Source organism: Pimephales promelas, chromosome 21 (assembly GCF_988280905.1).
Source record: "Pimephales promelas chromosome 21, fPimPro1.hap1.1, whole genome shotgun sequence".
Lineage (NCBI taxonomy): Eukaryota > Metazoa > Chordata > Actinopteri > Cypriniformes > Leuciscidae > Pimephales > Pimephales promelas.
The window spans coordinates 12,108,148-12,164,954 of record NC_142789.1 but is presented as its reverse complement, the minus strand read 5'-3'; the positions used below and the strand labels follow the sequence as shown (position 1 = coordinate 12,164,954).

Below are 56,807 nucleotides of genomic sequence, written 5' to 3'. Positions count from 1 at the left end.
AAAAACATGTGGCAATTATTAAATGACTTAATTGCATTCACTTAATTTATTTGCAGATGTAAGATAGGCTAATCGTATGTTTAATTTCGTACTGTGAAAATATTTAGAAAAGTTTTTGGAAACATTGTTCATGGTTGATGTTATTATCGGATACTGTGGTTGCTGGATGGGTTAAATAAAAAGCGTACAAAGCTACACATTTGTATTCTATTTATTTTCCGCAATTAGCAGATGTGGTTGAACATAACTGAACAGTTCAGCATTTTAACTCACCTGATTGAGTCCTGATTGAGTAACCTCACGCTTGAGTCCTGAAGCGATTTAGCCTTCATGGCAGACATTTGGAGATTGGATTTGGATCACCAACATTACTTATTTTTATTCCTCTTCTAAAAACATTGTTTGTGTTATAATAATAATAGGTTTTCGTAAACAGTACGCTTAAGTTAATTTAAAATCATGATTTATATTTTCTGTCTTGACATCGTTATCGTTGAAATCAAGCCTTCAAAGAACATTCAGTAAATTCGTCAGTAATTTAGCAAACAAAAGTGAGATTTCCTAACAGCAAAAACTGTAACGTTACAGCCTTCAACGTGCGCATGCGTGCTTGGTTCTTTTTTCCTGATCAATGTTTTTATTAATTAATTATTGTGTTCTGTAAAGGTTTTAAAGCATGAACCATAACCAACATTACCTTTTTTTTATTTGAAGCAAAAAAAGAAAGAAAAACAAACAAAAACAAAAACGTACAACTGTCTGCAACTGAACTGAAAAAGACTGCTCCTGGCTTAACTAATTCAAGTGACTTTGAAGATATGCAAACTCGTATTGTTCACAGCAGTCGTTTTCGTTAAAATTATGGACATTAAACGGGTAAAATTCTAGATGTACACATTTTTGAAGTAGCATTCCAATGGTATTTTGTGTGTTATTTAGCAAAGAGGCTGTTTTTCGGAAAAATATTTTACTATTTAAAGTCGCAAATCTATATGAGAGATGTCGTTAGGCTACTCGTTACGGAGCTCTGGGACAACATGTTGTTCGCGGTTGTACGTATAACCGGACTAAACTAATTCAATGGCTTAAACGTGATTGTTTTGAATAAGCCTTAAACGAAATTAGAGTGTTCCTGCCTGGCTGCCAACGACTGTAGTTTCCATCACCTCCTAAAAAACGACGAATCTTGTGTAAACCTTAGTTTAGATTCTTAAAATTCTATAAACTCTTTCAGCATACTGGCTGTTCGCTACTGATGTTACAGCTAAACGATCAAAGCCTGAGTTGACAGAATACCACTGTTAACCAAATGTGCCAGTTATGTATTCAAGTGGCACATTCATTTATAATTTTAAATAAACCCCAAAGCACAATGACTACGTGTGTATTTTTATTTTTATTTGATTTGTTTGTCAGCTCACACAACTGTCTGTCACCATGTTAATTAGTATTGATTATTAATAATATTATTATAATATTAATGAGAACAGTGTAAACCTTCCCCCAACTACCCATTAAAGATCTTCAGGTATGCAGAAGCTACTATTGGGATTTGGTGACCAATCAGTCTGAATTGTAAATGCCGTTTTATCTGTTTCTGAATGTGTTCAAATGTCAACATAATTGTGAAATAAAAGCTGGGAAAGGGAATTATAATTTGATTGTACTTCTTTACATAAAATAAATATCTATCTTAAAATGATCAGTTTAATACTCTGCTTTATGAATAATTGGTCTTTTACATTATGTTCACAGTATTTTTGCATTCAGATATTTCTTAATGGCTATATTGTTGTTACATGTATTGTGTTACACATATTTTGCAGCTTACAACATAGAAACGATATCGTTGGAGTCACATCTTTTTTTTCCCTAGCAGATGAATGATAAAACACTGATAGCCAATCAAAATCCTTCCTAAGTGAATTAAAAATAAACATTGCATGTGTTTGGTGTCCATGCTAATATAGTTATCATGCTTGGTGTTAATGGGTCTTGATAGAAACAATAAATAACATGAAAGAAATAAAAAAGCTTGAAAATTGTGTTGGACAATGAAATGCCTTTGAGTAAAAAATGGTTGAGAACCACTGATCTATGAATAAGAATAAAAACACATAATCCATAAAAATACAATTCTTTTTATTGAAAGTAATGTGTCTTGTTATTTTCTTTGTGTCAGTTCCTGTACATCCATGAGTTATTACATCATTGAGAAGAGAGAATTTGAACTCAGTAGTTTAAAAAATGTTCAAGCTGTCACCCAACAACAGTGTCCAATAGTGTGGATGAAGGTTTCTTGAACATTCTGGGCCACAACGCTTTTGCGTACACTTGATTGTCTAATCTCACCCTCACAAACGCTAATACTATTTAATTTCTTTTTAAAGTCATTTATATTAATGATTAAATCTATAAAGTAATCTGTTACTTTACTCGTTACATCAAAAAAGGAATCTAATACGCACATTTTCAGCAAAAGAGCAATTTCTGAAACATATGGGTCAATGTTCCCTCTAATTTTTAATTTTTTCTGAGTGCACATTTCAATACTGTGAGCCATTCGGAACCACACGACCTGCCGTTGTGCCGAAAATTACCACGAGCCTGCGTTAGCCATAGGGGATTCAAAGAGATGACAACAGCAAATGCATCAATATGTCTACAAGGTTGCTATTTATTCAATATCCTTTTATAATCGTTGGACTTTGGGAACATTTTAATGATGGTGTTTTACCAGTCTAGTTAAACTTAAAGGATCTTTGTTTGATAAGGTTTCAATAAGGTTTAGAAAGGTTATTATGACTGGTTAACTGGTTATGACTGATAATGATATATATATATATATATATATATATGAAGAGTTCAGATGCAAAAGCCTCTAAGTGCCATTTGAAATTTTCTTCTAGAATGATCATTTTTATCAAGCTAGTATATTTAAGTTCATTAATTTCACTTAAATGGGGATGAAGATTACCTATGAATTGTAATTTAAGTGAAATTGATAAAAATGATCATTCTAGAAGAAAATTTCAAATGGCACTTAGAGGCTTTTGCATCTGAACTCTTCATATATATATATATATATATATATATATATATATATAAATAAAGTATCCAAGATGTTTAGTCATTTCTCAACAGGTACAAAATTTAAATGGAACTTCATTGAAAGAAAAAATGCTAATGCAGTGCCTAACATTAATTATAGGCCTATTAAATTAACATGGTGTAATTTTTCCTAAAGGTTACCTATAAAAAAATGTAATAACTGCAACAAACTAGCGCAAAAATTAGGTTACAAAACATATCATTTGAACTTTATTGAGGATGATAGTCCTATCTGGCCAGGTGGCTCATCTTGTCTGCAGGCCGAAAACACATCTCTCCAAAGAACAGCATCTGAAAAACAGGTTAACCAAAAGAGAAACATAATTTCTCTTAAAAACACAAAATCATCATTATTACATTTAACAACTGCAAATATATTAAAACAGAATTAACCTATATGGTTATCAGGTTAATCAGGGTCACTTTGATCAGACACAGACTGATCTCATGAAGTAGCGTGTGTATGACACGCCAATTCGTATTTCCATTTTTGGCGTGCTATCAAGATGCATAATCGCTTTTCAGCGTGTTGAACACTGTTGACTTAACGTTATTACTGTATATATAAATATATGACTTACCTCAATCCTGTCCCTAAACCTACCTGTCACTGGGGTTAATAACATTTATAAGTGTTTCCCTACCATCCTAGGAAAAAAAAAAGATCGCTCCCCAGATGCTCCGATTTTCCTTTTTTCATTAACCATGAACTTGAATTCGTTGTATTGTTGACAAAAGCGCCCCGTGACCGCATCGTCTGCTTCCTCCAAAAGCGCTTCGAACTTCTTCGCCAGACTGGTCACGTCATTCAGCCCATGATCAAATTCACCAACTGCATACGTATCCTGCAGCCTAGGATACATATGTAAACACTCTAACGTATCCGGCTTGGTTGTCAGTCACATGTCAGTATTTTAAACGTTTATTACCTTGCCTGCATCGCCTTTGATGCTCAGATGTTTAACCCATGAAAAAAAATCGTTTGGTTTGTGTGGTCTGAATAAAAAAAAATGTGTCCCGGATGCACTGACACCTCCGCACACTCACTCTGCTCTTCGACGGAAGCGGGTCCGTGTTGCACCACACACTCAAACCTCACTCCTGGCTGCTATGCCGTACGGGTCGGATCCCTGCATCCACCCCGGGTACGTCTGTGGTGTTTTGTGCAGTTATAATAGATTGCACAAAATTGATTATAACCAGATTCCATTTGGACATCCCAGCATCCGAAGTCAATCAGTTTGATCTCTTTCTTCTTACAGGATGGCCTGAAACAAAATACAGACAGTTATTGACTACATACGTTATATTTAGAAGAGATTTGACTTCAGAATTGTGTTACAAACAATAAAGATACAACATATAAAAACAAATTATATGTCAAAATGTGAATACTTCAACATTTCAACATACTTCAACTTGAGAGTCAACTTCTTCTAAGCCATTAGTAACTGATCATAGGCTCAGTGACTGAAACCATGAATGGGACAGGATTTCCTCCAAACCAATCCGCCCGCTTGGGTCCAGCTGCAGGAGACACTGAATCAGATGACAGCATTCTGTGCAGAACGACGAGAGACAAAGAGAGACGGGAGAGTCAGATTATAACCTTGGACATTACATCTGCTATCTTTGTAATAAGCTGTAAGATTTGAGCTTCTAAACTGTAAGTTCAGAAGGTTTCATTTTTTTGTGATGAATACCATCTTACCGTGTGACAAGCCAGGCTGATTCCAAGTGCCCGTATTAATCATCAGCAGGTCACTGGGCATTGGAAAGTGTCCACACACAATTCTGAATAAGAGGACTCCTAGTGACCACACAGTTGCAGGATTCCCATGGTACCTGCCCTCTGTTCTGAACTCAGGGGGGCAATAATTTGGTGTGCCTGAAGGAAAGACATTGTGTCTGATGAGTAAGCTTCCTATAGGACATGCTACAGTTTAAGTCCTAAACTACAGCTTTAAGTCTTAATACATACCACGGAAATGATTATATGCCGATTCCTTCAGGAGATCCCCGCATCCGAAGTCAATCAGTTTAATCTCTAATGTTTGTGGATTGATCAGTAGATTCTCCATCTTAATATCATGGTGGAGAACTCCACTGGCACTGCATGCGTTAGCGGCGTATGTTACTTGCCACATGACAAGTCCTGCTAAAACTTCATTGAGTGTTCCTCTAAAGAGCCCAACGTAGTTACGCAGATCTGTGCAGGGTAAGGGGCGCTCCAAAACCATGATCAAGTGGTCAAGCTCGTCCTGCCAGTCCAGTAGCTGGATGATCTGTGGAACTTTAAGGTCCCTATTCACCAGGATCAACAGGGCGACCTCTAATGGAAGGGGTGCGGGATGACCAGGCTAGAAGAAAGATCATTATCATTGTTAGATGGGGTGCTTTCCCAAATAAAGATTTAGCCCAGTCTTGAACAAATTGTTTACATGTTTTAAATTAAAAAATGTCAAAGAACATGGAAAGAGTAGTCTACTTACAATGGCAATGTACTGCATATTACTCTGCTTTCTGGCAATTTTTACTGCCACCTGATCAACAAAACAAAACATTTGTCAAAACAAGTGCACTAAAAGTGGACAAAATATACACAAATATTATATGTAGAATAATGATACCTCAAGGCCATCCTCCAGGCGTTTCCCTTCATAGACAATGCCGAATCCTCCCTGACCAAGTATTCTGCCAAATTGATACCGGCTCAAAATATCTGGCGGGTTTGCAGGCGGCTGGACTTCAAGGCCACTGAAATCTGCCACTACATTTTGATGTAATTCTGAAAATATTAACCAAAAACATGATTTAATTAAATAATAATGAAATTCTTCATTCTCATACATTCAGTTAGGGGCATTTATGATTATGCTTAAGGTTAATTAAGCTTCCATTAATGGATACTCATATCTAGCTGAAGGATTATGTTTTTAATGATTAATGATTATGATTAAGTTTTTGTTGTACGGAGAAAAAAAACAAAAAAAAAAACAATTACCTTCAGCATGTCTCTCGTATATCGGCACAGGATCCTCAACCTCCATATGCTGATCCTGAACCTGATCTGAGCTGCCTTTCGGGTCACAGAAAGAGGGTGCGGACACCACCTCAACACTATTCGTCCTAATTCTCTTTCTCGCAGGCCCCTCGTCTCGGTGAGAACTCTGTTTTCTCTTCTTGCAGGAGGTAACAATTCTCCATGTGTTTTTATCTGTGTTTAAAGATTGAACAGAAGTCATGGAATACAAATCTGATCCTGCCCTTAATTAAACTTCAATCAATTGCATTTTGAAATAACTGTGAAGGTGTGGATTTTTTCTTATGATAATTAATGACACGTGATTCTAGGAACAAAAAATCCCCCTATTCTTCAATAATGGATGGCCATAATTAGGTTAAAGTGTTTTTGAAGCACAGAGCTGTAGTTAACAAAACCAATGTCTCATAACATGTTCATTTGATTTACATACACATTTGGATAAATGAATGTGAAAATCAGCAGAATTAACACAAAAAATAATCTATACTGTTTAAAAAATAATTTAAAAAATTAAAATTAAATGTCAATATCCAGGGCACCAAATCATTACACTGGCCATTAAACACATCAAAAGATTAAAAAAATGTCTCTGAGCTAGTACATTTATACGTAGTATCTTTACAACAAACAAAGAGAAGAAAAGTTATTTTATTATTTTACATAGACCAAATAAATCACAAACTTAAGTGACATTTTTTTCCACATTGAAGTGCCACTGCTTAAAATCAGCAGAAGAAATACTGATTATGTGTGTGTCTGTCTGATGATGATTCTGAGGTGGCAGATGGGGTGGCAATGCTTTATTTTTAGGGTGGCAGTTGCAACCCAAATTAACATGAAACTTCAGCACTGAAAAGTGTGTAATCTTTGAGATTATAGCAGTAAACTCACCTTTAACTGTCAAGTCCACTTTGTTGCCAACTGATGCCGGACTGACGAAGTTAAGAGATGGCAGCTTCTCAAAACTGCACTCCCTCTTCTCCTTTCTCTCCTGGCCTTCATCAAAACTCTCCGTCGTCCTCCTCCTCTTTCTCTCCGGCCCCTCGTCAAAACTTTCCGTCCTCCCCCTCTTTCTCTCCATCCTCCTTCTCTTTCTCTCCGGCCCCTCGTCAAAACTCTCCGTCCTCCTCCTCTTTCTGTCCGGCCCCTCGTCAAAACTCTCCGTCCTCCTCCTCTTTCTCTGGGGCACGAACACTTCAGGGCTGCCAGAACTCATTTTTCTTTTAAAAGCTATGATCATTTCCATTCGAAAACAGCAGAATTATCATCAAGAAAACTGAGTCGCACACAGAATCGCCTTTCTGTTCTGTTGAATAATTCCACGCTTGGTGCTTTATGACGTCATAGTATGTGATTCCAAACGACGCCAGGCTCGTTCTAAACTTTTTCGCTGATAGACATAGGCCTACATCCCTTTAACATTAAGAGAAAAGGGGGTTTTCTATGCACATTCATTCATTAAATCCAAAAATGTTATTTTTTTTATTCATGGCAACAAATGAGCGTGATCACACAAAGAAACTCAGTTAACATACTGCGGTAAAAAAAAAGATAGCTAAGGAGTTTTTATACTGCATTTGCATATGATACAGTTAAGCAATATCACACGATCAAGAGTGCAGAATATCATTGCGATTGAAAATGTGAAACACTTCAAATGATCCATATTTCATATGTTCAATAAACAAGTAATGGGCTCTATGCACGGCGGTATTTCCGGTCAAGGTGTATGCTCGATAACTTCCACCTATCGTAGAGTCCAATGCAATACCGAGAATTTATATTGAATTTTATACTCGATGGTTATACTAAAGAAACGTTAGTCACATAAACACATAAAACAGACACTCCTCGTTGTGTTTATGCTTCTTTTTAAAATTATATTAAATAAACATAACTATATATAAAATTACATCTAAACGTATGTACGTTTCGTTTCAAAGACGGGAGGACAGTACATTTTGAAGACTCTGCCATAATCCCGTTTTCCTCGGTTTCCCTCATGGTTTTCCTCCGCTTTAATCTCCACAACCGGAAATGGATGAGCATCCTTGCGTCAAATGCGTTAAAGTCACTCATTCATTTGGACGGTCGCCTGCCGCCACCTACTGGCGGTTTAGTTTCGTGTTTAAAAGTTCTTTCCAACATTTCTTATTTGTATATTCAAATAAATATTCAAAACTATTACATAATTTAATGCAGGTGTAATTGTTCTGTGTAAATTATATAATTTGACTGGTAACAGCCCTATAGTATCTTATTATTCTAATTTAATTATCAAATTTAACAATTTAAAGTGAAAGATGAAGCTTTTAAAATGATTAAGGAAAAGGCCCTTTTGTAGAGATTAAAATATAATGAACATGCAGATTTGAATATGTCAAAGCTGAATGACCAATTAACTTGAAAAGGCTGAAAAGGCTTAATGTTGAACCCTGAGTCATATTTGATATAGTTTTATGGTGTGGTGCGTCATAACCGTGAAACCACACATAAGACCTGGATTTTCTCTGATTTGTAACCAGGCATTAAAGCGATTTCCAAAGCCCATATTAGACTTTCTCTGGTCACACTGAAGAGATGGGTCCCAGCTTAGGACCCAAGCGATCCGATTGGTTCAAAGCAAGTTAAAAACAACAACAACAACAACAACAAAGCTTTATTTTTTATTCTTTTTCCTTTTAAACAAAACAAAAACATAACAGAAACAAAAAACAGCAATGAAAAAAAAAATCATCAACATACAATCGTTCAGGGCAATCGTTTGGTATATTCTTACATAGGCCTAAAGCAAAATGTATGAGAGTATATATGTCAGATGGTGCATTGCACTGGTCAATAAACATGTCATGAAGTTGTAAACACAATCCATTTTACCCAATACTACAAATATTTATCCATCTGTAAGTTTAAAGCAAAAGTCATCCTCTCCATATTCTGGACATTGGTCATAATGTCCAGCCACTCAGCCTTTGTTGGGGGATCAAATTGAAGCCACTTTTGTGTTACAGCTTTCTTGCTGGTTGCTAATATTAAAAGGTACTTGTCTTTTATCATTAAATGAGCTGCTAAGTTGCCCAGGTAAATTGTAGAAAATGAACAGTCAATTCCATCACCGAAAATAAAATGTATTACTTGTATTATACCTCCTGCCAATAACTAAATGGCTGCAGCTCCAGAATACATGGAAATGGGCAGCCAGCTGTTCCCCACATTTCCTCCAACATAGACCACTTCCCTTCTCGCCAGACTGAATAGATTTTGATTTGGGGGTTATAAAGTATCTAATAAGATTCCGCCAACAGAATTCTCTCCACAAACCCGAGCTGGTAGAACAGAAGTCGCCTGTATACAGAACCGATATTCAGCCAGTCTTCCTCTGAAATATCTACATTCTTTTCCCCACTTTATTTGTTGATTGTTTCTTTACGGATTAAATGGCTAGATATAGTTTTGAAATAAGTTTGCTGTAATGATTCCTGTCTGTGTTTCCCTTGTCTTTTGTGGACTTTAGTTATTTCCTGTTCTGTGCCATGTTTTGTAGTCCTTTGTAGTTTTTCTTGTTGAAGAGTTCCCCCAGGTGTTTCTAATTAACCCAGCCCCCTTGTTATCTTGTTTAGCTTGTTTGTCTGTGAATTTAAACCTCTGTGCTTCAGTTGTTGGTTGTTGGTCGTTGTTTAACTGTAGCTTTGTTTCTGAGTTTCTTTGTTTTCCTTGCATTACCCTTTTCTTTGATTATTATTATTATTATCAGTGACTGCATTTGGATTCGTCCTTGCCTCGTCGTTACATTTCCTATTATCTTTATTTTTATACATGTCAATAAATAAATCAATTAAATTGGAGTCATACTTCTCCATGTATAATATCTCTTTGTTAACTCTTTAAGTGTCACTCACGCCCCCCCCCCCCCCCTTTTTTTTGAATATAGATGAAAATGCACATTTCGAACTTAAATGGTTGCAATTCAAGAATGCTTTGGAATATAGACATAAGATTGGTGTCATTTTAAAGAAGACATTTGGCAGATTTTTGTAGAAGTGAAATAAATTAAGAATGTGAAACGAAAAAAAGTTATAGAAGTTTGAGTTTATGAAAATGTACAATATAAAAAAATTAATTATTCATATTTTATATAAAATATATATTTTCAAAACCTGGGCGACACTAAAACTGAAAAAAAAAAAAAAAATCAAAGCCAAAAATCTGAATAAGTTTAGGTTGATATCTCAAAAAATGAGCTTTCACTGTTTTGTTTGGGCGCAGTACCAAACTTTTTCACTAGATGTTTAGTGACACTTCGGATGAGTTGAGTCCCTCTGTTTTCTTTTTTTTTCTTTTTATCTTTTTTTTATTTTAGTGTTTTGAGCTCCTTAAGTCTATTTGTTCTCCCTTGCGAACAGTGCAGAGGATGTCTTTTTGAATAATGTGCGGGAGGTGTGAATCTTGGTTTGTAATACAATAAGATTTATATTGTACATTTTGAGATTGCCATACGCTCTTTCTTTGTTAGATTTCTTTATTGTTTATTGTAATAAGAAAAAGTTCACAAAAAAAAAAAAAACAGACTCCATTACTGCCCATATAAGGGCGCCTCCATTTCCATATGTGTTTTGAGTGATATGAACAATTATTTCCAAAATTTTCATACAATTTATGAAGTAGGCATCCTATTCAGAAGTAATATGAGAAGTTTGGCAGATTTTGATATGAATTCAACCTCTAAGAAACATTAAAAAACAAGTACGTGCGTTATAGACCATTTCACAAGATGTAAACAACACTGGTCCAGAAACACTTCCTGTTTCAGTTTGTAACTGTTTTCTTTATTTCACATGTAAAGAAAACATCTTAAAGATGTTTGTTTAACTTTTTGATTCAGTTTTAAATGTTCTGTTGGTTGTATTTTATCCCAGCTTATATGTAGTGTTAAAAAACTGAAACAGGAAGTGTTTCTGGACCAGTGTTGTTTACATCTTGTGAAATGGTCTATAGCTTCCTGCCACATCTCAAATGGTGAATAGTTTTTTTCTTTATATTTCAAAAAATTTCAGACCTTTTTTTTTCTAAAATAATTGAATGGAGGCTATCTTTTGAACTCTTGGCATGAAAACAAACAGGTTTCTACCTTTCTTTCATGATTTTTTTCATGTTTATTCCAATTTCAAAGTAAAGGTCTAAACACGCCTTAGAGTATGAAAATATTCTTGTTGCAAATTGATAAATTACGGCTCCTCTGTAATATGTTTTGAAAATCAATCACCAAATATGAAAACTAGAGATTGTAAGCTTTCAAATGATATATAGTTTGTCAAGATTAGTTTAGGTTTAGTATACTGTTTTAACCCTTGTGCTGCATTAGATTTTTAACACCGTTGAGTGCATTAAGGACCAAAAATGGCCACATATTAAACATTGCCTAAAATATTATATATTATTATTATTTTCCACTTTTACCAAGTTAAATCTCTTAACCAGCATCAGTCCTCATCATAACTACCAAAAATGTATTCAATTTCAGGATTTTAACCCTTTAATTACCAGTTTTGTTTGCGAAACCATCGATTTGTATAAGAGGAAAAAACACAAAAATTCAATTATTTTCAATAAACTAAATGCAAAGAGAAAACTTTAGATTTGGATTATCACAGTCCCACTTTGCAAAAAATCCCACTTAGCGCGTTAGAGACCAAAAATGGCCACCTATTAAACATTGCCTATTGCCTAAAATAAGGTGCATTTCCACCCATAGGGAATAAATATGTAGTGACGTCATCTGGTGGAATACACTATATAATGCAAATATAATGCTTTTGCTTCAAAATGAAAGGATGTTTGTGCAAAAATCATGTTTCATGTATTACTGACAGCCTCAGATTTAAACAACGTTTTAATGGGTTTCAATGGGCCATTTTTGGTCTTTATGGTGCTGAGTGTTACTATTTGATCTACACAGTGTGTGTTATACATATTTTGCAAAATGGGATCACATTTTTTACATGTATCCAAAAAGTCACAATTTTGCCAAATTTCATACCATTTGCATTAAAACAGCCAAAATGGTCAAAGAAATTAAACTGCAAAAGACCAAAAATGTCCCTAATGCAGCATAAGGGTTAAAAATGTAATGAATTTTGGGCCCACCGGTGGGCCCGTGACACTAAAGGGGTTGAAATAAGTCCTAGTTTGTAAGTTGCAACACTATCTCACGACCAATTCGTACGAATTCGACGCATGATTAAAAAGTGTCTAATTCGTACTAATTCGTACGACCTCACTCGTACTAATTCCTACGATTTGTCTAAACCCACGTGATGGTTAGGTTTAGGGGCGGGGTCAGGGGTAGGTCATTCGTACGAATTCATACGAATTGGCCAATTCGTAAAATATGTACGATTTAGCAAAATCGTATTAATTCGTACGTGTGGGGTCGTATGAATTGTTACGAATTAGCCACTTTTTAATCATTCGTCGAATTCGTACGACTTGGTCGTGAGATCGGGTTGTAAATACCTAAAAAAATAAAAAAAATCTAGTTTTTCCAAACAATATTTATCAGACATCTCCTGAAAGCTATCTTATTCTCCCTTTGAAGAAATTGAACCAAAAGAGGTGCCAAGCCTCTCTATACCAGAGCTGAAACCTCTCATCAGTCATTGCTGGTTTAAAGTCGGGGTCGAAAGCAAGTCGGGGTTACTTACTTACTTACTAACCCATTTTAATATTCTAGATTGTCTTTCAATTAACGGAGATTTGCATTCTTTAAACCAGATTCTAAAAGGAACCTTTAGTCCATTGATTCAAACTTTTAGAATACTGTTCATACAGTGATTTGCAAGCCAGCACTGCTTGCAATGGTACAGTCAGCTGCGAGATCTCCAAATCCTTCCACTTTGCTGTATACTCTGGGTTACAGCAGCATGCTAAAGGTTTTAGCGGGCTGCTTTGAAATAATCTGCTAAACATGGCAGTGATCTGCCCCCTTTCTTTATCCCATTCATTAAATTGTTTTAAAGGGACTTCTTGATTGGAAGAGATACAAAAGTCGAGGGAGCATGTTCATTTTTACTTTATCTATCCTGTTGTGCATCTCTAAGGGCAGTTGGGACCACATATATCTGATTTAATGTTTTTACTTATAGGGGCATAATTGCTATCAAACAATTTAGAAATATCCTTTGTTATTATAATCCCCAGCTACTTAATACTTGATGAATTCCAATTAAATGTTAATGTACTCCACATGTCATTCAGAGGGTAGTTATAACTTAAGATTTGTGTTTTTTGAACATGGTTCAAAGCTAGTTTTATGGGTAATTGCAGAGAAAGTCTAATATGGGAAGAACCCCCACTCACATTAAACATCCGGTCACCAGATCTCAACCCAATAAAGCATCTTTGGGATGTGGTGGAACGGGAGCTTCATGCCCTGTGCATTCCACAAATCTTCATCAACTGCAAGATGATGGGCCAACATTTCTAAAGAATGCTTTTAGCACATTGTTGAATCCGTGCCATGTAAAATGTAGGCAGTTCTGAAGGCGAAAGGGGGTCAAACACAGTAGTATGGTGTTGCTAAAATTCCTTTTGGTGAGAGTATATATGAAGAGTTCAGATGCAAAAGTGCCATTTGAAATTTTCTTCTAGAATGATCATTTGTATCAAGCTTGTATATTTAAGTTCAATGATTTCACTTAAATGGCAATGATAATTACCAATTAATTGTTATTTAAGTGAAATTACTGAACTTAAATATACAAGTTTGATAAAAATCATCATTAAAGAAGAAAATTTCAAATGGCATTTAGAGGCTTTTGCATCTGAACTCTTCATATATATATATATATATATATATATGTATATATGGCAGGTGCACATATAAATCACAGCTTCATCAGAATGTTACAAAATTTGGTGATTGCTATGGCATTAGGTATGTGAACACCCAAAAAATTTAGGTCATGATCCGAGCAAGTGGTCGTAACCCCTTAAAGTGTTCAACAATGAAGGGGTGACACTCTAAAACAGCAAGAGTGCAAAACACACTCCCCCCTCACACACACAAACACACTTTCTTCTGACAAAATTTCCGTTCTGTCAAAAAATACTGTTCAGTCGACTAACGTTTACACAATAGCGACATCTAGAGGGAGCTTAGCGATCAGTTATTTTTTTATTTTTTTACAGTCTATGGGTTTGGAATCGTCACTAACCTTTTTACACATTGTCACACTGACATTGCCTGTCTATGTGTATGCATGTAAGAAATACACGGTTATATGTGTATAGTGCTTTGTGCTCTAAAACAGATGTGGCTGGAGCACGGACATAGACTACCTGTGGATTACATACGTCTTAAACGCATTCTAGATAATAATAATAATAATACCAAGGCGGTCTGTTATTGATCCATTATTTTGTGTAAATGCGCTCTTATATATTTATAGGCTACTGTATCACATTTGGCTAAAATCTTACAAATCATTGCTCAATGATTCCCCACTGCACACAGTATAATGCTATTTCAGTTCATTCATTGTAACGATGCCCAGTCTGTCCTTCAGCACTGACGCATGCGTAGACGCTCAGTTCCCGTGTCGCCATGTCTGAAACGCATGCGCAGTGTGAGGCGCAAGCGGCACCATATATAAGCTCGCGAGCCTCTGCCTCATTCCACCTTCAGCCATTTTAACGATGTTGGGAGCTGTGGGACGCTGCTGCACCGGGGCTTTGCAAGCTCTTAAGCCCGGGGTGACCCCCCTGAAGGCCCTCAATGGAGCTCCAGCAGCCCTGTTTTCTCGTAAGTAGAAATTATAGTTATTTTTTTTTACAATGGTTGTTTTTAACGCAGCTCTTTGACAGCAAACGTCACCGCCAGAATGCTAACGTTAAATGGCAGCATGTGGCAAGTGCAGGCCGCAAAGTTTTTACTGTAATATTTTCAATGATTGCTTTCGCCTGTTGTTCTGCATGTATGTTGATTTGTGTTAGATCTATGCTGCCGTAATGGAATACTCCATTTAATGATAACAACTAATTCTGGTTGGTAGGAAAACAGGAATGACCTTTATGTGTCATGGAGAGGTGGCTCGCGCTGCTAGCTGTGTTCGCAGCTCGCGAGGTCATGGCTCAGATTAACGTGGAATAAGATCGCGAGTTAATTCATTCTTTTTCACGAACCTTCACACATTTTAAGTGCATGTTGCAGGCGTGTCCCAGCTGATTTTTAACGGCTTAATCTTTAGAACATAGACTTGTTTAGGTTCAGTCATTAGCCTGTTTTCATTTCCCAGGTCAATAAATAAAAACGATTTCGACACGACTTTCAGAAGCGCTCGTTTTTTGTAATTTGGGGTTCAATTACATTTTGGTAACGTTAACGTTCTTTGTCATTTGCTTGTGATACTCAGCTGTTTCTCTTCCTCCCCTTCAGGCAGGGATTATGCTGCTCCTGCCGCTGCTGCTGCCACCGCCAGCGGGCGTATCGTTGCGGTCATCGGTGCCGTAGTGGACGTCCAGTTTGATGAGGGTCTGCCCCCCATTCTCAATGCCCTGGAAGTTGCTGGCCGTGACAGCAGGCTAGTCCTGGAGGTTGCTCAGCATCTTGGTAACATGTCTAAAGCTTGACTGAAAATATGAAATGTAAAGTAATTATGAATTTGAATGGGCAAATGATAGTTTTTCCTGTTCTTCAGGGGAGAGCACTGTTCGTACCATCGCCATGGATGGTACTGAGGGACTGGTGCGCGGTCAGAAGGTTCTTGACACTGGTGCCCCCATCAGAATCCCTGTGGGACCTGAGACGCTTGGCAGGATCATGAATGTCATCGGTGAACCCATTGATGAAAGAGGACCAATTTCCACAAAACAGTGAGTAGTTAAGAGCACTAAAGCAACCTTATTGTTTTTGCAAGTAAATGTTTTGGCTGTTGTGACTTGTGAAGTATATCATGGTCCATTTATTGATGCAGATATATTGCAGTGTCTTTAAAAGTTTAATATTGGGATTTATTCTTCAGGACTGCCCCCATCCATGCTGAGGCACCAGAATTCACAGACATGAGTGTTGAACAGGAGATTCTGGTCACAGGAATCAAGGTTGTAGACCTGCTGGCCCCCTATGCCAAGGGTGGCAAGATTGGTATGTGTGTGTATATATATACTACCATACAAAAGTTTGGGGTCTGCACTTTTAGTCACTTATTCCACAAGGGTAAATGAAATTGATCAAAAGTGAGAGTATGGTTAAAACGAATAATCATGAAGTATCACTGTTTCCACAAAATTAAGCAGCCCAGCTGCTTTCAACATTGAGAATCATTTCTTAAGCAGGAAATTTAGCATATTAGAATGATCATGTGACCCTGAAGACTGGAGGAATGATGCTGAATTCAGATTTATTTCAGGAATAAATATGATTTTAAGAAAGTTATTTTAAGTTGTTGTAAAATTTCACAATGTTTTGATAATTTTTATTTTAAATGCAGCTTCAAACATGATTAAGATCTTACTGACCCCAAACTTTTGAATGGCCTATTTTTTTATATATTATTATTATTATTATTAAATTTCAAATTGTGGTATTTTTTTTTTTTTTTTTTTTTTTTTTTTTTTTTTGACTATGGCACCTAATTTCTTCAGGTCTTTTTGGTGGAGCTGGTGTGGGAAAGACTGTATTGATTATGGAGCTGATCAACAATGTGGCCAAGGCTCATGGTGGTTATTCAGTGTTTGCTGGCGTGGGAGAGCGAACCCGTGAGGGAAACGATCTCTACCATGAGATGATCGAGTCTGGTGTCATCAACCTGAAGGACACCACCTCAAAGGTAACTTGTAGATCCAAATATCCTCTGATACACTAGTTAAATAAGGTCCATCTTGAGAACTGTGGTAAGTTATGAGGTCCTCTTGGTTGCTGCTAGGTGGCGCTGGTGTATGGACAGATGAACGAGCCCCCAGGTGCCCGTGCCCGTGTGGCTCTGACTGGACTGACCGTTGCGGAGTATTTCCGTGACCAGGAGGGGCAAGATGTGCTGCTCTTCATCGACAACATTTTCCGCTTCACCCAGGCTGGATCAGAGGTCAGTGTTGAGATTGATTACGCGTCTAAACTTGAATTTTGTTAGTTTGAGATTAGTGTGTTCTAGATTGGGTTTATTTCTGTTCTCATAGGTGTCTGCCCTGCTGGGTCGTATCCCCTCTGCTGTGGGTTATCAGCCAACTCTGGCCACTGACATGGGTACCATGCAGGAAAGAATCACCACAACCAAGAAGGGTTCAATCACATCTGTACAGGTATGCCTCCTTTTGTTTGCACAACACGCACTCCCGCTTTCCTGGATCTCTCTTACCAATGTCATTGTTTCTCATAGGCCATCTATGTGCCTGCTGATGACTTGACTGATCCCGCTCCTGCCACCACATTCGCTCACTTGGATGCCACCACTGTGTTGTCCCGTGCTATTGCCGAGCTGGGCATCTACCCCGCTGTGGACCCCCTGGACTCTACGTCCCGTATCATGGACCCCAACATTGTGGGGTCTGAGCATTATGATGTAGCCCGTGGTGTCCAGAAGATCCTCCAGGTGAGCGCCAACGAGTAAAGGCTTCATCGGAGCACTTCACTCCAGTTTGAATTCCAATCCATGACCTTGTTCCTGCTCTTCTCTGTGTTTAGGACTACAAGTCCCTGCAGGATATCATTGCTATTCTGGGTATGGATGAGTTGTCTGAGGAGGATAAGCTCACAGTGGCTCGTGCACGTAAGATCCAGAGGTTTCTGTCCCAGCCCTTCCAAGTCGCTGAGGTCTTCACTGGACACATGGGCAAGCTGGTGCCCCTGAAAGACACAATCAAGGGCTTCAAGGCCATTCTGAATGGTAAGTACAGTCATTCTGTTTGTCTTTGCTGCTTTTATTCATCTCTTGGTTTCATTAGTCTCTCTTGGTATTAATTCTGTTTTTATTCAGTGTTGATCATAGCGTTTGTTTTTCCCTAGGCGAGTATGATCCTTTGCCCGAGCAGGCCTTCTACATGGTGGGCCCCATCGAGGAGGTCGTCCTGAAGGCAGAGAAACTGGCTGAGGAACATGAGGAGCGTAAATGAGTGTTTAAATGTCAGGGCAGGTTGAATGAAAGGGAGGAGCACTTGGTTTGTAATGTCGCATTCAAAAACAAATTGTATCTTTATCGCTGGTCATTTCTGAAGTTATATTTAATGATGGAAATAAAACTGTCTTACCGTGAACTGTTTCTTTGTGTATTTTTTTTTTGGTTTAAGAAGTTGGCTGTTGTCTCATAAACCTACTACAAATGATGCATTTCTAAGACCTCTAAATCAACTGTTAAGTGCCTTCTGACCTCTAATGCATAGTTTTGAATCTGCTATGAAGACTTGAGTAAGCATAAGAAACATCAATATTTTAAAGTTCATCTCAATCATGTATTGTCCTGAGCTTTGACATTGGGAAACTGAACGATAACTGTTATTTATATGCATATGTAAATGGACTGATACAAAATCTCATTGCTTTACATACTGATAAGTTATTTCATTTTACACTGGACATCTAAATGTCAATATAAATGATAATGAGCTTCACATTCTCATATCTTCTACTTATGAGCTTTCACTGCTGAATTAAGTCTGGAATAAGCTTACGCAAAGTAATTATGGATTTATTATCCATAATTTAGTTATGGAGCTTATGGACAGTTTAAGAGTTTTTTACAGTAAAGGGTAGCATACATTTATTGCATACATTAGCATAGCATACATTCATTGTCCTTATACCACCGTTCTTTAAAGGAGTAGTTCACTTTTAAAAACTTAAGCTGATAATTTTACTCACCTCCATGTTATCCAAGATGTCCATGTCTTTCTTCAGTTGAAAAGAAATTAAGTTTTTGTGAAAAAATTCCAGGATTTTCTCCATATAATGGACTTTAATGGGAACCAAACGGTTCAAGGTCCAAAAGAGTTTCAGTGCCATTTCAAAGGGCTTTAAACGACACCAGACGATGAATAAGGGTCTTATCTTGCAAAACGATCGGTCGTTTCAAAAATAAATAAGTTTAAGTTTTTTAAGCACAAACGCTCGCCTGCTCTGTTCTGTGATGAGCGTTCGTGACTCTCCTGTTCAAACTCGTTCATCAAAATGAAGAAATCTTTTTTCCAGTCATGACTCGAAGGGTCCTAGATAAGACCCTTATTCATCGTCTGGTGTCATTTAAAGCCCTTTGAAGCTGCACTGAAACTCTCATTTGGACCTTGAACCATTTGGTTCCCAATAAAGTCTATTATATATAGAGAAAATTCTGGAATGTTTTCATCAAAAACCTTTATTTTTTTTTCGACTGAAAAAAGAAATACATGAACATCTTGGATGACATGGGGGAGAGTAAATTATCAGCAAGTTTTTTTTACTCCTTTAAATGTGTGATAATTTATCTCTGAGACAAATGGAATACAATGAAAAAGTTGAGGGAATGGTGAAATTGACTGCAGATATTCTGCTGAAGTCACATTCTCCATGTTTGCAAAAGTTTTGGTGCTACAGTCTAAATGTGAATCTGCTTTTCCAAAAGAGCTCAAATTGGCAGGAAATGAGCCAAAATAACAACTGGCCACATGGTGGCGCCATGGCGCTATAAGCGGGCATGTGGCTGTAGATGCTGTCAAAATCAAATCAAATTCTACAGTATATCAGCAGTGTGCCCGTGTTGGTGGTCCATTTGAGAATGACCTCGGTCAAAATGGTATGCATTTATTAAGTAAAACCTGTACTAACTGAAACATCTTCAGTCTTTAGTCTCTGAAAGTATTGGCTATAATCTGGAACTCACTCAATGTAAAAACAGCACTTTTAGCAGTAGCCAGTCAGAGATGGAGGTATGAATTGTATATCTCACCCTGGAGAGTAACAGGTACGAGCTGCACAGCTGAGGCGGCATGTTCAATCCACATCGCTGTTAACTATCTGGCATCTCTGAGAAATTCACTTTCATAACCTTTCCTGTTGAAAGGTGTTCACAATAGGTACAACACAAGGACAATGCAGAAACGTGAAAATAATATGCTTCCTATTATGTGAATACTTCCACACTCACACTAATCCTACAGAATCCTGGTTCATGAACAAGAATATAACGCCAGAAAGAATATGCTCCCACTTAAAATAAAAAAAATAAAAATAAAGAAAAATTATACCCTATATAACTAAATTTAAATACTAAGTCTACCATTAAGAAATGTGCCTTTTTCAGGAAGCTAGTCATCAATTGATCATTAAAACTAGCTTAAAATTAAGTTTTGAAGAATTTAAGGCCCTTTGTCTGGGGTCAGCAGGACATTGGGCTTAATTTTATTTGGACACATTAAATTGATTAAAAGTGACAGTAAATACTTTTTTTCATTGTTACAAAAAATAATATTCAAAATAAATGATTTGAAACCGGGAAAAAAAGGTTTCACAGTTTCCAATAATTATATGGCTGTTATACACTATAAACAATATATAAAAGCAGGACAACTGTTTACAACATTAATAACAAAATATACATTTCTCGAGCACCAAATCAGCATATTAGAATGAATTGGCTATTTCAGCTTTGCCATCAAATTAATAAATTACATTAAAAAAATATTTTAAGCTGAAATAATATTTCACAATATTACTGTTTTAACTGTATGATAAAACAAATGCAGCTTTGTTGAGCATAAGAGCTTTCAAAAAATGTCCAAATTCTTACGGACATCAAACTTTTGAATGGTAGTGTAATTTCTTGCCTTTAGCAAGTTCTTAAACAAAGTGTATGCTTTATCAATGCTCTCACATTTCATGTTCTCCAGATGGATTGTGGACACTCTTGATGAATATGATTGTCCCAGCTCCTCCTCGCAGGCATGCTGCCGCAGAACAGGCTCCGCTCGTGTCCAGATGGCTTGCGAGGAGCGTTATGAAGCCAGTCACAGCCTGTGATGAAAACATAATTCTTGCCACGGACTCAAACTTTCTGAAGCTTCTGGTACTATCTAACCATGTAAAGCAGGAAGAAAAAAAATAGTGAAAAAAGTAAAGATAAAAAAAATCTGTCTTTTTTACAGAATATTCTTGTCAGTAAAACATACAGTAAAAATGTAAACATAATTACAGAACAACCTGTAAATTTGACCATTTATAACTAATTTACACACATGCCATAATTTCTATGCATGCCACACAAGTAATTCGACCCAGCCCTGAATGGTCTGTGCCCTCATCACCGCTGGTGTGCTGTACCCTCAGAATGCCTTTCTGCATTGATACGCCTCTGGTCCTGCGGTCGCTAGCTTCTCCCAGGCAGGTGGATTCCCGGCCCTCCGGCCACTGATCCCGTCACTCCACCTCGGCTCGTCGACCTGCCGGCTCCACCTTGGCTTCTCTCTCCCTTTGCTCCACCAGAGAGCTCCGGCCTTATGGCTCCACCAAGCATAGGTATCATATTGAGACTAGATGTCCTACTGGCTGCTTGGCACTGATAAATGCGGCCACCATCTTAAACCGGTTGTATTCCTATTGTAGATGACAACGCACTGTGCAGCATATTGCTGCTCAAATCGGTGTACTATCACTCGGGAATTACTTTTCACAAGTAAGATTTAACATTTAACATTACCTGACTAAAGTTTGTATTTTGTGAACAAAATATCCCATGTGTCCTGTATCATAGCTACATGTTTGTAGCCTGGATGCAGCCCGAACCCCGCCCACAACATTTTTTGGTCTGGAAGTTCGGTCTGGACTCTATTGATCCATTGAGGAGTAATTATGACCAGTCAAAAAAATGTTCGGGGCAATCAAATTGCTAGGGCGGGCTTTATACGATGATGGACAGATGATCTGCAAGGACGTAATCATCATGTTATCAAAGAGCGCTTAACTGGTTTCCCTCAAAGATGACTGGAGCTGGAGAATTGAGATGTAGACGCTGTCGCGTCTGTTGTAAAATAAATCGACTGTGTATTAATTTTAATAGACGAACAGAAAACTGCAATCGTGGCTTTTGTCGATCAGAAATATATTTTTGCCATCCTCCCTACAGGATTCAACAAAAGTGTAACTTATCAGCTGGCTCTGACTTATCAGCTGGCTCTGGCTCTGGCTCTGAAATGAAATGCCTGTGGTCGTTGTGATTTCTCCTTTGGTCGCACTCATGGAGGACCAAGTAAAAGAAGCAACACTCGTTATTTTACTTCTAAAATGAGTAATTTCTGCAGTTTACAACTCTGCTATGCAAAGTAGTTGACTTACAGCGTCGCTCTGATTGGTTGTAGGTCTAGCGACTATCCAATTGAGTGCAAAGTTTTTTTTTCCTGGTTCGATTAAGACACGCCTTATAATCAAAGCCCTACGGAGCAGTTTCAGACTCACATTCTGACTAGAATATGAGTATCACGAAGTCAGGCTAACATGTATGACCTTTGCAGCAAAAAAACCCACGTGAAAATTAGTTCGGGATTCAGTGAGATATGATTCCTTAAATGTGCTGACAGCTCATATCACCTGCCAAACAGATTAGACTTAGCGGAGCGGATTTAAGATCCGTGCCAGTAGGCTGTAGCGGTCAATAGGGTGTCTACCTATATGATGTCTATGCCACCAGGCTTCATCGTCCCTCCGGCTCCACCTTGGCTCCTTTCTCCCTCTGCTCCACCAGAGAGCTCCGGCCTTATGGCTCCACCAGGCTTCGTCATCCCTCCGGCTCCACCTTGGTCAGCCGTCATTTAACTAACCCTCTGACTCTACACCCCTTTGGCCCCTGCAGGCTCCGCCTTTCCTCTGCCTCAGTTCTCAGCTACTCTGGCTCCGCCTTGGCCTCCCCTCCAGGACAATTGTGTCGGTCCGGTCCCATCTGCTCTCCGTCTGTGCCCTGGGCTCCGCTTTGGAGAGCGTTTTCCAAAAGATCCGTTTTCATTGACATAAAACGCCATCTCAGTGTGGATGTAAGGCCAAACCGGAGAGAAAAATATACGTTTTCAAATGAAAATGTATTAGTGTGGACATGGTCTTTACCAATGAACAGTTTTTTACTGTATAATTTTACAGTTAAAAGTAGATAAATTTTATAATTTCTTGATTTTGGGGGGTATTTGCAGTTATCAAACTCCTGAATGCTGGCAGTTCTTTTATTTCAGTTTTGTTTATTTGCACAATATAAAATACATACAATAAAAAGCAAGAAATGGATGATACCATGTAGGGAGATGCAGAAAACCCATAAGGCCTTGTTTAATAAAAATGATGACTGTATATGTTAATAACATGTAAAAAATATGAACAGCAATATGAAGCAATTTAAAAGGCATATAAATAAAAAATCAAATCTCTTTTATAGCCTAATATTAAAGAAGAATATTTTTGGTAGATTGAATATACTCCACTTAGCATGACTACACTAACATGTAAAATTCTTTAAATCCTCTAAGTTTTTTGTGGAAATAAACTGCAAGGCTTTTTGGAACTATTCAGTTGTAATTTATATCCCAAATGTAACCCGTCTGTATTTTACACTAGTATATTATACCAAGTAGAGTTTCCTCTTTTGCCCTTAAAGGGATACTCCACTTTTTTTGGAAATAGGCTCATTTTACAACTCCCCAAGAGTTAAACAGTTGGGTTTTACCGTTTTCGTATCTATTCAGCCGATTTTCTGATATTTAGAAGAATATCAGTAACCAGACAGTTTCTGGTCTCATTGACTTCCATAGTATTTTTTTTTTTCCTACTATGGAAGTCAATGAGACCAGAAACTGTCTGGTTACTGATATTCTGATATTCCAAAAAAAGTGGAGTATCCCTTTAACAGACTTTAGAGTCATTTTTGGTTCAGTGAAAATACATCAATCCAGCATGCAAGTGCATAAAGAAACAAGCATACTTCCTAAACTAAACATACTTCCATGTGAATTCTGAGTTGAATAGACTTTCGAATGATTTAAAAGATTTAAAAACTCATTGTTTGATTTTGATGATTATTTGTGCTGTAAAGAATAGAGTTTATCAGGTCAATCACATACAGAGTGTTGACCGTATTACTCCGCTACAGAAGAATCTGACCTCTGAGTTAATGATTCAGTTCTGTCTGTGTATTTGGTTTCTGTGTAGTGGACACTCATGCTTGCTCTGCCGCAATACATCTAAATATTTTGCACACAAAAAACAAATTTGTAATATCTCCCTGACCACATCATAGATGGGTGTTTCACTTACTTAAAATGACATTCTTTTTATTGGTCATGTATTGGCTACTACATCAGAGTATATAAAAGTGTCTATAAAACGGTGTAGATCAGTACCTTTCAAACATGTTGATTCTGCAGTGCATGATGGGTAACCCCCGTGTCCTGTGCCTGCAGAACGGAAACATACTGAGGTGAATGACCTTGCAAGCTTTTACCTTCATTCAGAAACAGTTCCCCGAATGCATCTTTAGACATCTCCCATATCTCAGGTCTGTAAAATATTCAATACAGTCATTCAATCATGGCTTATTTCTTATAAAACGACTGCATGACAAATGGCAAGCCTATTGGATGCTCCTGAAAAATTTGTAACTTAATCTTATTATTAAAGGATGGAAGCTTGTTTCTCTGAATAAAAATAAATAAATAAATAATTGCGACTTTTTATCTCACAATTGCGTGTTATAAAGTCAGAATTGCGAGACATAAAGTCAGAACTGCGTGATATAAAGCCAGAATTGCAAGAAAAAAAGTCAGAATTGGGTGAAATAAAGTCGCATTTCCGAGAAAAAAAGACACAAGTGCGACTTTTTATTTCACAATTCTGACTTTTTTTCTCACAATTGCGAGTTTACATTTCGCAATTCTGACTTTACATCACATAATTGCGAGTTTATATGTCGAAATTCTTACATCTTTTCTCAGAATTGTGAGATATAAACTTGCAATTGCGACTTATCAGGCTTCTAACCCACATAACAACATTGTTTCGGCCCAGATCCGCCCCACATCTGGCACTTGTGGGATGCGGATCTGGCCCACATGCAGCGTGGAATGACGGCACTTGGGTGACCCACTCCTGTTTGCCAGATCTGGGCCACAAGCAGGCCATAGCAATGCCACATGTCAGCCAAGAGCAAAGAAATAAACCAGAACTGGACTTTATCTGAGCCACAAAATCTGTGTATATTAAACATGGAGTCATCTCAACCTTAATAAGCCTGTTAACAAGCAGAATCACTGAAGGAAAGAAGAAAATGGAAAAATAGACGAGCAGAACAAGAACTACAACTGATTTTAGACACAGTCTTAGATTAAATCACCTGAAGAGAAGACATTAAATCTGAAGATCTCAGCAGAGGAGGATTAAACAACTCCACAAACAGCATTACCAGCTTCACTTATTAATAACCAGACTGACTTTATTTCTGTTAGACTTCTAAAGAAGATTTTATTGAGAATCACCAGAGGTTTAACTCGGTGTTTCATTTGAAGTCACCATAACATCAGAATCACTGAAGGAGAAAATCCTAATTGGTTACCATTATGGAGATCAGTGTTTGCTTTAGTTGGGCTCTTGACCCTTAAATTATTTATTTTAGAATGTTTTCGGCTTTTATATTTCTGTTATAACAGGCAAATGAACAAAGAAAAAAGGTGATTTGATGGTGTGATTGTGTGTGTTATAACATAATCAATAATTGGACTGAATCACTGAGAGTATAATTTCAGAGTTAAGCTTTGTATCTTATGGATATTATTGCAGCACTGTTGTTGTGGAATAACATGCATTTTCTTTTAAATCCAAATTATCAAATCAATTACAAAAAAAACCCTTAAAAACATTTCAGATAGGCACATACAGACATCCAGAATTAGCCTATGAATCTCAACAATGGTGACAAAAAGATTAACTCCGAACATAAGCTCATTAGTTATTCATACAGCAATGCATGATGGGAGCCATGAATGAGATTTGATTGGTGGCATCCAGAATACACTTCAAAATGCTTTATAATTGTCACCATTATTGAGATTCACAGGCTGATTCTTGATATCTTTTTGAAGAGTAACTAAACACTAAACCAACTTTTTTTAGTTAATGATCTGTAAGAATGGATCTTTATTAATACCAGTCATTGATTCGAGTAACTTTTTTGACATTTGTTTATAAAGTGTTCTATTTCTACAATATATGGTGTAAAAACGTCTTAGTGCTTCAGGTTGAACGGTGGCTACTGCAGTTGAATTTTCTTATTGGATGTTTGCGGTGGTACGTGACACAGCGATTGTTGGTGACGTAGGCAAGTTCCATACAAAGAGATGCGTCTCAGGTGCACGCCCCCCTCCACTGGGCTCTGCCCACTTTTCCAGCATTTTTCAAATATTGCCAGTGGGTGGAGTCAGGCTCTGACCAGGGGTTTAGTTACCCTTTAAAATTAAGTTTAAAAAAAATTATTTGGATTACGTTGTAAAAGTTAAGAATATTATGATTTTCAAGGACAGTGTTGTAACAATAAACAATAAACAAAGTAAATTTAACTCAGAAATTGGGCTCTACTCAGGTCAAATGATCGTGAAATAATAACAATGTTAATCAGCGAACACCATCAAATCACCTTTTCTCTTTGTTCATTTGGATGTTATAACAGAAGTACAATAGCCGAACAAATTCTAAGATAAATGACTTAAGGGTCAAGAGCCCAACTAAAGCAAACACTGATCTCCATAATGGTAACCAATTAGGATTTTCTCCTTCAGTGATTCTGATGTTATGGTGACTTCAAATAAAACACCGAGTTAAACCTCTGTTAATTCTCAATAAAATCTTCCGTAGAAGTCTGACAGAAATAAAGTCAGTCTGGTTAGTAATAAGTGAAGCTGGTAATGCTGTTTGCGGAGTTGTTTAATCCTCCTCTGCTGAGATCTTCAGATTTAATGTCTTCTCTTCAGGTGATTTCATCTAAGACTGTGTCTAAAATCAGTTGTAGTTCTTGTTCTGCTCGTCTAATTTTCCTTTTTCTTCTTTCCTTCAGTGATTCTGCTTGTTAACAGGCTTATTAAGGTTGAGATGACTCCATGTTTAATATACACAGATTTTGTGGCTCAGATAATGTCCAGTTCTGGTTTATTTCTTTGCTCTTGGCTGACATGTGGCATTGCTATGGCCTGCTTGTGGCCCAGATCTGGCAAACAGGAGTGGGTCACCCAAGTGCCGTCATTCCACGCTGCATGTGGGCCAGATCCGCATCCCACAAGTGCCAGATGTGGGCTGGATCTGGGCCGAAACAATGTTGCTATGTGGTATTGTTGATTTTCTCTTTAAATCTGCAGTGAACCAAAGGCAGTCTCAAAAAACACGGTTTGAAATCGCTGGTGTTTCTGACGTAACAAATTTCCATGTATCCAATCAGCTCAACGTGTGATCGTAAATGATTGGATCTCTGAGCTGGTGTGAGTGAGTGGAGGCGGGGCTGCATAAAGTGTTACCGCGTATACTAAACAAGGTAAGGGCTTAAAGTTACATTCAAGCTATTTTAAGGCTTGAAGAATTTTTTTAAGGAATTGAATGTGTAATTTTGGTGATCAAAGATGAGTTTTAGAGGCTTAAAAGTATTGACTACAGGTGGACATTAATAAGATTTGGGTATGAATGTCAATATCATAATAGTCATTTTGTGAGCACATGTGCCTGAATTGATTTTTTTGGGACAATTATCTTATGTCAGTGTTTGTATACCGAGGTCATTCACCCTCCCTTACAGAACAAACCTGCCGGACAGTTACCCCACCTGAGCCAAACCGACCAAGACTTTTAACTACAAACAGATACTGGTGGCAACAACCGACACATTCCCGGAGCTTAAAAGGAGTCTATCCAGACACTCGCTGAGAATATGATTGGATTTTAGGAGCATCCAAGGAAGAATTTTCACTGTAAAACTAAAAATCTCAGAAAAAGAGAGTAACTTTGGATAAGCCAGGTAAGTTTACAGTGTTGGTTTGAAATCTGAAATGATACATTATGTTCCTCTGTGATGCAATTATCCTGAAGCATCTGTTTTCTTAATGGCGTTAAGACAAGAACAGGCAGAACGATGCCAGGAACCGTAAAGCTGCGCAGCATCAAGAAGTTTGGACAGGAAAATGATGGTTATGAATTTTCAGATGAGGGTAAATCTTTTAAAACTATTCTCAAATCTATAGCACAATCCATTCAGACATTAATAAACAAACACATTGATTCTGTTACAGCGACAAATGGTGATTACATGTAAGTTCTGCTTTTTTTATCTACATTTGTTAAGCATTGAGAATTGCTTATTTGTAATGTTTCTAAACTAAACTTGTGTGCAGGACAATGGGAAAGGATAAAAAGTAAGACATCTTTCCTCCTTTTCCTTGATAATAAAAGCTTGTTTTCTCACATTTACTTTTGAGCGCCACCATTTCATTCACAGGTCCAAAGATGGCAAGAAAGAAGAATCGGCCATCCGCGTTGGCTTCTTTCAGCTGGTAATTCCTCTGAGATATATTATAACAATGAGAGGAATTCTGTTGTTGGGGGAAATATGTTTTGTGATCGTCTTATTTGGACCTAAAAATATTCATGTTGCATGGATGGACACCTGTTGCATAACATACAGTTTATAATGACTGTAAGTGACATGTTAGTATTGTTCTAAAATCAAGATTTTTGGATCGAAAATTTCATTCGAATATACACTGCTCAGCCCAAAAAAAAAAGAAAAAAGAAAAAAGAAAGACGGAAAGAAAGTTGCTTTTTGGATTTAAATAGGCAAATCCTTAAGAGTCTGTGATTGGATAGTTGTTGCAGTGATTATTATGTTCAAAGCATGATATATGTTGGGCAACAGTTCTTCTAAACCTAATTGATGGAGTGTATAACCAACCCGATCTCACGACCAAGTCGTACGAATTTGACGAATGATTAAAAAGTGGCTAATTCGTAACAATTCATATGACCTCACTCGTACGAATTAATACGATTTTGCTAAATCGTACATATTTTACGAATTGGCCAATTCGTATGAATTCGTACGAATGACCTACCCCTTACCCCGCCCCTAAACCTAACCATCACGTGGGTTTAGACAAATCGTACGAATTAGTACGAGTGAGGTCGTACGAATTAGTACGAATTAGCCACTTTTTAATCATGCGTCGAATTCGTATGAATTGGTCGTGCGATAGTGTTGGTATAACCATGTAGGAAAACACATTATAGCCGTATTACATATATTATAGCCGTAATATAATATAATATAATATAATATAATATAATATAATATAATATAATATAATATAATATAATATAATATAATATAATACAATACATATATTATAACATGATTCATTGGGATCAAAATGTGAAGAAATGGTTGGAAGGGAGCATAAAGAATCATTTGATAAGATCAAAAATGGATTGAAATAAATGGAATTTCCATCAAGAGGTGCATACATTTTTGGTCAAGATCTTATTTTGACAACGCAAGAGTCCAGCACTCTGTAAAGTCTCCTCCAGCACATCCCAAAGACTTTCAATGAATTTAAAGTCTGGACTCAGAGCCACTTCATGTGTGAAAATGATTCTTCATGCTCCCTCACAACAACCATTCTTTCATAATTTGAGCCTGATGAATCTTGATATTGTCATGCTGTATTGCGGCCATGATGCTTTTATTTGGTTATTTAAGAAATAAAAAGCCACACACTCCATCAATTAGGCTTAGAAGAATCATTGCCAAACATATAACATTCTAGAAACATACAGTAATAATCACTGCAATAATGATCCAATCATAGACTCTTTAGCATTTTCTTATTTAAATCCAATCAGAATCTTCTTTTTTTTTAGACCGGTCAGTGTAATTTCGCTGTTCTGTAGGCCTACGTACTGTAGTTTTGCAGTAGGCCAATTTTGTACAAACTAATACAAAAAAAGAAATGTTTTTACACTACTGCATATTACCTAGGCCTACATAGAAATGTGTTTTGTATTTGATGAAGTAGATTTAAACAGTGTGGAGTAACATACTTTACATGTTAGTTTATCATTTGTGCTGTGGGGAAGGCCAACACGATGGTAAAAATAACCACAAAACACTTCTTAGCATAATAAGAATAATGAAAATTGCATGTAAATGGGAGTGAAGAGGTAAACATCTTACAGCAATTAAGTCCTTACTTTGATTATTAGAAATAATAACATTACTGGTGAACATGTAAATCGGTTTCCCCCGCAGTTTCGCTTTGCCAGCTGCCGGGAGATCTGGATGATGATTTTTGGGAGCTTGTGTGCGATTGCTCACGGTTCAGCACAGCCGCTGATGCTGCTCGTGTTTGGGATGCTGACGGACACCTTCATAGAGTATGACATCGAGCTCAATGAGCTTACTGACCCGGAGAAAGCATGTGTGAACAACACTATACAGTGGCGAAACCTGACACATGAAGAAAACCTGGCACTGAACATGACCAGATCATGCGGGTGAGAATAAACAAAGCCGGGGTTTTCACTTATGTTATTTTTTCACTCTCTCTAAAATCAAACGCAGCTATTTATTTGAATGTATAAAGACTCATTTATATTGCGTGAGAAAATTAGTAAACGTCATGTTTCCAAAATGAAACTATTAGTCATTTTATGAAAGCCAAAATAAATCGTTGAAATGATTTACTTTGTATCAAGGGAACAGTGTATATTTTTATTCTACTCAATATTAGAAACACATATTCAATCAAATCAAATGTATTTTTTTGCCATTTTTTAAAAATAATAAATAAATACAATAAACTTTCTACAGTTGAAAATTATTTAAAGGGGTCATGAACTGGCTTTTTAAATTGTATTATATTGTTGTCTGAGGTCAACTTATGACGTTCGCTTAGTTTTTGCATTCAAAAACATCAAAATGAATAAGTAGGCTATTTTGCACCCAAGTTGTTAGCCTAGCTCAAAAACGCTCGGTTTTTATGGGCGTCTCGCACTGAGACTTTGAAGTAAACGCCCACTGCTGTGATAACAGTTTTGCATATTATAATGAGTTTCAACTCACCTGTCGATGCACTTGGGGGAAATTGTTTTGAAAACGCCCAATTTTGTAAAATGGTGACCGAAATGATTCGACCCAGAGTCTGTGTGTTGCATTGCTCGGTAGCTCGATCCGGTTTGTCATCACGACTCACGAGGTAGGCCTATGTTATTTAGCTATGCGTGTAATTTGCAAATCGGTGGGCGGGGCTAAATGGCCGTGTTGAAGCAGGCGTTGATCTTCTTCTGCGGGGGTGGTGTTTTATCCTCTTTGACGTCATAGTTTCCCACTTTGAAAAACCAGTCGTTTGCTGAGCCTGGTGTCAATAAAAGCTTTTATTGGACTAAAAGGACGTTTTCAGTTCTGAAACTTACAGGATATTCTTATAATATGGTGACATCTTAGATGTCAAAAGCGCAAGGAAAATTTGATTTCTCAGTTCATAAGCCCTTTAATTTAAAAAAAATGTATTTAATGATGGTGTGCTTTTTGTCCTTCAGGCTATTAGACATTGAATATGAAATGACCAATTTCGCCTACTATTATGTAGGCATTGGAGGGGGGGTCTTCATTCTTGGATACCTGCAGGTGAGACTTTTCAACTAATTACTGTCTTTGTTGTTTTGTAAATGTGCAAAACGAAATTTACAAAAACGTCAATAATGTGTATAATTTTTGCATGACCGTAAAGGGTTTTCTCTCTCGTTTTGTTTCCTTCAGATCTCTCTGTGGATCACTGCAGCAGCACGACAGATTCAGATCATCAGGATGATGTATTTTAGGAAGGTCATGAGGATGGAGATCGGTTGGTTTGACTGCACCTCTGTGGGAGAACTCAACACACGCATGTCTGAGTAAGACACATTCAACACTTTCTAGAGTGCAAATGCTAACTAAACAAAAGTTACCTACTGTAACATTGTGTATGTGTGTCACCTCATGTGATCCTAGTGACATCAACAAGATAAACGATGCCATTGCTGATCAGGTGGGGATCTTCATCCAGCGCTTTACCACATTCGTGTGTGGTTTCCTCATGGGTTTCGCAAAGGGCTGGAAACTAACGCTGGTCATCGTCTCAGTGTCTCCTCTGATTGGGCTCGGGGCAGGTCTCATGGCTCTGGTGAGAAAAGAAAATTCATCAGGCCTTTTTTTCTTACATAACATTTCATGGATTTCACATAGGATCACATATTTTAAACACAACAGGCCTGTTCACACCAAGAACGACAACAATAAAGATAATGATAACTATATGGGCAAAGTCATCAGCTCTTTATGTTGTCTGTACAGATTTATGTCATCAGACAAGCTATTGAAACCTGCAGATTGCCTGGCATATTCCATTTTTCCAAACGCTAGACGTTTTTTTAAACGGCATGCCAAATAACTTTGAAATATGCGAGTATTTTTCATTCCACTACACTGCATTGCATCTCATGTTTTTAAAGGGGAACTATTATGCCTCTTTTAATACAAGATGTAATATAAGTCTCTGATGTCCCCAGAATGAGTCTGTGAAGTTTCAGCTTAAAATACCCAACAGACAGTTTAATATATCATTTGTATTTTTGAGGAGAAGGGTACATGTTGTTTTCGTGCATGTACCTTTAAATGCAAATGAGCTGCTGCTTTCCAGAAGAGGGCGGAGCTGCTACAGCTTGTGTTTCTGATACTCTGTCAAACACTAAAACATCTGTTTTGGTTTGATTATGATCTCTATCGCAGTCGTGCTAACGTGACATTGCAGCTCTTCATCATCATGAAAGTAAATTGTTACGTATGTATCTGCCTGCTTTTTGAAGCTAAATCAGTCTAAACTTTCGATATATGATATCTTTCGCGACCTGCTTCGTACAACTATAATGTTAAAAACATGAATGTTTGTCTCGTCCATAAACATTATTAGATCCATCTGCTTGACAGCAAGTCCCATCATTCAGCTCATCGCTGTGTCATAAACCTACGCTTTTGTTATTGTTAGAAACTGCGCCGTCTTGTGGCGAACCCCCCCCCCCCCCCCTACATATTGTGCCTGTAATATGAATCAAACAGCAAAAGAAAATCACTCACTGCTCTTGATTGAAAAACTTTAGTATCTTTAATGAGAATACATTACTTGAATGCTGCTCTGGCAAGGAGATAAACATATCAGACTGTGTACAGCTCACTCAGGGCGGGGCTATGAGTTGTGGGCGGGGCCTAAACATTTGTCTTGTCACATTGCGTAGAAACTGCAAACCGCTTGTTCTGAGACACTGCTTATGATTTATGGGAATTAAAAGGAGTGGGTGGATTTTTACCATTATAGGGTGGTTGTGTACACACACTGTCGAGACACATTTATGTTCAAAAGCCATGTAAAATTGATTTTTGCATAATAGGTCCTAATAAAAAACTGCAATTTGTTCTTTCCTGAACTAAAAGTGCTAAATATTTCACGTTTTTCCCCATGGTCTCGATGTTGAACTGTGGCCAGTGAAAATGCTGAGTGGCTAGTAATATGGAAGCAATATTAACTAAGCATTAAGTAATAGGTAATTTAGTACAAAGGTAGTTCCTTGATACAGGTTGAGATTGTGATTACTACTCTTGCCAAAGGATGGACGTATGTTCTCTGTTTATTTCAAACTTAAACATAAAATAATACTAATAATGACAATTTTTTTTTTTTAAATCTTAAATAATTAGGAAGTGATGCTGACACTCTCATGATTGGATTAGTTCACTATTACGAGCTCTATTGAGTGTCAATTCAGTATATCTCAGACTCCTAAGACCTATACCTTTATGTTACAAGCTGCCTGAGGAGGACTTCTCTTTAGCATGTGAACATAAACATTGATGTTTACTTGTCAAAAACAATTTGCATCTTTAATGAAGATGCAACTTAACTTGTATTATGTTAAAATGTTAACTCCACATTAACTATAACCATTACCTTGTCATCCTGCAATGTTTACATAAGGTAATGGTTTTAGTTAATGAGGAGTTAACATGTTTTTCACAAATGATACAAGTTATTTAATTTTATATTTGACACATACTGTACAGGTTCTGTGAGGCACTAATATTCTAACAAACACTGTAATCTGGAAGATGTGGTTTTGCGCTTATCGTAACATAAATGCAGCCAATTTCTTCATTAAAGATGCAAATTGTTTTTGACAAGTGAACATCAATGTTTATGTTCATATCGTAGGTCTAGGAGTCTGACATATATTGAACTGACACTCAATAGAGCTCATAATAGTGAACTAATCCAATCATGAGAGTGTCAGCATCACTTCCTAATTATTTAGGATTTTCTTTAAAAAACTGTCATTTTTAGTATTATTTTATGTTTAAGTTTAAAATAAACAGAGAGCATGCGTCCATCCTGGCAAAAGTAGTACTTGCAATTACAACCTGTACGTAGCTAATGTATTTGGGCGGATGTAATATTCATTAACTTGTTTCCACAAAGAACCCATTTGAGGCACATGCTTCTGAAATGTTATGACCATGTTAAGAGTAAAACCCCCACAATTGTTCACTTTTTAGTAATTAATTGGTTATTATTTCTTAGTTCACAAGTAGTTCTCAATGAGGATATATTTCTTTAGTAATAATCAAATACCTACCAAGGAACTACCTTTGTAGTAAATTACCTATTAATACTTAGTTAATATTGCTTCCATATTAGTTAATAGTATGAACTTCGGTGTTAATGCTTCCCGCATAGCCACTTGTTAACTACGAACCATTATTTTCTGGTGGTGGTTGAGGAGATCCCCCCCTCTATGTAAAGCACTTTGAGTGTCCAGAAAAGCGCTATATAAATGTAATGAATTAATTAAATTAATTAATTATTTTAAAGTGTTGCCAAATTTAGATACTTACACATTTTGTCCATTAAGATAATTTTCAGCGATGAACACAACGTTTATGAATTTTGAAGCCTGCTGTCACTAGAATTAAAATAGGCTATTAATAGGCTATAAACAAACGAGCAAACTAAGTTTACCAGTTCAGCGTTTAAGACGTTTAATCTCCTCGACAGTACCATTTAGTCACTGGTTAGCATCTTTTTCAAGACACGCAACAGCTTCAAAAATCACGAGTAGGGTATTACTAGAGTATTTTATGTTGTAGAATAATACAATAAAATGTCTTGAGCTTGTGTTAACCGCAGACCTTATTTCAGCCATAAACAAAAATCCACTTAAAAAAATCCTTTGACTTGGGGACGATGGAACCGAAAGTGCTAAAATGCTAACTCGTTTCTATACGTTTTGGCCTACAAAGTGATGTCATACCTGCACCAGTCTATTAGTCTTCTGGGTTTTGACTTCCTCCTCACAGCACTCCATTGATTGGACCATTGTGGTTTTCTATTGGTGGATCTCATGTGTGAGACAGGTTGTCCCGCCCTCACGCCAGAAAATGCATCGTCAGAGTGAGAAGAGAAGTTGTTGCAAGTGGGAGGGGAAGTTTTGGTAACACTTTACAATACGGGTGCACTAATAAGCATTAATTCATGCTTAACTAATGCACATAATACTGAATTAATGTGTAACTAATGATTATCTAAGCTATTCATTAATGATTACCACATTAGGAACTAATTAAGAGTCTGTAAGGTTAATATTAGTTCATACATTAATTGTTTTTAATTAAATATGTAATTGTGGATTAATTCCATAATAACTAATTTTTTAACTACTACTGTTAATTAATATGTTAATTACCAGAATGAGCCAAAACCTTGCATTTCAATTTCCAGATAATATGACAGGTATGCTAATATGCATTAATGCATGATTAATTACTTCATTGTTAGTGCAAATTCATGTTCAAATTACTACAATTACTAAATGACTAGTTAACCTCTTAACTGTCACCCCCCCTTTTTTGAATAGACATGAAAATGCACATTTCGAACTTAAATGGTTGTAATTCAAGAATGCTTTGGAATATAGACATATGATTGGTCTTGTTTTAAAGAAGACATTTGGCAGATTTTTGTAGAAGTGAAATAAATTAAGAAAGTGAAACAGAAAAAAGTTATAGAAGTTTGAGTTTATGGAAATGTACAATGTAAAAATATTAATTATTCATATTTTACATAAAATATATATTTTCAAAATCTGGGCTACTCTAAAACGGCAGAAAGATCAAAGCCAAAAATCTGAACAAGTTGTGTTTCAAATTTTAGGTTGATATCTCAAAAAATGAGCTTTCAGTAAGATTTTGTTTGAGCGCAGTACCAAACTTTTTCACTAGGGCACAATCAGACTCCATTACTGCCCATATAAGGGCGCCTGCATTTCCATTCGTGTTTTGAGTTATATGAACCACTATTTTCACAATTTTCATACAATTTCTGAAGTAGAGATCCTATTCAGAAGTAATATGGGAAGTTTGGCAGATTTTGAAATGAATTGAACCTCTAAGAAACACATACAAAGAACACGCATGTAAGTCATAGCTAGCTGCCACGTCACAAATGGTGAATTTATTATTTTTTTTCTTGATATTTCAAACTTTTCAGACCTTTTTTTCCAAAATAATTGAATGGATTCTATCTTTTGAACTTTTGGCATGAAAACAAACTGAGGTATCTACCATTTTTTCCTGATTTTTCATGTTTACTGCTATTTTAAAATAAAGGTCTGAACACGCCTTATGAGTATGAAAATATTCTTGTTGCATATTGATAAATTATGGCTCCTCTGTGATATATTTTGAAAACCAGTCACCAAATATGGAAACTAGAGATTGTAAGCTTTCAAATGATATATAGTTTGTCAATATTATTTAAGGTATTTACTAAGATATTATTGTTTTAAAAATATAGTGGCAAACGTCCCACCTGTGGGACAGTGACAGTTAATAATGATGTGCCCCAACAAGTAAAGTCATAACATAATGATGCCTTTGCAAATCATTAGGTAATGATTAATTAAAGCAGACAACTGGAAGTTGAAGTGCATAGCTTTGACCAATTGTGGTAATTAACACATTCATTTACACTATTAGTTAATAAAATAAGTTATTAAGGAATTAATACACAATGACACATTGAATTAATAGCAATTCATGTATTACTTAATCTATTAATCATATAGACTCTTTATTAGTTGCTGATGCAGTAATCATTAATTAATGGTTTAGTTCTTCATTAGTTATAACTCATGATTATCTGTGCATTAGTTAAGCATGAATTAATGCATATTAGTGCACCCGTATTGTAAAGTGTTACCGAAGTTTTTTTTACATTTACATTCATTCATTTAGCTGACGCTTATATCCAAAGCGACTTATGCTGTGTTCACGTGCTATGGAAAATAGGATAGTTTCCACCAACACATTCTCACCCCAAGGCGTCACCTTTGACCATGCCTCAATATTTGACGTTTTAGGCGCCCTTTAGCGTCACTTACATGACGCGATCCTACGGCGTCATCTAACTGACGCTAAAGGAAAGTGTCAGTTAGAGGATGCGGTTAGGTTTAGGTATGAGGTGGGGGTAGGGTACACGCGATCCTAGGGCGTCATCTAACTGACGCTAAAGGGCGCCTAAAGCGTCAGATATTGAAGCATGGTCAAATGCTTCCCAAGGCGTCAGTTAGGTGACGCCTTGGGAGTGAGAATGGGCTGTTTCCACTTGTGAACTGGTATTTACCAGTGTGTTTCGTTCAAGTGCGTTTGTTGTCGTAATGTGGTAAAAAGATGGAGATCCAGACCAGTTATTTAGCTAAAACTATTTTAGATTGCTTAAGTCATCTGCAACAGCAAAAAAAAAAAGATTTATCAAAACTCAAAAGGTAAATAATATGCTGTATATTTTCTAGATCATCAATAGTATATATATATATTTTTTACCATTCACGACTCTCGCGGTGCTCTCCGCCATTTTGAAATGGTCAAAGGTTATCTCATCTCGGCAACTCGTTCATCAAAATATTCTACGAGTTGCCCAGTGGTAAATACCACATGAGGGGGTGTTCATGTGCATTTTCCACGTCGGCTTTTGGTATTTACCATGATTACCATAGCACATGAACGCAGCATTACAATTGCTATATACTGTATGTCAGAGGTTGCACACCTCTGGAGCAACTAAGAGTTAAGTGTCTTGATCAGGGACGCATTGGTGTCTCACAGTGGATTCGAACACGGATCTCTCAAACCAAAGGCATGTGTCTTATCCACTGCGCCATCACCCCATTTTGATTAAAGATTATGAGGGCAAATTAATAAAACACCATTATTGGCAGCCCATTCTCACTCCCAAGGCGTCACCTAACTGACGCCTTGGGAAGCATTTGGACATGCTTCAATATCTGACGCTTTAGGCGCCCTTTAGCGTCAGTTCGATGACGCCCTAGGATCGCGTGTACCCTACCCCCACCCCACACCTAAACCTAACCGCGTCCTCTAACAGACGCTTTCCTTTAGCGTCAGTTAGATGACGCCGTAGGATCGCGTCATGTAAGTGACGCTAAAGGGCGCCTGAAACGTCAAATATTGAAGCATGGTCAAAGGTGACGCCTTGGGTTGAGAATGCGTTGTTATTGGATAAACACAATATTCCATAAAAATTAGGCAGTGTTCATTTTGATTTCATGGTGAATTTCGTCTATCTGGAACAAACACTGGTGAGTGGAGTTCCAAGACACTCCATTTGTCTATTACATTCAAGGGCCGTAACAAACTGTTGTGTAAAGTTAATTACAATATATTACACTTGTTTTGATTGCTTGTACTTGTCTAGTTTGTGGCGAAACTGACGGGAATGGAGCTGCAGGCGTACGCTAAAGCAGGTGCTGTGGCGGATGAGGTTTTGTCTTCTGTTCGCACTGTGGCAGCATTCGGTGGCGAGAAAAAAGAAGTGGAAAGGTGACTAACCATCATCTTCACACATAATGACTCCCGCACTGCACTGTAATCAGAAATGTACTTACTGTGTTATTTCCTCCGAGCTGATGCCATAATTTAACACTCTTTACACGTTGTGTTTTCTGCAGGTATGACCATAATCTGATCTCTGCCCAGCGATGGGGCATCCGGAAAGGTCTGATCATGGGGTTTTTCACTGGGTACTTGTGGTTCATCATCTTCCTGTGTTACGCACTAGCTTTCTGGTATGGGTCCAGTTTAGTAGTGGACACACAAGAGTACAGTCCAGGGACTTTACTACAGGTACACACACATGATTTCATGCAAGCACATTAAAAAGAACCCACACATCAAGGTTCATTTTGTTATTCACACATTACAGTGGCAGAAAAGGCCGATATTGTTTGGATATCACGTTTTGTTTTGCAGGTATTTTTCGGAGTACTTATTGCTGCGCTGAATTTGGGCCAGGCGTCTCCTTGTCTGGAGGCTTTTGCTGCTGGAAGAGGAGCCGCCACCATTATCTTTGAGACCATAGACCGCGTAAGAACCCTGCGGACAACGGACATCACAAAAATCACATGAAAAGACTAGCATTTGTCTCAAATCCGGTGTTGTTATTGTTAACAACAACAACAACAAAAAATTGTGTTAATTAAAATAAAGCTGAATTAAAGTAAAATGTAAATGTTATATTTTATTGCTAATTAAAATAGTACTAAATTACTAAAATTTATTAAAAAAAACTAAATTACAGGAAATAGAAATTCTAGCTTAATAGAAATATAAAAATAAAACAAAAAAAATGTTGAAAACCTGAAATTCAACATCTAATTTAAACCTGTCAATACACACGATTTTTTTGGAGGGCTTACTAAATTACTAAAATTTATAAAAAGTAAATTACAGGAAATAGAAATTAAACCTTAATAGAAATATAAAAATAAAATAAAAAATAGATAAAAATGACGAAAACCTGAAATTCAACATCTAATTTAAACCTGTAAATAAACATGATTTTGATTAAAGTGATGTAAGATGCTGTAAAAGTAATTTGCGTTTTTGATTCATTTTATTTTATTTTTATTCTGAACTCACTTTAATTGTTATGCTGAAAATATTTGTTAAATGAAATTTAATTTAATCATTTTATCAAATCTACTTTGGACCACTTGTCTACAGAAAGAAAGAAAAAAAAATCAGACAGATTTCAATCCCATGAGTGCTGAAAATATGATCTTACATGGATGGCAAATGAGTGTTAAATCCCTCTGTGCTGGATTTTAGTAAAAAAATGCACAGAATGAAAAAGCCCAGCAAGCTCAAAGCAGGTGCCAGTCAGAAGAAAATCATCCATGTGAGACAGTCCGACACCTTCCCGAGTGATGGATTGACGAGAATATTGTCTTATTTTCAGGAACCAGAGATCGATTGTCTCTCTGAGGCTGGATATAAGTTAGACAAAGTGAAAGGAGATCTGGAGTTTCACAATGTAACTTTTCATTACCCATCTCGTCCGGAAGTGAAGGTAAAGTTGAAATGTACACCAGCACCAGATGGCTTTCTGGTGTGTTCCTACTTTAGATGAACTCTACTCTCCTCCTTCTCACAGATCCTCGATCAGCTTAATCTGCAGGTTAAGTCAGGAGAGACAACAGCATTTGTGGGTCCCAGTGGTGCTGGAAAGAGCACCGCGATCCAGCTCATTCAACGCTTCTATGACCCCAAAGAAGGGATGGTAAAGAAACATCTCTTTTACATGCTGCAGTATTTTTGGTGAACGTCATTCAGAAATCCTTGTGCTTTCACTCCAGGTTATGTTGGATGGTCATGACATCAGGGGCCTGAACATCCAGTGGCTGCGTTCTCTGATTGGAATTGTGGAGCAGGAGCCGGTTCTGTTTGCGACCACCATTGCTGAGAACATTCGATATGGGCGTCCTGGAGTCACGAACGACGACATCATCGCTGCAGCCAAAGAGGCCAATGCCTATAACTTCATCATGGATTTACCACAGGCAGGAGACCGCCAAATATGTCCAACAGACATCGACATCATAATTAATGACCATCTTGGTCTCTATATTATACTATTATCCATCCATCCATCCATCCATCCATCCATCCATCAATCTACATAACACTTAAAGAGATACTTTTTTTTGGAAATATGCTCATTTTACAACTCCCCAGAGTTAAACAGTTGAGTTTTACCGTTTTCAAAATTATTCAGCCGATTTTCTGATATTTAGAAGAATATCAGTAACCAGACAGTTTCTGGTCTCATTGACTTCCATAGTAGGAAAAAAAATATACTATGGAAGTCAATGAGACCAGAAACTGTCCGGTTACTTAAATTCTTCTAAATATCAGAAAATCGAGCTGAATGGATTCGAAAACGGTAAAACTCAACTGTTTAACTCTGGGGAGTTGTAAAATGAGCATATTTCCAAAAAAAAAAGTGGAGTATCCCTTTAACCTCTGTAGGGTCACGGGAAGCCATAGAGCCTATCCCAGCTATATTATATTATATTATATTATGTTGCATTATATTATTATCATTTTGTTTAAAATAGTTCCAAATCCTGAAGGTTTCTGTTTATTTTTTAGGTTTAAATACATTTGAATCCCTCCTTTAACCCATATTTAACACTACCCTTCAAAACCTTGGGGTCAGTAGGATTTGTATTTAAAGAAATGAATACTTTTAATGAGGAAAGATGCATTAAATTGTTTAAAAGTGACAAAAACACATTTGTAATGTCACAAAAGATTCCAATTTCAAATAAATGCTGTTTTTTTTTTACTTTCTATTCATCAAAGAATCCTGAAAAAAGATCACAATTTATTTTAGCAGCACAACTGTTTTTAACATTGACACCAATAAGAAATGATTCGTATTATTATCACCAAATCATCATATTAGAATGATTTCTGAAGGATCATGTGACAAAGAAAATTGGAGTAATGATGCTGAATATTCAGCTTTGTCATCACAGACATAAATGAATATATTAATATATAAATGAATTTGAATATATTTACAAAAACATAAAACAGTTTTAAATTGTAATAATATTTCAGAAAATGATTGTTTTATTAATCAAATAAATGATTAGAAGATTTCTGCCAAAAACATTAAACACATTTTTACTGACGCCAAACCTTTGAAGGATATTTTACACTCTAAAAAATGCTGAGTTGTTTCAACCCAAATTTGGGTCAAATATGGACAAACCCAAATGTTGGGTTAAAAATTTAATTAAAAAAAATACAGTTGAAAGTGAAAGCTGAAATTGGTTTAAAATTTTTGACCCAACATTTGGGTTTGTCCATATTTCACCCAAATTTGGGTTAAAACACTCCATCATTGTTTAATATAGTAAATGTTTCTTAAACTTTTTAATCCTTTCTTTGTAGAAATTTGACACTTCGGTAGGTGAGGGTGGTGGCCAGATGAGTGGCGGGCAGAAACAGAGAATCGCAATCGCCCGGGCACTAGTGAGGAATCCCAGAATCCTCCTGCTTGACATGGCCACGTCAGCTCTTGACAATGAGAGTGAAGCTGTCGTCCAGGAGGCTTTGGACAAGGTCAGCAGTCACAAAAAGTCAACAAAATATTGTACATCGAAATCACTGAAGAGTTGAACAACCATCAATCCTCTGTTGAAGGTACGAATGGGTCGCACCACCATCTCCATCGCTCACCGTTTATCCACAATAAAGAATGCAGATGTGATCGTGGGATTCGAGCACGGCCGTGCCGTGGAACGAGGAAAACACGAGGAGCTGCTGGATAGAAAGGGCGTCTACTTCACCTTGGTCACTCTTCAGAGCCAGGGAGACAAAGCCCTCAATCAAAAAGCCCAACAGGGTAACACACTCTCTCTACTACTACTGTTGGCACTCTGTACAAGATCAGTTCACATGACTAGTGTCAATGTTCTCCGATACATTGAACTCTGTGGAGAAAAGCATGAACTGTGACATGGTACTCAAAGTTTAAGTTATTTTAACTTTGAACCCATTGCCACCAACCTGAAAAACATATATTTTTTGTACTTGTTGTCAATGTCTCTGTTATTTTTCTCACAATTCTTTCTCTCAAATCAAATAAAAAGGAAAAAAATCATTTTGAAAACCTCATAATCATTGTACCAACCATGTAATCAGAATATTAATTATACACTATTATATACAATTTTTGTATATAAATATATTTCATTTTCATTTTAGATTTAGTGAAAACTTTAATAGTTTTTATATTTCTTATATTTTTATAACAAATATATCTTATATTTTATTTATTATTATTTTTAATATCTTTAATTTATTTTGATTTCAATTTCAGGTTTAGTAATTTTTTTAACTTTTTTTTCAAAGGCAACGTTTCCTATTTTTGTTGAATTTTTCACTGAAAGTTTTCAAAGTAACGCACATGATTTGAAGTAAATGTTATTCTTCTAATCATTCTGTCTCTCACTCTTCTCAGAGATGGAGGAAGCTGAAAGTATTGATCCTGATGCAGAGAGAAAGAGTCTCATCAGGGCAGGAAGCTATCGAGCTAGCTTGAGGTAAAAATGGTGAAAAGCTTTATTGCTCAAGCTTTCTTCAAAGAATGCTCAAGCTTCGTTGAAACCCTGCCTAGTTCGCGTTTCTTACATGAACCCACAAGAGGCTTAACTAATGATCAGTTGATTCCAGTAGAATTTGATGATATGTTGCAAACCTAATATTTCAAAAATCTAAAGTGGCCAGATTTCTTAAATGGAAAAACTGGGTTCACTTCATATTTCAGTGGTCAAAATGTCATTTGCTATGTTTTCATCCTATTTTTATGCTGGGATATTGCATGAAAAATTATGGATGGAAACCAAGATAGAAAATGGGAACGTCAATTGGGGTGGATTTTTTTTTATCTGTTAAGAAGATGTGCATAAAAAACATGCATTCCTTCAACAGTGAATGTGATTGGTTAACTGGACTAACCAGTGGACCAATTTCATTGTACTGTATCTCAATTCTGAAACGCCTGAGCCAAAGTGTCATCACAATGATTTCGTACTGTATAATGACCCACCAGAAGCGTCTCACATGATTGTGTTCCCAAACATCTGAATGCAAGACAACATGACAGGGTTTATTGTGTTTTGTCTGAGCGCTCTGAGACGCAAGTCATTTATAATGTGGAAAAAAAGAGCTACAGTGGCTTTCCTGATTGGAACTTCCATTTTTATTACAGATATAATGCACAGTTCATACTAACTATATATTTTAATGCCTAAAAACATTACTTAAAGGGATAGTTCACTTTGAAATTAATTTTTGATATGTTTTAGCTTACCTCAAGGGCATCCAAGATGTAGGTGTCTTTGTTTTCACAGTATTTTCAATTTTGACATTTTTCAGTCAAACCGTTGTTGTCTATCAGGCTATGGGGGTCCACCAAAAGCATGCACAGAGAAGTCAAAATTAAACATGATTTAATGACTCGTAAATGTAAGTACACATTGATGGCCTAAGACACGAAACGAGCAGTTTGTGTTAGAAAATGAACAGTATTTATATCGTTTTTACCTCTTGTAATAGCCATGACAAAATGATCTGACGGCACGGGCGCTTTGGTCTGAGCATGCGCCGGAAGTGATCGCTTGCGTGCCTACTGTACATCACTCTTTGTTTATACAGAGATTTCGGAAGTTTTATCTTTCACTAAATATATTTAGATATACGGGAAACCGCAATGGAAGACGATTTCGGTATATCTAAATATGTTTAGTAAAAGGTAAAACTTCCGAAATCTCCATGTAAATATTGAGTGACGTCACACGCAAGCGGTCACTTCCGGCGTAACATTGAACTGATTCAGTTTGGTTCAGTTGGACATTGCAAAACTGATTCAGATCACTTGGACGTCACTGTGATTACACGAGGTAAAAACGATATAAATACTGTTCGTTTTCTCACAAAAAACGCTCGTTTCATGTCTTAGGCCATCAGTGTGTACTTACTTTCACGAGTCATTAAATCATGTTTAATTTGGACTTCTCTGTGCTGCTCTTTGAGGTGGACCCCCTTAGCCTCCAGGGTATGACTGATAGACAACAACGGTTTGAGTGAAAAATGTCAAAAAAAATGTGAAAATACTGTGGAAACAAAGACACCTGCATCTTGGATGCCCTTGAGGTAAGCTAAAACATATCAAAAATTAATTTCAAAGTGAACTATTCAAAGTAGACAACTCCAACGGTAATACAGTGGTCAGTGCCTTAAAGTATGTAAATACCATTCGAATAATATCATTTCACTTTTTCCACCTCACTCTCTCTCTTTTACTATATCTGCAGGGCTTCTATTCACCGAAGATCTCGATCACAACTGTCGAATGTTGTACCCGAATCCTCAGTGGCCATCGCTGGAGAGCTAGGCCCTCGCTCATACTCTGAAACCTGCGCTCCTCAGGAGTTCATGGGAAAGGTTAGATCTCTTCACCTCCATGGGCCTGACATATCTCGCAAACATCTCATGTATGTGCATACTGTATGTGTAAATAGAGCAGCCTTCTTGAGGATGATACAGACGTGGTGGAACCAGCTCCAGTGACTCGCATTCTGAAATATAATGCTCCTGAATGGCCCTACATGCTCTTTGGAAGCTTTGGAGCTGCTGTGAATGGAGGGGTGAACCCAGTCTACTCTCTCCTCTTCAGCCAAATCCTGGCGGTGAGGTGTCTTTCTGCTATTCTCCTCTACTACACGTGTTTTCTGTAAGCATGGCTTTAATCTCTTTCTTTTTATTTGCAGACATTCTCAATGCCTGATCCTGTTGAACAACGGAGGGAAATTAATGGCATCTGTCTGTTCTTTGTATTTGTTGGTTTGATTTCGTTTTTCACACAAGTGTTACAGGTTTGTCTTCATATGAAGCCTTTTCATTATACTATATATCGTAAAGATATTGTAAACTAACATTGTAGCATTGCTTTGATGTCAACAAATCTCAAGGGGGCGATAGAGTTACTTTCAAATGCCCGGGCCAGTAAACCGGTGACTGCGTCCGTAAGCATAAAAATCCAAGATAGGACGACATTGAGACACGCCTGAATCCAATCTTCCTGGCTCCTGAGATACCTTCATCTGATCGATTTGTTTTGAAAGCAGCATTTTGATATCCCAGAATCCTGTGCATTCCATTCAGTTCAGTTATCATGTAATTGCCTGATAGGGTATCAAGGCATCAAGAACTTCCTGATTTTGCCGAGTAAGAAGCGTTCCTAGATCAACAAATTTCGTTTGAAAATTTAATCCTAACCATATCCCCACCCCTAAAGCTAACCCTACCTATAAGTAATCCTTAAAATCAGTGCGAAATGATAGGTCAATAACATTTATGTAGAAGCATCAACCCTGTCATCAACATGGTGTTGACCCAGATCCGACACACAACTGGTACACATGGAATCCACACGTGTCGGATCTGGGCCGACACTATGTTGCTGTCTGGGAACCCTGGTTATACACCTAAACTTGACATAAACTGTAAACGTGTCCATCAAATCGAATTGGTTGATTGGAATGCAACAAAGATGTTGATTCAGGAACATGTCGCAGTTTGTGAAAACAAAGTTTTCGGCCTGTAGGGTGGGTGCCAGCAAATCTTGGCTACTTCTCGAGCAAACAAAAGGCTCTCCTGAGAATTAACTCTATTTTGGATATGTAACAGCAACATCCGAGTGCAGCTCACACCTCACTTTTACAGTCTCATCATCTCCCCATCTTCTCCTTACCTAAAACTCACTGAAAACGTATGCAATGTTAAATATGTACAGTAAATAACTATACATGTTTGGGTATCATTTAAAATGTCTCAGTGCGCCTGGTAAAATGGTCTTATTCTCTCAGCCATGCCCCCCTTAAAAGGTGTGCCCTCCTCCAGATCCTCCATTCAATCTACCTCCTGTGTAAATATTCACAGGCAACAAGAAGTTATTCAATCACAAATTCTGATCCCACAGTTCTAAACCCCTCAATAGGGGACCAAAATTCTGGGTTTACAAGTAAAATTGACAAAAGGTTCGAGGAGTCTGTAGGTAGACTTCCTACACGATCGCTGTGTGTAGTTTTGATTGGCAGGTAAATATTTCTACAGTTCCTCGATTTCTGATATTTGCTATTGTTTGTTCATTCTCGAATATGGTCTCAAGGTCGTTATGATGAAGAACAACAATTGCAGCGAGAATTTTCTTGTATTTTGATTTTAATTTCGCACCCTCAGCAGAATACCAGGACATTATGCTATCCCAGATAGCAAACTGACATTGAATCAACGTGGAAACATGACATCGAAACAACGTTGATCTGGTATTGTTTTCCTCATCGAATTAACGTTGAACCAACGTCAGACGCGTCATTCTTCAAAACTAACGGAAAATCAACTTGAAATCAACGTTGTTTCAAAGTTAGGAAAGCAAACCAATTGCGTCGATTTTCATTTAGCTTTGAAGAATGCCGCATCTGACGTTGGTTCAACGTTAACTCGATGAGCAAAACAATGCCAGATCAACGTTGTTTCGATGTCAAGTGAGACGTCACTAGAAGTGAGACCGGATGTTCGGTCACTAAACAGAGGTAATTGGCTATAAACCTAAGATGGTCGCATTCACACTTACACAATCAAAGATACTTTTGAATAGCCCCTGTGGTTTTTGCATAACATTAAACTTCATGCCGAGGTATGGCCAATGCTAGTCATCCAACATTACTTCTACGACTGTATAATAGCTTTGGATTTGCCATGTTGTGGTTTCCCACGTACACTTATCTAAAGTAACATTAAATTAAAACAGAATTAGGTAGCTCAAGCACAATTTTGCTAGCCTGGTTCTACCAGACTCTCGTACATACATTTCATTTGTACAGTACTGAAGTACTGAAGGAAAATGAAATTGAGCGGAAGTGCGTAGGCGGGCGCAGCCAGGCTACAATTTTGCTGCCCTATATGGAAATTTACTTCTTGTCTTTGCAAACCAAGTCTACTCTTCAATTAGCGCCAAAGACAAGTCGTCAATAATCTAAAGAAGACTTGCGGTGACATACAAATCCGTTTAATCTACTTGGGAAAACAATTTCAGAGTCAGTCAGAATAAAATCAAATGTTGACAATTTATTGACCAGGTATTCTGACAGCGAGAGCTCTTGAGTAGTCCTAAGCGCTATGCTAAGCTACAAGGCTAAACTGTTAGCATTTTAATGTAGGCTAACTAAAAACAAAGAAAAGCAAAACGACCATTTTAGCCTCAGTAGTTTAATGTGATATTTGGCTGTTTAATTTAACCTTAATTAAAGGGTTAGTTCACCCAAAAATAAAAATTAAGTCATTAATTACTCACCCCCATGCTGTACCAACCCCGTAAGACCTTCGATCATCTTCGGAACACAAATGAAGATATTTTTGATTAAATTTGAGAGCTGTATAACTACCACATAGACTTCCGGGACTGGCTCTTGACGGCCCATAAAGTCAATGAAGAAAATGTTTAAATATTCCATGTGACTACCGTGGCTCAACTATAAGTTTATCAAGCGACGAGAATACTTTTGTGCGAAAAAACAAACAAAAAAAACCGACTTTATTCGACTATTCCTTTTCTTCCTTATTGGCCTGAAACGAGACTTCCATTCGATTTCCACGACGCATGCGCGAGAACTGAACTGAAGTAGTTGAAGGAGATCGCAATTCTCGCGCATGCGTCGTGGACTCGTGGAAATCTAAGGAAGTCTCGTTTCAGGCCAACAAGGAAAAAAAAGGAATAGTCGAATAAAAACGTTATTTTTGTTTGTTTTTTCGCACAAAAAGTGTTCTCGTCGCTTGATAAACTTATAGTTGAGCCACTGTAGTCACATGGGATATTTAAACATTTTCTTCATTGACTTTCTGGGCCGTCAAGAGGCAGTCCCTTAGGAGCCAATGTGGTAGTTATACAGCTCTCAAATTTAATCAAAAATATCTTCATTTGTGTTCCGAAGACGAACGAAGGTCTTACGGGGTTGGTACAGCATGGGGGTGAGTAATTAATGACTTAATTTTCATTTTTGGGTGAACTAACCCTTTAATAATTACCATATTTGAATGACTCAAGCCAGGTGCACACTGAATGATTTATGAATGATTAGTCCCTTGTGATTTTTGCTTGTTAGATTGTAGACATGATCCTGCTGTAAGCTATGTCACACTGTAGGATTTCAGTTGTCTTTAATGTCAGATTGTACAACAGTCATTAACTCATTAAAAAAGAGTTTTACATCAAGCCGTGACTCGTTCGGTGAACTGCATTACATGCGGGATTTAAATGGTGGCTATAAAAAACAAACACAATCATGTTAAGGTAAAATTTGATTGCAATCATTATTAATTGATCTAGTTTGTCTCAGGCGGCCAAATCAGGTCCAACATCGTACAGCTATATTCTATAATATATTCTAATGAATGCCCACTATTTGCCCTTTTGTCAACACTAATAATGCATCTCATTTCACATTACTAATTACGCTCCAACATATTTCGTAATGAAATGAGGTGTGAAATTAGCTGCTTTTGCTATTTGTATAGTGCCTTGGGCCTCCGTTTGCTTTCAAAATATCTAGATAGTATTTATTACAGCTACTTCTTCTTTTTGTTTATTCCCCCTCAGGGCTATGCATTCTCTAAATCTGGGGAACTGCTGACACGTAGACTGAGGCGTCTGGGTTTTCATGCAATGCTGGGGCAGGAGATCGGCTGGTTTGATGACCGCAGAAACAGCCCAGGTGCTTTAACCACAAGACTGGCCACTGATGCCTCACAAGTCCAGGGAGTAAGAAAAACATTTTGCTGATCCGACCATTTTTCATTACAACTGCATGATCTGCGCCACATTTCAATCTCAATAATGCTTAATTACTGTAAAAAAAAACTCTCACTCCAGGCCACAGGTTCTCAGATCGGCATGATCGTGAATTCTCTGACCAACATCGGTGTGGCCATTATCATCTCCTTCTACTTCAGCTGGAAGCTCACTATGGTTATCCTGTGCTTTCTGCCCTTCCTGGCTCTCTCTGGAGGGTTTCAGGCTAAGATGCTAACAGGATTCGCCAAGCAGGACAAAGAGGCCATGGAGACAGCAGGACAGGTGAGCTCACGCTAGACTGGAGTGTTGGTAAAATCACCTACCCATCAGCTTCTGCATCAGGCTTTTTAAATGCCTCTGTGTCTGTTTCTGAGCGCAGATATCTGGAGAAGCTCTGAATAACATCCGCACCATTGCCGGCTTAGGAAAAGAGCGCAGTTTTGTGGAGATGTTCGACGCGCAGCTGGAGGCCCCGTACCAGGCCGCGCTGAAGAAGGCTAATGTTTACGGTGCCTGCTATGGGTTTTCCCAGTGTGTGGTCTTCATGGCGAACTCCGCTTCCTATCGATTCGGTGGATACCTGGTCTATCAAGAGGGGCTACACTTCAGTATGGTTTTCAGGTGAGATAACAAGCCCAGCAAACACAGAACGTTCCCCTATAATGTTCCCGAATGGTCCCATGAAGTTATTTTTTTGGGAACCAAACAACGTTATAGGAACGTTCCATGTAGGTAATTTTTGGTTCCATTTTTATAACGTAAGGAGAATGTTCCCAGAACGTTCCCAGAACCTAAATTTGTTTGCTGGGATGCCACAAAGTGTATTGCTGGTATAGTAAATGTTCATAATTTGGAGAGGTTCTATCAATACAGGGTGATTTCCGCAATTGTAACCAGCGGCACAGCGCTCGGTCGAGCGTCCTCTTACACACCAGACTACGCCAAAGCCAAGATTTCTGCCGCGCGATTCTTCAAGCTACTCGACCACGTTCCCAAAATTAGCACCTACAGCAATGAAGGAGAAAAATGGGTAATTCATTTCTCAATAACAACCATTTATGGACTGTTTGATCTGGAATAAAGTCACTCCACAGGGTCAAAATTGCATTGTAGAATTAAAAAACAGATAAGTCACATCGTAATGTAAAATACCTGTTGATAAAACGAAACGTTTACATATACACATAAACACTATAAATATGTACTTTAGTTCCACCTCACTCCACAACAAATCTTTTTTGAAAACAGAGAACACATTTGAAAAATGTAAGTATACATTAAGCATAAATTATGGTAGCATTCATTAGCTATACGTTTATTATAAACTACAATTCTTAGCATATTTAAAGCAAAATTGAATGTGTGTGGGAAATGTGCTATTGAAATAAACTTGACATGCCTTATCTAGCGAACAAACAGACCACAAATGCTGGGTTGTTGTAACCCAATTTTGGGCCAAATATGGACAAACTCAAACATTGGGTTAAAAATTTAATTTAAAAAATGTAACCTAATAGCTGGGTTAAATCATATTTGACCCAAAATTGGGTTAAAACAACCCAGCATTTTTTAGAGTGTAATCTCCAGTAGTTTAATTGACTTATTGCATTGACCAATCTTTAATGTCATTGACTGAATTAGAAAAACATAAAGATTAATTATTTGTTTTGAGGAAAGTGAACAACAGAAGGAAAAAAAAAAACTTTATATGTGTAAATAAATCCCCTGCCAAATAAATAAATAAATAAAACTTAAATAAACTTAAAGATATTCCATGTGTAGTCCAGTGGAATAACTCATGGAATATTGTTAGAAGATCAATTGATCAGCTTGTGAAACAATACAAAGCCGACATATGGCTTAATACAAATTAATGGGCTGATTTACCTCATACTCCGGAAAATACAGTATATGCATCACAATATCTGTTATTAGAATTGTATTTGTAATATTTCAAATAGAAATGTAGGAGATGTAAACTAAATGTTTCTAACATTACATTTTAGTTTTGCATTATTTCTTGGCACAGCAATTTAAAAATCACCTGCCCTACACAGGCAGGAACACACAGTTTGACCGTCACATGACACTTTTTTCTTTCTCTTTCCTGTACTTTAAGGATAATTTTAAAGGGGATATTGAGTTTTTAGACTGCAAGTTCACATACCCGTCCCGGCCAGATATTCAGGTTCTGAATGGTCTGAATGTGAGTGTTAAGCCAGGACAGACTTTGGCCTTTGTGGGCAGCAGCGGCTGTGGCAAGAGCACTAGCGTTCAACTATTGGAGAGATTCTACGATCCTGACAATGGACGTGTGGTAAGAAAAACGATATTTTGAATGGGGTTTTTGCTTTAAAATCTTTATTGAAACACTGAGTTTGTGATCTAATCACTGTTCTCTATCGATTAGCTCATTGATGGTCATGACTCTACTCGGGTCAACGTTGCTTTCCTGCGCTCTAAGATTGGGATCGTCTCTCAGGAGCCAATTTTGTTTGACTGCAGTATTGCAGAAAACATCCGCTATGGAGACAACGAACGACAGCTCAGCATGGATGAAGTCATCTCCGCAGCCAAGAAAGCCCAGCTGCATGACTTTGTCATGTCACTTCCTGAGGTGTTAGTTTTGGGAATCTTCGGATTACAAGGATTTAGAATTAATGCTGCATTCACTTTGTGTCGGAATCTACTTTAATTACAAAACGAGCTCGGAGATTCTGCTCTAAGCTGTTCACATCTTTAGATCAAAAAATGATTCATTTATGAAGTCTTTTATTTATAAAGGACATACAACAGAAGTTGACCAAAAGTGCTGTACTATATATATATATATTATATGAAGAGTTCAGATGCAAAAGCCTCTAAATGCCATTTAAAATTTTCTTCTTTAATGATGATTTTTATCAAACTTGTATATTTAAGTTCAGTGATTTCACTTAAATGGCAATGATAATTACCTATTAATTGTTATTTAAGTGAAATTACTGAACTTAAATATACAAGTTTGATAAAAATCATCATTAAAGAAGAAAATTTCAAATGGCATTTAGAGGCTTTTGCATCTGAACTCTTCATATAGTATCATTAGAAATAAAATAGACACCTTTAAACTAAGTAATAAGAAATTATAATTATTATTAATCTGTTATTTTAATTACAGATACAATATCTTAATCCAAAATCTTTAATGGTTTCTTGTGTGTGACAAAAATGTTAATTGCTTGATTGTTTATTTCTCCCATGATGCAGAAATACGACACTAATGTTGGTTCCCAAGGTTCCCAGCTTTCCCGGGGTCAAAAGCAACGCATTGCTATAGCCAGGGCGATCATACGAGACCCTAAAATACTTCTTCTGGATGAGGCCACCTCAGCACTGGACACAGAAAGTGAGAAGGTGAGCCAGACAGCGCAAGTTTTAGAGGGTTGTCAATGTTTGTTAGTTGTGTGAGAACTCATCCAGTCTATGTTTGTTTGTCTGTGAGCCAGACTGTACAGGAGGCTTTGGATAAAGCAAGAGAAGGCAGAACTTGTATCGTCATTGCTCACCGTCTGTCTACTATCCAGAACTCTGACATCATAGCTGTGATGTCTAGAGGATATGTTATCGAGAAGGGCGCACACGACTATCTCATGAGCCTGAAGGGGGCGTACTACAAACTCGTCACGACCGGAGCTCCAATCAGCTAATCTCACAGGAAAGGATTTCATGCATCCTTCTTGTGGTAGATAGACAAGTATAATAATAAATCAGCTGATATTTGGCTGATTAACACAACTTTTTGAGAGAAATGTTTGTACTGAGTTTTGAGTAAATGTTGTATAAAAAAATCATTTCAGTAGGCTAATACAATCACATATGTTGAGAAAAAAAACTTAATCTAACAATGAATTCTGAAAACAAGAACTGTTTGTTGTATGCATTGCAAAATGAATGTATTTATGTACTATTAAATAAAAAGATGAAACAAAATAGCAGTCTGAGCTGTAAATGTCATGATTAGTCGCACTGACTCGAGCCAGAGGAAATGATGTCACGACAACACTGATTTAATGGTGGCGCCACAAAAACCTGAACAATCCCAAAACCTTACTTACTGTCATGAGCTGTGACTAAAAAATGCAGCAGACAGTGAAAATAAAAAATGTTATAGTCCAGTTTGTGCTTTTAAAGGGTTAGTTCACCCAAAAATGAAAATTCTGTCAGTATTTACTCACCCTCATGTTGTTCCAACCCCGTAAGACCTTCGTTCATCTTCGGAACACAAATTAAGATATTTAAGATATTAAGATCGCTCCTGCATACTAGTCCATAGGCTTCTTGAGGGACTGGCTCTTGCTGTCCCCGAAAAGTCATTAAAGACATCGTTAAAATAGTCCAAGTGACTACAGGGGCTCAATCTTAAGTTTATCAAACGACGAGAACACTTTTGTGCGCAAAAAAACAAACAAAAATAACGACTTTATTTCAACTATTCACTTCCTTCTCCATGAGCCTGTAAGTCAGTTAACGTAGTGTGATTGCGTAGAGCTACGTCACACGTAGGCTCACTATTGGCCGACGCTGGTCGTGTGTGTGATGCGTGTGACGTACAATAACAGAAGCTTACGCTATTAAACTAGTAACCTGACTCGAGGCAGAGGGAGAAATAAACGAATAGTTGAAATAAAGTAGTTATTTTTGTTGTTTTTTTGCGCACAAAAGTGTTCTCGTCGTTTGATAAACTTAAGATTGAGCCCCTGTAGTCACTTGGACTATTTTAACGATGTCTTTAATGACTTTTCGGGGACAGCAAGAGCCAGTCCCTCAAGAAGCCTATGGACTGTATGCAGGAGCGATCTTAATATCTTAAATATCTTAATTTGTGTTCCGAAGATGAACGAAGGTCTTACGGGGTTGGAACAACATGAGAGTGAGTAAATACTGACAGAATTTTCATTTTTGGGTGAACTAACCCTTTAATACCCTCCAAACATCTGTCTGTGGTAAAGCATGCTATTTTATGTAATTCAATATTTGCAATTCATATGTTGCCTGTAATTTTTTTTTTTATCATTTTGAATGGCCATCAATAGAGATTAATTGTACCCCATTCTAACAGGACAGATCATTCAAATCAGGCTTAAAGGGATAGTACACCCAAAAATGAAAATTAGAGTTGGATCACTACCACATAGGCACCCTAAGGGATCGAAATTTGACGACCCAGAAAGTCATTGAATAAAATGTTTAAATATTCCATGTGACTACAGTGGCTCAACTATAAGTTTATCAAGCGACGAGAATATTTTTTGTGCAAATATTCGGAAAAAAAAATATAACGACTTTATTCGACTATTCCTTTTCTTCCTTGTAGGCCTGAGACGAGAGTTCAAGAGATTTCCACGATGCATGCGCGAGAACCGAGAACCAGCATGTGTCGTGGAAATCTCTTGAACTCTCTGGGCCGTCAAGTTTCAATCCCTTAGGGTGCCTATGTAGTAGTGATCAACCTCTCTAATTTAATCAAAAATATCTTCATTTGTGTTCCGAAGATGAACAAAGGTCTTACGGGGTTGGTACAGCATGGGGGTGAGTAATTAATGACTTAATTTTCATTTTTGGGTGAACTATCCCTTTAATAAGTCCACTTAAATCTGAAATTTGATGTAGGAAAACTTTAAAGCCCCCCAGTGGTCAATCATTTTATCCCTTAAAACTCATCTTTAATCACCAAAATTATATATGAAAAAAATATATTCATGACTTAAAATACCTTGAATGTAACTCTACACCCTTGCCTCATTTACTATGTGGTTCTATGAATATGCAGATTAACCCCGCCTTCACTCACTCGCACCAGCTCAGAGATCCACTCATTCGGACATCTGTCCCGGGATTGTTTGATTTCGGTTCATTCACAATGCCAGTGATTAGCCGGGATCTGTGAGTGCGTTCACACATATCCCATAAAGATCCCGGAAAGACACATGACGTCAGGATGAGACGTGTAACGTATGCGTCGAAAACGTACATAAAGCTGGTGAACGATCTCAGCAAAGGGGTTGGCGCGTATTGTTGGGTTGCAGAGATTGTGTGATTTTGATTTGGTCACATGTGAACAAAGAGGAAGGAGCAACCTCAGCAGCAGGAGGGATGTAAAGGTCAGTAAGCTCAGCTGAGTTGAGTCGGGGATGGAGGGGGGTGACTCTGGGATGCCAGAGTCACTGTCGAGCCCTCTTGAGGTGTTGTGGGCTAGTCGACGAAACACTGAGGATGGAAGGTGCCCACTTTTAAGACCCTAGAGATGTCCCCTACTCGGCTCAATCCAGATGGTTGTCGTGGTGGTCCACACTACCACACTGTAGTTGCAGCTGTTGTGTGTGCTGACACACCAATTACACTGCAACCGTTAACGCCGGACAGAAGGAGATTCACATCACCATATGGAAAGAAGTGTAAATGGATGGAGAAGCATATTTTACTGTAAAGATACATCTTAGTTTGTGCTTATCTTGGCGAAAACCGAGTACAAATCAGCATGAAGTCTACTCTCGTGCAATGGAAATCATTGATCCATAATGTTTGTAATAGTATCTACAGGGGTTGGAGAATGAAACTGAAACACCTGGTTTTACAACACAATAATTTGTTAGTATGGTGAGGGCCTCATTTTGCATCCAAATACAGCACCAATTGACAGATAGAAGTCCTTCACAGTGACCAGAGGGATTATGAGCCGTTCCTCTTCCAGAACAGTGTCCAGGTCACTATATGATGCTGGTGGACTCGCTCCACCAAAACACCTCAATAATATTCAGATCTGGTGACTGTCAGACCATGG

At 37.4% G+C, this 56,807-nt stretch overlaps 3 protein-coding genes across 4 annotated transcripts; 2 read left to right on the top strand and 1 right to left on the bottom strand.

Annotated features, from left to right (window-relative positions):
• Positions 1–4,515: 4,515 nt before the first annotated feature.
• Positions 4,516–7,460, bottom strand: LOC120467163 (serine/threonine-protein kinase pim-1). Its single transcript, XM_039655963.2, is given in 7 exon segments — positions 4,516–4,670; positions 4,823–4,999; positions 5,093–5,471; positions 5,604–5,654; positions 5,742–5,899; positions 6,116–6,328; positions 7,049–7,460. Coding segments are annotated over 7 exon segments (1,488 nt in total). The 5' UTR covers positions 7,404–7,460.
• Positions 7,461–14,799: 7,339 nt separating this feature from the next.
• Positions 14,800–18,403, top strand: atp5f1b (ATP synthase F1 subunit beta). Its single transcript, XM_039655704.2, has 10 exons — positions 14,800–14,957; positions 15,591–15,764; positions 15,853–16,027; positions 16,177–16,298; positions 16,799–16,983; positions 17,080–17,238; positions 17,330–17,452; positions 17,530–17,742; positions 17,835–18,036; positions 18,156–18,403. The coding sequence occupies exons 1-10, from the start codon at positions 14,852–14,854 to the stop codon at positions 18,260–18,262; spliced, it is 1,566 nt and encodes a 521-aa protein (XP_039511638.1). The 5' UTR covers positions 14,800–14,851; the 3' UTR covers positions 18,263–18,403.
• A 9,095-nt stretch (positions 18,404–27,498) lies between these two features.
• On the top strand, positions 27,499–53,956 carry abcb11b (ATP binding cassette subfamily B member 11b). 2 transcript variants are annotated; one of them, XM_039655594.2, is made up of 30 exons: positions 27,499–27,666; positions 27,925–28,143; positions 28,240–28,333; positions 28,415–28,433; positions 28,517–28,537; positions 28,621–28,675; positions 30,427–30,671; positions 31,716–31,803; positions 31,936–32,069; positions 32,167–32,338; positions 38,975–39,099; positions 39,228–39,402; positions 39,529–39,642; positions 40,517–40,627; positions 40,712–40,837; positions 40,914–41,117; positions 42,520–42,690; positions 42,772–42,973; positions 43,592–43,673; positions 45,447–45,576; positions 45,654–45,821; positions 45,903–46,007; positions 49,790–49,951; positions 50,063–50,266; positions 50,364–50,605; positions 50,858–51,014; positions 52,104–52,301; positions 52,395–52,601; positions 53,234–53,380; positions 53,473–53,956. In XM_039655594.2, exons 3-30 carry the CDS (start codon positions 28,258–28,260, stop codon positions 53,671–53,673), a joined length of 4,041 nt encoding a protein of 1,346 aa, XP_039511528.2. In that variant the 5' UTR covers positions 27,499–27,666; positions 27,925–28,143; positions 28,240–28,257; the 3' UTR covers positions 53,674–53,956. The 2 variants fall into 2 exon arrangements, with proteins under 2 accessions (XP_039511528.2, XP_088981517.1); XM_089125391.1 differs by lacking the exons at positions 27,499–27,666; positions 28,517–28,537 and having other exon boundaries at positions 27,931–28,143.
• Positions 53,957–56,807: the final 2,851 nt, after the last annotated feature.

Bases quoted from the DNA above. Each gene is read 5' to 3' on its own strand.
- abcb11b (XM_039655594.2), top strand. From the start codon at position 28,258: ATGCCAGGAACCGTAAAGCTGCGCAGCATCAAGAAGTTTGGACAGGAA. The intron at 32,070-32,166 runs GTAAGACACATT...ATGTGATCCTAG, and splicing joins CTCAACACACGCATGTCTGA to TGACATCAACAAGATAAACG. The intron at 53,381-53,472 runs GTGAGCCAGACA...TCTGTGAGCCAG, and splicing joins TGGACACAGAAAGTGAGAAG to ACTGTACAGGAGGCTTTGGA.
- atp5f1b (XM_039655704.2), top strand. From the start codon at position 14,852: ATGTTGGGAGCTGTGGGACGCTGCTGCACCGGGGCTTTGCAAGCTCTT. The intron at 16,299-16,798 runs GTATGTGTGTGT...TAATTTCTTCAG, and splicing joins TGCCAAGGGTGGCAAGATTG to GTCTTTTTGGTGGAGCTGGT. The intron at 17,743-17,834 runs GTGAGCGCCAAC...CTCTGTGTTTAG, and splicing joins GTGTCCAGAAGATCCTCCAG to GACTACAAGTCCCTGCAGGA.